The 67892-nt window shown below is 46.2% G+C and overlaps 10 protein-coding genes and 1 pseudogene across 14 annotated transcripts in view; 8 read left to right on the top strand and 3 right to left on the bottom strand.

Annotated features, from left to right (window-relative positions):
- Positions 1 to 5096, bottom strand: part of LOC129847689 (alpha-2-macroglobulin-like) — a gene marked incomplete at its 3' end in the record, with an annotated part of 10976 nt that extends 5880 nt beyond the window's left edge. The window contains exons 1-10 of the mRNA XM_055915440.1: positions 4992 to 5096; positions 3900 to 3987; positions 3518 to 3698; positions 2998 to 3154; positions 2541 to 2593; positions 2175 to 2195; positions 1756 to 1921; positions 1575 to 1659; positions 566 to 716; positions 336 to 456 (exon numbers count right to left, since the gene is read on the bottom strand). Coding sequence (XP_055771415.1) covers positions 336 to 456; positions 566 to 716; positions 1575 to 1659; positions 1756 to 1921; positions 2175 to 2195; positions 2541 to 2593; positions 2998 to 3154; positions 3518 to 3698; positions 3900 to 3985 — 1021 coding nt within the window. The remainder of the gene's footprint in view (positions 1 to 335; positions 457 to 565; positions 717 to 1574; positions 1660 to 1755; positions 1922 to 2174; positions 2196 to 2540; positions 2594 to 2997; positions 3155 to 3517; positions 3699 to 3899; positions 3988 to 4991) is intronic.
- A 981-nt stretch (positions 5097 to 6077) lies between these two features.
- On the top strand, positions 6078 to 7599 carry LOC129847688 (endonuclease III-like protein 1; annotated as a pseudogene).
- A 1691-nt stretch (positions 7600 to 9290) lies between these two features.
- LOC129847687 (alpha-2-macroglobulin-like) lies at positions 9291 to 22695 on the bottom strand. 3 transcript variants are annotated; one of them, XM_055915438.1, is made up of 37 exons: positions 22666 to 22695; positions 22130 to 22217; positions 21748 to 21928; positions 21228 to 21384; positions 20759 to 20811; positions 20393 to 20413; positions 19974 to 20139; positions 19793 to 19877; positions 18784 to 18934; positions 18554 to 18674; positions 18003 to 18112; positions 17693 to 17866; positions 17107 to 17340; positions 16664 to 16730; positions 16443 to 16585; positions 16164 to 16313; positions 15656 to 15808; positions 15415 to 15502; positions 15131 to 15281; positions 14641 to 14866; positions 14430 to 14556; positions 14203 to 14324; positions 14057 to 14108; positions 13895 to 13978; positions 13613 to 13789; positions 12736 to 12811; positions 12452 to 12608; positions 12279 to 12353; positions 11629 to 11791; positions 11189 to 11379; positions 10710 to 10925; positions 10442 to 10566; positions 10118 to 10208; positions 9942 to 10010; positions 9691 to 9796; positions 9530 to 9583; positions 9291 to 9384 (listed from the first exon to the last, which is right to left on the bottom strand). In XM_055915438.1, the coding sequence occupies exons 2-36, from the start codon at positions 22213 to 22215 to the stop codon at positions 9543 to 9545; spliced, it is 4389 nt and encodes a 1462-aa protein (XP_055771413.1). In that variant the 5' UTR covers positions 22216 to 22217; positions 22666 to 22695; the 3' UTR covers positions 9291 to 9384; positions 9530 to 9542. The 3 variants fall into 3 exon arrangements, with proteins under 3 accessions (XP_055771413.1, XP_055771412.1, XP_055771414.1); XM_055915437.1 differs by having other exon boundaries at positions 16443 to 16588; positions 22666 to 22692; XM_055915439.1 differs by having other exon boundaries at positions 15131 to 15278; positions 16443 to 16588; positions 22666 to 22689.
- Positions 22696 to 27612: 4917 nt separating this feature from the next.
- On the bottom strand, positions 27613 to 40990 carry LOC129847686 (alpha-2-macroglobulin-like). 3 transcript variants are annotated; one of them, XM_055915433.1, is made up of 37 exons: positions 40972 to 40990; positions 40455 to 40542; positions 40073 to 40253; positions 39553 to 39709; positions 39081 to 39133; positions 38715 to 38735; positions 38296 to 38461; positions 38115 to 38199; positions 37106 to 37256; positions 36876 to 36996; positions 36325 to 36434; positions 36015 to 36188; positions 35429 to 35662; positions 34986 to 35052; positions 34765 to 34910; positions 34486 to 34635; positions 33978 to 34130; positions 33737 to 33824; positions 33453 to 33603; positions 32963 to 33188; positions 32752 to 32878; positions 32525 to 32646; positions 32379 to 32430; positions 32217 to 32300; positions 31935 to 32111; positions 31058 to 31133; positions 30774 to 30930; positions 30601 to 30675; positions 29951 to 30113; positions 29511 to 29701; positions 29032 to 29247; positions 28764 to 28888; positions 28440 to 28530; positions 28264 to 28332; positions 28013 to 28118; positions 27852 to 27905; positions 27613 to 27706 (listed from the first exon to the last, which is right to left on the bottom strand). In XM_055915433.1, the coding sequence occupies exons 2-36, from the start codon at positions 40538 to 40540 to the stop codon at positions 27865 to 27867; spliced, it is 4392 nt and encodes a 1463-aa protein (XP_055771408.1). In that variant the 5' UTR covers positions 40541 to 40542; positions 40972 to 40990; the 3' UTR covers positions 27613 to 27706; positions 27852 to 27864. The 3 variants fall into 3 exon arrangements, with proteins under 3 accessions (XP_055771408.1, XP_055771410.1, XP_055771409.1); XM_055915435.1 differs by having other exon boundaries at positions 33453 to 33600; XM_055915434.1 differs by having other exon boundaries at positions 34765 to 34907.
- A 7884-nt stretch (positions 40991 to 48874) lies between these two features.
- On the top strand, positions 48875 to 49682 carry LOC129847680 (histone H2B-like). The gene has a single exon (XM_055915428.1). The coding sequence runs from the start codon at positions 48878 to 48880 to the stop codon at positions 49463 to 49465; it is 588 nt and encodes a 195-aa protein (XP_055771403.1). The 5' UTR covers positions 48875 to 48877; the 3' UTR covers positions 49466 to 49682.
- A 75-nt stretch (positions 49683 to 49757) lies between these two features.
- Positions 49758 to 51839, top strand: LOC129847679 (histone H1-like). The gene has a single exon (XM_055915427.1). It carries the CDS (start codon positions 50790 to 50792, stop codon positions 51411 to 51413), a length of 624 nt encoding a protein of 207 aa, XP_055771402.1. The 5' UTR covers positions 49758 to 50789; the 3' UTR covers positions 51414 to 51839.
- A 190-nt stretch (positions 51840 to 52029) lies between these two features.
- LOC129847684 (histone H2A) lies at positions 52030 to 52728 on the top strand. The gene has a single exon (XM_055915432.1). The coding sequence runs from the start codon at positions 52046 to 52048 to the stop codon at positions 52430 to 52432; it is 387 nt and encodes a 128-aa protein (XP_055771407.1). The 5' UTR covers positions 52030 to 52045; the 3' UTR covers positions 52433 to 52728.
- A 6824-nt stretch (positions 52729 to 59552) lies between these two features.
- LOC129847681 (histone H2B) lies at positions 59553 to 59959 on the top strand (the record flags this gene model as incomplete). Its single annotated transcript, XM_055915429.1, is given in 1 exon segment — positions 59553 to 59959. A coding segment is annotated over 1 exon segment (375 nt). The 5' UTR covers positions 59553 to 59582.
- A 921-nt stretch (positions 59960 to 60880) lies between these two features.
- Positions 60881 to 62326, top strand: LOC129847678 (histone H1-like). The gene has a single exon (XM_055915426.1). The coding sequence runs from the start codon at positions 61289 to 61291 to the stop codon at positions 61910 to 61912; it is 624 nt and encodes a 207-aa protein (XP_055771401.1). The 5' UTR covers positions 60881 to 61288; the 3' UTR covers positions 61913 to 62326.
- Positions 62327 to 62502: 176 nt separating this feature from the next.
- Positions 62503 to 63010, top strand: LOC129847683 (histone H2A). The gene has a single exon (XM_055915431.1). It carries the CDS (start codon positions 62545 to 62547, stop codon positions 62929 to 62931), a length of 387 nt encoding a protein of 128 aa, XP_055771406.1. The 5' UTR covers positions 62503 to 62544; the 3' UTR covers positions 62932 to 63010.
- Positions 63011 to 63154: 144 nt separating this feature from the next.
- On the top strand, positions 63155 to 64355 carry LOC129847682 (histone H3). The gene has a single exon (XM_055915430.1). It carries the CDS (start codon positions 63238 to 63240, stop codon positions 63796 to 63798), a length of 561 nt encoding a protein of 186 aa, XP_055771405.1. The 5' UTR covers positions 63155 to 63237; the 3' UTR covers positions 63799 to 64355.
- The last annotated feature ends 3537 nt before the right edge of the window (positions 64356 to 67892 follow it).

Here is a 67892-nt window from a genome sequence, read left to right as displayed (position 1 = left end):
ATAAAACCCTGCTGCAGCACCAAAGGGCATAAAGCTCTTTCTTCCCAACGTTGAGCCAACGCAGAGGAACCCAAACTCAGTCCTGGCCCCCCCCCCCTGGGTGCACCTTGTAGTTTCCTGCACTACAGCTGATTCTAATCAAAACTACACTATGAGACGGTTATTTCAGTCAGCCGTGTAGCGCTCGGGCAGAAACCAAAACCCAGGGGGAACCCCAGGACAGTTAGGGAAACCCTGATCTAATGAAAAAGGCAATAGTTACGTCGCCATCAGCTGAAGTGAAATGAAGGGTTTGTATTGAGGAAATAACATGATGCATCTCATAAAGGACTTGCCTGTCCCCTCCTCCTGTACTTCTGCGTGGAAACTAAACACGTCTTCCAGCAATTTCTCTCCTGCATTCTTTGTGAAAATTGCCATGTTGAAGACATAAGAAGCACAGCCAGTATGGTCCATCTAGGAAAAGCAAGCAAAACAGCAAAAAAAAAAAAAAAAAAGTAAATCCCATTCAAAATGTAATATGTTTGTAAAAACAGCACTACTAGTTTTAGGAAAGCATACAAACCTCTATTGACTCTTTGTGGCATGGAGGTGTGTAATCAGGAACTCCTTGTGGATGTCGCTCATCGATTGTTATTGGTATCACTGCATTGTCCACCAAGGGTCGGCACAACTTGACCCCTACTTTACCAGGTACAGGCTGCCTATACGTGTATCTGATTTCAATTCACAACAAGACAAGTGTCAACTTCCTACATCCAATTATCATATTAAAAACAGGAGACCTAAAGGCTTATGCATTCCTGCAGGCTTGAAGTCACACATTTATCACGGTCAATGAATCTGGACCTGTACTCATAGAGCCTCAGAACGGGATCCGTTTTAACTACAGATCATAATGAACAAGGTCACATGTCAGGGTGGGACCTGACCCTAGAACAGCAATCCTAATCTGAGACGCTTTATGACCGAAGAGCCAGCTGTTCATGTAAATGCCACCGTACATAATCTCAGGGATTGTAGCAGCAGTTTAAGACATTGAGCAGTAGCATGTCATTAATGTAGACCACATGCATATTTAAGGATTTTATATTTAAATAAGTGTATTTGAGCATCCTCAAATGCATGACAATTTCCAAGTGTATTATCAAATTAAGCTACAGTACTAGCACACAGGCTGCTGCCTACAGACTTGAAATACTGGTCACTAATGATGCTGACATACCTTGCATTACTCATCTTGTATGTATATACTGTATTCTATACCTCTGACATTGACCATCTATTCTTCATGCCATTCCTTAGAAGTGTGTATTAGGCATTTGTGAAATTGTTACCTATTGCTGCACCCGCAACATGTACTAAACACGTGTTGTAACCAATAACATGTAATTTACTTGTATTTTCAAAGATCCAAATCCTTAATTTGAACTGTGAAGGTAAATGAACTACTTCCAATAGTATTTCAGCCCAGGTCTGCCTCAGCGTAATGAGATTATTAAATGACATGTGGAACTCAGCTACATCACCTTGTAACTACAGTACATTGCAATTCACCAATAGTGTTTACTCACTTTGCACACACTTTCACTTCATACTCTTCCTGAACAACGCTGATCTTGTCCGTGAGGTTCATTTGGATCTCAAACTTGGGCAAAGCTACAGATAAAAAGAACAGCAGTCAACTCCAGAATGTTCCAGGCTTGTGATGCATTGATTCAACATTACCAAGCATGAAAGAGAAACTCCACCTACCATACTGTTCTACCTTGAAGTTGTGGTAGATTTTCTCTTCACCAATCCACACTACAATGGTATAGGATCCTACAGGTGCTTCAGAGTTCAGGGGGTGAGAAAGCTGCAGAATGCTGCCACTGGATGTAGTGTTGACCCACTGTCCAATCCGGTTGTGATTAACATCCTGTTGGGTCATAGGAAGGGGAACGTTCAGGAGGACACAACGATGTGGAAAGTTCACAACAGTATACAGGACAAGGAGTCAGTTCTATCTGCAACATTCATCTACTGAAGGGGACCTAGATACAATGCTGATCGGAAGTATTTAGCTAACTCCTACAGTAGGTGGATATGAGGACCTAGCTAGCCGGGGGAGTCATAATGCTGCAGTCTTTACACTGACAGTCAACATAAAGTCACACTAACAAGGATCTTACCTCAAGTTCCACAATGTTGTACTGTGAAGGGCAAAGACAAGAGATGGAGTTGTTAATGAAACATGAACCCAATGCCAAAACAGAGGCGCATAGCTGTCTACAACTATAGGAACTAGACAGGTGATTGAATTGCAAATGCTACATGTGATGTTTACGTTAAGCGACCAAGTCATTCTCAGGAAGAGATGATCCCATTCATTCCAATCTGACCTATATGAATGGAAGCCCCATGTCCTGGCTGGTTGAGTGCTGTACATAATACCAGACTGCTATGTCCATCACAGTAGTGTGACACTTCTGCATCTTGGTTTGAAATAGTAGAGACTGAACTAAAATACTATTGTCAATCGTATATTTTCAACTCACCAGCTGATTGACGGGGCTAAAATGGGTATCCAAGGTGACGACTCTAAAATGCACTGTAAAAAGCCAATGACAAGACGAACAATAAGAATATTAGAAGCATCATTTCAGACAACTTTCTCATAATCCCAAGGGTCCCAGATTCCCAGTAATCTTTCACCCGGTATTTCTACCGTTTCCCTCTACAATCCTCATAAGCCACGCATGACTCATTAGAACAGACTGCTGGCAATGCTCTTCCCCAATGATAGTTTCTTCCTTCAGATTTCAGTCTGATAGTACTTCATTGTAATACGGTTACAGCCTCAAATAAACAAAGGGAACATGGTGGGGTCGTGGAAAACTGTTGATATCAAAATGGGGTCCAAAAAGGTCAAAGCACCGGAGTAAACCATTACAGAACATGCCAACACCTAATTGTCCTGTTTCTTAGCAACCAGACTACCGGCTGTAACATTACCCGTTTGTCCTGGGTTGTAGATTGGTTTGTCCGTTTGGATGAACGTCATGGGGCTGTAGGGTTTGATCATGACCCTTCTCTCCTCTGTGGATAGAAATGTTTCCCCTCGAACCTCCACCTTAAAGTTCTGCACTTTGTCGCTCTTCACATGAGGGGCCTGTCAGGGACGGAAACAGGGCAACACCGGTGAACTAACAGACCGATAACATAGGACATTAAAAACGTGGTGCCGTGTGGCCCAGCTGGTAAGAGCGTGCCACTAGCAACTTCAAGGTAGAGCGTTTAACTCCTGCAGGGATCCCATTATGCACGTCATTGTCTCGATAGTATATACTAGCATTCAATCAAAACCTGGTACAAATTGGAGCCTGAATCACAGAAAAGTTCTGGTAGGCCACCACTGACATTTCCCATAAAACAAGCTGGCCTTGCACAAAGAACCTAAGCGATGCATCACAGCTGAGCAGTACAGTACACTCTTATTGGAATGGCTCTAGATGTCCACCAGTGCTGGGCTGACCTGAAACTGGAAACAGCGGTGAAACTCTTGGTCAGAACTCTGGTGGAGAAGTCTCTTGTTCTGCCCGTCAGCCATCAGAGATACGGTCATGACCAGGGTCTCGTTGGGCTGCAGAAGGCTGGCACAAAGCTTGGCCTCTGAGCCTGCCTGGATCACTGCAGGAATGGCTACCATGTAAACCCTACAGAGAACACACCCGGCAACAGGAAAATCACTACCCAATGACAGGATACCTCCAAACACAAAGCCAGGTGAAATACACAGGGGGATAAAGATCTGCAGAAAGGGTAGATGGAAAAATTGCTCTAAAAGAACATTAAACCCAGACGAGAGAAGCAAGTCTGATCACTAAATTCTAACTTGTGAGTGCAGATTGACTTACGGTCTTGGAGTCTCTTGACAGACACACAGCCAGTGAATGCAGGCAAAGAGTATCCATCTCCAAACCTGAAGCCCAGGAAGAACCATGACTAAAGGAGAAGAATAAACCACCAAGTCTGTTATGACCCAGTATTCCTACATGGAAGACCTGCCTGCTGCACACAGGTTGTGTCTAGATGGGATACAGACTGTCAATAGTTCTAACCTTATAGGTGAATTCATACACAGCAGGTTAGGAGAATTAGGTTAAGGGTTGGCTAATAAAATACAATTCTACAGGGAAGGGGGTGAGAGACCAAACAATTCAATTTAAAATTCTTTCCTGGGAACTGCAAACCATATCAGAAGCATCTACCCACTGACATACCACTAGACAGGGAGAAGCAACACCAAACAGGCACCAACCTAGTCTCAGACCATTTCCTATCATTTTGTACGCAAAACTGAAACACTCTAGTATGATATATTACATTTGTGGATGTCCATCATCCATTTCATACGATATGTTAAAAATGTACATCTTACAAATTCCAATTTGTTGTGGCCAACATGAGCTAGGTAGCTAACATTAACTAGGCTAAACATTAGGAGTAAAGTTAATTAGCATGTTGGCTAACCTTAACCCTTTTAGCTAAGTAGTTCCAAAGTAGATGAAGTTGCTTATTACCCAAAATGTTATACGGCAGTTTTATTACACCCACCCCTCCGCCCTTTTGGTTTTTGCCTTAAGTAGCTGTCAGTCTCCTGTAAAAATACCAAACTTACCATTTCATACAGATTTCAGTCTGGCAGATATATTTTTACTATTTTACGTATAGTCTATGAGACCAGGCTGCAGACACAGGTCGGTAAAAAGGCTCAATCGCATGTAGGTTAGTGTTACTTCTAGACCGAGTTACAATATATCGGGCTAGAAACTGGGCGCCAAACACAGATTGCAAAAGTGTGTCTAGCGTGCACTAGGAGAAAGTATTCTGTTGCTAAGACCAGATGCAAGTTTTTTTTTTATTTTTATTTTTTTATTTTTAAACTTGTTTTGGGTATATGATTGAAACACAAGTTGCTATAGCACCTGTGACCTAGGCATACTCACCGCAGCGGGTTGTTTGTGGACTCAGTCGAACGTAAATATCCCTCGTCGGTCATGTCCCTATAAATATCCTTAGTTGCGGACTTTTCTCTAATTAGTAAGCGCTCGCACCTGCTGGATATTCAGGGAGTTCGATTAGACTGAACGGCCATTTCAAATGCGCGATCATATTGTCAACAAGGCAGCATGGTGCGTATAGTAATTCAGGAACATAGGTCTACAACATGTTTTCTATCCGTCAAATGTTTGCATTTTCAAACATTGGGAAGGCAGCTGAAGCACATATGGGGGTTTTATCAAGGCCAGACACTTTTAGGCCTATGTATATGAAAACTCCTAAATCATTACTCCGCGTGCTTTTGTACACTGCTGCAACTCGCTGTTTGTTTGTTTCCTATGCGTAGTCACTTCGCCCCCACCTACATGATGATTACCTCAACTAGCCTGCGGACTCGGTACCGGTGCCCCCTGTATATAGCCTCGTTATTGTGTTACTTTTTATTTTAGTCTACTTGGTCAATATTTTCTTCTTCTTGAACTGCGCTGTTGGTCAAGGGCTTGTAAGTCAGCATTTCACGATAAAGTCTACACTTGTTGTATTCGGCGCATGTGACAAATACAATTTGATTTGATTTGACCTACATCACTTTGTTTTGATCCGCTTTGAAAGTGGCACCTGGCTCAGGCTCCAGAGGCATCCCGGACACTCCTTCCACCGGGGTAACGCAGGACAGATAATTGAATCCCCTCCTATCACAGCTGTTAAACTCTGTAACTGTTTTAAAGTCACCATTGGCCTCATGGTAAAATCCCTGAGCAGCTTCCTTCCTCTCTGGCAACTGAGTTGGGAAGGACGCCTGTATCTTTGCAGTGACTGGGTGTATCGACACACCATCCAACGTGTAATTCATAACTTCACCATGTTGAGATATTCAATATCTGCTTTTTATTTTTACCCATCTACCAACCCATCTGCTCTACTTTGTGAGGCATTAGAAAACGTTCCTAGTTTTTGTGGTTGAATCTGTGTTAGAAATTCACTGCTCGGCTGAGGCAACTTACAGATAATTCTATGTGTGGGGTACAGAGATGAGGCAGTCATTACTGCACACAGTGAGTACATGCAACGTATGTGACTTGTTCAGCACATTTATTTAGGCTTGCCATAACAAAGAGGTTGAATACCTATTGACAAGACATTTCAGCTTTTTATTTGTAAAAAAGTAATAAATAAAAAACAATTCCACTTTGACATTATGGGGTATAGTGGCCAAACAAATCTCAGTGTAATCCATTTTAAATTCAGGCTGTACCATTTGGAAAAAGTCAAGGGGTGTGAATACTTATGAATGAAACCTTGACATGTCTTTTCTCCCACCCCCCCCCCTCCTCCAGACCAAGGTGAAGTACCTGAAGCAGACGTCAGTGATGCTCCAGAGGGAGTGTAGAGGGGTACATCCCTAACACAGTGGAGGGCCTGGTACGACTACCTGGAGTAGGACCCAAGATGGCTCACCTGGCCATGGACATCGCCTGGCACCAGGTCTCTGGCATAGGTAGGTATGGCTCATATAGAACTACAAATCCCATACTCTAATCTGCATGTGGTGTGGTCTGATCAAGTGCAGAGTGGTAGTTCTATTGGATTATATAGTGGGCTTCTTTATAATGGCATTTTTGTTGTTTTTATAGTGTGTGTGTGTGTGTGTGTGGGTGTGGACACGCACGTCCACCGTATCTCCAACCGGCTGGGATGGACGAGAGGTGGGACAAAGAACCCAGAGGAGACACGCAAGGCCCTGGAAGACTGGTTACCAAGGTAACCAGACAACACCACTTCCTGTACCTCTGACCCATCAGGTCACTCGTTAACCAGTTACTGGCCAATCAGATCCCTTACAGCAGGTAAGGGAAACATTTGGCCTTGTGATTTCTGTCCGACATGATTTTGATGAAGACGGGGATGGTTATTGATGATCTTCCTCTCTCTTCCCCGACACAGGGATCTATGGAGTGAGATCAACTGGTTGCTGGTGGGGTTTGGTCAACCGGTGTGTCAATCCTCTGCTCCGTGTGTCTGAACCAGCACAGCTGTCCCTCCACCCATCAAGCCTCCCCAGCCAAGAGGCCTACAGCTGGGTCACCTCGCTCACCACACTCCCCCAAGACCTCCAGGGTTAAGCTGGAGCTTGGTTTGGGGTTACCACCCCCCTCCTCAGCCACACCTGTCAAAGAGGAACCTCTGGCTACCAGCCTCTTCCCTCTGCTGCCCAGAAAGAGGAAGTCCAAAGCCAAAACCTTCTCTACATGATACGACAGAAGGGGGTAGAATCCCTATAGAGATATAGGGACCTGGTCCCAATTCTCTCTCCTTCCTCCCAAAGTGTACACGTGTCACTTCCCTTGACTGTTGTGAAATGACTGGTATTAGAGATATGGTGGTAACTCCTACTTGCCCAGTGGTATTAATTTCTTTAGCAGGGAGACCATTTTTGGACTGAATTTCTGCAGACCCCATTTATTTTGCTAGAATTTCACAACCCCAACCCAAAATTACCTTCAAATCATTGCATTCAGATTTTTTACATCAACTAATAACCAATTTATTAAACTGACAAACTATTGTACTCAATTGTTTTTTTCAAATGTACTCAAACACATTTGCATATTGTCCCATACAATAATCAGCACTTAAATGTTCTGTTCCAAAAACTAATAGCGACCACTGACAGTCCTTGCAGATATACCAGAGTGCCTAAGACGTGGAATTAACAATGCGAGTGTATAACCCCCGTTACTCAGTGCCACAAGTGATTGAGTTCCTCCAGGAGACTACAGGGTGGTTTGGTGACCAATGCCTTACTGGATCCAACTGACTGTCAGGGTCCTAATCTGAGTTTATGGATAGAATACACTTGATATCATTTGCACCCTTAAGTGACCACTGAAGTGAGTTGATATTATCCATTAATATACATGCAACAACTTCAATGATTTTCCAGAGTTACAGTTCATAAGGAAAGCAGTCGATTCAAATCAATTAGGCCCTGATCTATGGATTACATGTGACTGGGCAGGGGCACAGCCATGGGAGGGCACAGGCCCACCCACTGAGCCAGACCATCAGAATGAGGTTCCTCCCACGAAAAGGCTTTACTACAGCCAGAAATACTCCTGTTTCATCAGGTGGCTGGTCTCAGACGATCCTGCAGATGAAGAAGCCGGATGTGGAGTTCCTGGGCTGGCAGGGTTACACGTGGTCGCGAGGCCGGTTGGAAGTACTGGGAAATTCTTTAAAAATGACACTGGATGCAGGAAATGGTAGAGAAATGATTCAATTTTCTGGCAACAGCTCTGGCAGACATTTCTGCAGTCAGCATGCCAATTGCACGCGCCCACAACTTGACAGCTGTGGCATCGCGACAAAACTGCACATTTTAGTGGCCTTACTGTCCCCAGCACAAGGTGTACGCGTGTCATCAGCCCCACCTGTCAAGTGGCTGGATTACCTTGTCAAAATGCTCAAATTTGTGTACAATTTGAGAGCTTTTGTGCGTATGGCACATTTCTGGGATCTTTTATTTCAGTTCATGAAACATGGGAACAATTTACATGGTGATATATTTGTGTTCACTATTCTTTAAGAATTCCTAAGTACTGTCCAATCAAGAGGGCTTGCTAAATCTTCTGAACCGAAACATCTGGTATTGTACCGCTGTGGAAAGTAGAGCGATTGCTTAGTTTGACAGCTCAGCATGTACAGCAGACTACCCAGAACACGTCTTTTCTTTCCCATTGTCAGGTCATAAACACTGCTTTTCAACAGCACACTCTTAATCCCAGTATGTTTGCATACTAAATTCTATGAACGAGATGCGAGTCGTGTTGTCAGTAGGGCTCTAGAGTATCTGTTGGGTCGTCAATCTCATTGATTTGTGAGGTGTTTACCACCACATCTTGCCTTGTCCACACCATTCATCAGGAACTCATAACCAGGACTCAATACCTTGTAAGAAGTTTATCATTTAGTGGTAAAAAGTCCCGACCCGTTCCCTGATGAGAACCAGGCCTTCACAACTACAGGGGGCCATGTCACAGACTGAGGAACAAGAGAGATGAGAACCCAAAGTTGTGAACAATATTTACACATTTGGTGACCCTGATTAACAGCACAGATGGAAACTATACCTCCAGAGAGCTGCTCTGTTTACTGTACCCCAATCACATTGCTTCATGTACCCCCAGGATGAACAACACTGCCTCACAATATTCACCTCAGTGACAAAATACTCCAGAAAAGGGTTCTAATGAAAAGCTTTATTTCCATAGTTTTACTTCAGCACCTGAAAGACGTCTCAAGGGTTGCAGGTGTGACCTCAATGGCATCTTCTTCCATCTGTCGAGGAGCAAATACATTTAATGAATCCTTTAACTGACAAGCATTTAGATTGAAGGAAGACTGGCTCCCTAAATCATTTATAGTATACGAGTCACCTAGAACACAATTCATCACCAATAAGTCCAGATTTAAAGCAGCTCACCAGCTTGGAACCCCTACTTGCAAGGGAAGACGTATTCTGTCTCAGCCTGGTCACCTGTAACCGTGAGACAGGTTAGTCTCAGTAAATGAAAACAAGTTGACCAAATGTTCCTCAGAAGAGGGGAAAATAACATTCTGGGGAGGGTTAGTAGATCAACTTACTTGGCTGGTAGTAGTCATAGATCTTGACCACTGCTGGCTTTAGATTCTGTACTGGGAACTCCTGTATGATGTCCAGGGTGATGTGGAAAGGAAACAGTGATGTCAGCTGTTGGGAGAGAAACAAACATATGGGTCATTAAACAATCTAAGCAGAAGTTTCTGTATTTCAGCTTTGCTGACAGATACAGCAAAATATATCATATTGAGCGCCATGTGAAACATTTCAAACTGAACGATGGTTTTCACCTCACCTCTGTCAAGTACAGTAACACATGGTCATCTTTGACATCAACACGATCCACTTGACTTGAACCCCTCAGCTGTGAAGACAAGTCATTGACATTGCACGGACAAAAAACATTGAGCCTTAAAGGGACACAGATGAGGCAAGACCTCCATGGATAAAGGTCACACCACAACAACTCACCCTCCCCAAAGAGTCTGGATCTGGAGAAAACCCAGAGAGCATTTTCAAATCCACTATAATCATATTGGTGGTGAGCTCCTTTCCACGATATCTGAGAAAGAGATGATTGACAACTGCTTTTAATAATCAAACGCTTGGATCGTTTTAGCCATAAAGACCAGGCTGCCGGCTAAGCATTCTGACCGATCCAAGCAGAGGTACCAACTAGAAGGTCAATAACCTATAAACAGGTATAACGAAACTAATTCATTTGGGTCAAATCCATTCTGCTCCAAGATAACACCGGCAAACAAGGTGAATACAAGACAGGTCCTTCATTCTTACCGAGACTCGAGCTTCAGCGTGACTCTGGGTCTCAAAGACTTGCCGTTGCAGTCCACCTCTGGAGTCACCTGGATACTGAGCGTTGTGCTTCTGGTAGGAGTAGGGACGTTGTAGCGGAGCACCACCTGGGATAGAGAAGAGGAAGTCAGGGAAACCATCCTGTCCAAATACAAACGTTTTATGAGCCAGAAGAAACATCTTCCCTGTGATGTGTATTACAGTGCATCTTGCGCCACAGGACTGGGAGGAGAGATGTGTATTCACTGACCTGCACTGAGGCACAAGCACTGCCCTTCACTTCAACGCTGTACTTCCCTTCTGTGTCCTGCAGCGCCCTCTCCTGGTACAGAAGCTTGTTGTTTTGGTTGACAAGGAAGAGGCACCGTTCCCCACTGGGAGACCGTACCGTCACTGTGCTGGCTCCTCCTCTACTGAACACCCTGGTGGAGTAGAGAGCCAGGGCCTGGAGGGCCACCACGGTGTCCTACACATACAGACCACAGGACAATCAGTTCAAAATTAAACACACCATTTTAAAGGGTTGATTATTTTCCTCACATTGAACAGTTGCTAAAGTGACTAAATCCCAATTCCACTCATTATGATGGTTTCTAGGCTCTGTACCAGTGGAAGTGAGCCTCACCAGGTTGGACATGAAGAACACATGACCTGTGGTCTGATACAAGTCAAAGTTACAAAGTTCGTACTAGTGCAGCATTTCAGACCACTGGTGTTTGGGAAGTATACCTGGGTGGAGGAGAAGCCTCCGTAGGCGTTCTGCTGCCTCACCAGCCACCTGACGATGCGGGAGGCGTAGCCCAGGTCAGAGGTAGACCGAGAAGAGGCACTGAGGGACGCCAGCAGAACGTAGGAGCTGATCTCCACCTCCAGGGAGGGTAAGGTCTCCGAGGAGGATTGGGACCAGTGCAGGAGACCCCCTGAGGGTTGAGGAGCGCACAAACGCCAAAGGACTAGTTTATTCATCCTAATACAGACTACACAACACAAATTCATTTCAATGAGCAAGTTCAAACAATATTCTTTTTCTTAACAATAATAATTTTATTGGGCCTATCTGGAGTGCCAGATGGTCTGAGTGTTTGCACTTTTGGGACTACTCCATTATCCAGGCATGCTCAATCAAGGAAAGACTGCGCTAACAGATCTTGGACCAGGATATAGCTCACCCTCTTGAAATGAGATGGTGTCGAGGTGCTGCAGAAGCCGGGCCCGTGTCTCCATGTCACCTGCCAGGGTGAAGGTGTAGGCCAGCAGAGCAGTAGCGTAGGTGTTGGACAAATCACTGGTGGAGTTCTTCAGGCAAGACAAGCTGTGGTCCACAACAGGATCCTAGAGCACAGAATGAAAGCAGCACATTAAGATAAGCCAGCCTGGTCCCAGATCAGTTTGGACTGGGTTCCATTCAACTTGCTGTTCTTGGGCCTCAGGCAGTTCAAATTGTTGATTAGGGAACACTTTTTGCTGAGGAACGGGATTCTTTTTCCTTGTAAATCTTGTGCATTTTATTACATTTGTAAAGGGTATAATTTGTGTATATGCTAAAGAGGGATGAAGCAAAAACACAAACAGATCTGGGACCAGACTAGAGAGATTCAAGCTGGAGCACATTTCCTTTCTCACTTTACAGTAGCATACTGAGCCTAATATCAGATCTACACCATTCAGATCTGCTTACGTAACGCCCATTCTATGTTATGTCATAGACTACTTTCAGAGAAGTGACAGTTGATGTAAGACACAGATGTCATACAGGAGGCTAAATGAGTTGCCTGTAATGACGTTGTGAGAAACGGTTACATGGAGTGAAGCTACTTACCGACACGGACATGTTGAGCTCCAGCATTGAAGCAGTGATGTAAGCAGTCAGTGTGACTTCATCCGTCACTCCACCCTAGAAAACAATGTCAACACACTAACTGTATCTAGCCTGTTGAAATCAAACTATGTCTGGTCTGATGAAACAACCAGTTTATTAGCAATATAAAATACCTTCATTCTGTTGTTCAAGAGCTTCCCTAAAGCTCTGAAACAGCCATGTTTGCCTTGTTGACGTTCCAACCAAGTCTTGGATTGCTCCATCGTTGCCGGGTCAACATAGATGAAAGACTGGGCTTTGCCAAAGGATCTCAAGACAAAAGCAGTCAGCCTGAAGAAAGAACTGGATTCATTTAAAAGCCCTGACATAATATCGTCAAGCTCCAAGTCATGACATCACACGTTGGTCAATGGTTCATTGAAGCCACCAGTAGGTGAAAAACAAGCCAAGTACTCACCAGGTGTTCCCCAAGCCTTGTCCAAATGTGCTGTACGCACCATCAGCATTCTTGTAGTTCAGCTGCCGTTGGTAACCTGTCGGTGGGGTTTTAGCATGAACAGTGACCAAGCGGTTGTTCCATTCCCAGAGTTGTGCCCCAAATGGCTCCCTATATATCAGGGCTCTCCAACCCTGTTCATGGAGAGCTACCCTCACACCAAGTTGTAATTAACCCCATTCAGCCAGCTAATTATTAGTAGGGGAGCTAGATGAGGGTTGGAGTGAAACCCTACAGGACAGTAACAGGGTTGGAGAGTCCTGCCCTACATAAGGAATAGGGCGCTATGAGACAGTGTCAATATTCTACCATCAAATGACTTCAGTAGGAAACCATGTGTTGGGTCAGTGATGTTAAGACATTGATATTAGAGGTCCACCGATTAATCAGGGCCGATTTCAAGTTCATTACAAACGGTAATCGGTATTTTTGGACACCGATTTTTTTTAATTTAAGAACACATTCTTATTTTCAATGACTGCCTAGGAACGGTGGGTTAACTGCCTTGTTCAGGGGCAGAACGACAGATTTTTACCACCTTCCGGTTACTAGTCCAACGCTCTAACCATTGCACTCCACGAGGAGCCTGCGTGGCAGGCTGACTACCTGTTACGCGAGGGCAGCAAGAAGCCAAGGTAAGTTGCTAGCTAGCATTAAACTTATCTTATAAAAAACAATCACTAGTCAACTACACATGGTTGATGATATTACTAGTTTATCCAGCGTTGCATATAATCCCCTGGTTTGGAATACAAAACAAAATCCTCTATTAGGACAAATCCAGCCCGGTTTGTGGATTTGGTATCTAATCAAGACAGATGTTAAGGGACTCTCCTACCACTAGTGAGGAACTTGGTCGCCTTGTCTAGGATGGCTGGCGTGAGCTGCTTTGTGTTCCTCAGGTACTCCAGGATGTAGATATTGGGGGAAAGCAGGGCCATATTCTGCTCCCCACACCCATACGGCATCTGCAACAGTCCATCCAGGTTGTTGAGGGCCCGACCCAGGATGTCCCCTACAGAGAAACAAGGGACTTCTGTTACAGACTGTCGTCTTCAGCAAACAGCAGCGTCACTGGAGAAGGGTCGTCTTCCCACCACTACACAGTGGTGTATTTTACCCAGAACTGAGAGGGAAATCCTAGCAGAGCCATCCACCACATTCTGGGGGAGTTGCGGTTCCACCTCCTCCGTCAGAGCTTCTCCTGTGGACACAAAGATGTGCATGAAAGAAGATGATCACGTCAACCACCGTGAACATTCAACGTTGATTCATTACTGACCAGTAGGACACAGCAACCAGTTGTAGGTGTGTCTCTTCTCTGTTCCCTCAGCCTGGAGGAAGAGAGGGATTCATTTCAGAGGCAGTTACACTAGACAGTATCTGTGCAACCTAACGTTAGTTCTCCCACAGCAGTAGACTACATACCTTCACCAGCAGGCTCCGTGTGACTGTGTCAACGCGTCCTCTCTCCGGTACGTTCGCAACCCCGTTGTCACACGCAGTGTGGGACTGGACAGCCGCCGCACTAACGGACACGTTCAAAACCCCTACACACACAGTACAGCGCAGGTTACACAACATCCAATACGGTGACAGCACACAACTCGGGTTGACATCCATTCTGCCATTTGAACAGTTGAATGAAGACTAACCCAGGACAGAGGGGGCCATTGTCCAACTGAAGGTCTTTCGTCCATTGGCACACAAGCACGGGGAGTCCCGGACATCACGCAAGGGTGAGAGAGTGTAGTCAGAGGAAAGAGCTGGAGTCACAGAAACCTGCCAAAGAGGAACACGTCGTAAGATAACACGGTACGCCAAAAACAATACAACTACAGAAACCATCCTGGTGCAGTGCCGTACCACGATGCACTTGGAGAGGTAGTTAAACACAGTGGCCTTCAGCTCAAAGTGCTCTCCCCGGATGACTGAGTAGGGCAGGGTGAGCTCCAGGAAGAAGGGCTGGAAGACCGTGAGCTCCACCAGAGGAGCCAGACCGAAGCCACTGGGGGCCAGGCAGAAGACCTCAGTCTCCCAGGTGGTGATGGTGTCTGGGACTGTCAGGGGGACATCTGCTGATCCAGACTCCCTGGAATACAGAGGTCAGAGTTCAAACAGAAAGCCACCAAGTGTCCAATAGAGAAGGACTAATTTCAACACTGTTTGTTACAAATGCATTTAAGCTTTATCTAACCAGGGACACCCATGGAGGTCAACGGGTCTTTCCTAAGAGAAAGCTGGCCTACAGTTTACAGAGGTTCAGGTTCCTAATCTACACCACTACTGTTTGGATATGAGGCAAGAGCTAAGAGGGCTTTCACCAGAGGTCCGCCTCACTGCGCAGAGCACTTACCCAACTTCCACAAGGTCCCAAATCCATGTCTCAGGGAAGAATGTACGGACCGTCTGTATGGGTGGCGGAGGTGGAGCGGCAAGTCCACCAGCCACAGCCATTTCAAGTCTAGGACCCGCTGATCCAGGCCTAGCCATAGGGCTGTAAGCTACTAACACAAAACATGGCCATTATTGTCAAGTTAAAGTGGACTGAATGCTGTGCTTATTCTAACAAAAGGTCATCCATAACCCAAGATTCATTAGACTTGGCAATGAGAATAAGGGTTGGTAAGGACATCTCACCATAGGAGCGATAGTACTGGTTCCCCTGGTAACTGAGGCAGGAAGGTACTCTTATATCCAGGTTAGTCGCTAGCTTCAGTCCCAGCGTCTAGAAAGAGCAGAAACAACTTAATAGAATGACACTGACAATTATTAATAAGTTTAACAGTGTAAGATGAACACATTGTAACAGAACGGGGACTGATTCTTCCCAGAAAGAAAAGAGGCTTCAAGTTGAGAAACCAGGGCAGAAATAATTTACCTGAAAAACTGCATAAGGATCATTTGTCATCTCAGACGGTCCATATGGGTGTGGTATTATGAGTCTCCTTGGTCTAACACGTAAACATTCTACTGGATCTTCAAGCTCGTAGGGAATATAGGTCGTCTCCTTGACCGGTAACAAATCAAATATCTGGAAAGGGACAACAGAGAGGTGTGAAATTACCTCGTTCATTGGGGACCGAACAGAACAGACTGAAACGACTACTTGGGGAAATACTCCATTTTTGTTTTCCATTGCTAAACGTTTAGCATGTTGTCCCGTCAACCCAGAACGTCAATAAGGAGGTGCTTTCCAGTTACTGAGAGTCAATAGAAAGTGGGCCTCAAGCCAGAGAATGAGTCCCATCACATTTGATAAAAGCTCCCCAAATGACCAGTGAACAGATCCACTCCATGTCTCCTGTAGTCAATGGTTGTATTCCCAGCACCACCAAAACAGTAGGTATGGTGGTACCACTGTAGTTCACTTCAGTGAGCTCCGTTACCTTGTCAGCATCCAGCCTCTTCCCTGGCTCCATGATGCCAACACTCTGGTCCACAGCACCGAGGCCACAGAGGGAACCGGGCTGGGCCGAGAGATGCAGGGTGTTCTCCTCCCCTGGGACTGCGTTGGAGGGAGAGAACTCCACCAACACCTGGCATACACATCAGATACCATTACTCCAGGTATGATAGTCTGGAAATACTGGACACCTTTCAGAAAACAACAATGTCCGCCACATACAGTCACTGGGGATATGAGACTCCTGCACACACACACACACCTTGTTCCTGAAGCATTTCTCAGTGGGGAAGTTCATGCTGTGGGCGATGACAGTCTCACTGGGTAGCATACTGTACACCAGGAGCTGAACCACCGGCGCCATCTCTGGAACCACTGCCAACTTCAAGGTGACGTCACCCTCAGCTACTGCAACGCAAGAGCAGGTCACTGTCATCGAGCACCTTCCAGAACGTTCAGAATCACATCATGAAACTCACTCACCAGGACTGTCCTGCTGCACAGTAACATTGATGTGTCCATGCTGAACTATGACCCCTCTGGATAAGGCCTGGAGAGAAAGGGAACAGTTCTCAGCAACAGAGAGGAGACGTTGCAACCTGGACTCATGGGGTAGACGTAACATGGTTAACAAATCCAGGACTCCAATTAGTATGATATGTATTCATTTGTGGATGTCCATCATCCATTTTATATAGGTTACGAATTTTCTGAATATATATATATATTCAAAAGTCCAATTTGTAACATGAGCTAGGTTGGGTTACAGTGGTTGATTAGGAGTATTGGTGTAGTATAGGCACATCCTTTGAAAGTGTTGCTGGAGCAATGTCTGAAATGATCCTGGTCTAAAGGAGCGCAACTAGGAAATATGGTGCTGTTTGAGAGGCACCGTGGGTTTGCAGGTTGTTCCTGGTTCTACTCACCAGGTAGAGGACAGCCACAGAGCCCTTTGGGACAGTCTCCCCTACGATGACATAGCGGATGGTGACTGACACCGCCTGCCCACATGCCAGTGGTTTCTCCACCTTCTGAATAGCCAGGGAGCTGGACGGTTTACTGTCAGGGGCAGCGGGCTGGATCAGTGAGAGTAGGTGTTGCCCTCTGTTGAAATAGGGGACCCTGTATCCTGGGAACTCCACTTGTGGGGTGTCACTCACCTGGAAAGGAACAAAAGGGAGAGTCTAACTAAAGGCCCAATCCTAAATCACCCCCTAGACCCTGTCCTATATACAGTGGGGATCTGAGAGGATGACAGGAAGCAATATGGTAACTGATCCACCTTACTTCCACCTAGCCCATCCTGGTCATAGCATGTTAGGGTCATGACCTCTGGGCAGCATTTCCCCCCACTGTCCTGGGGACCCCAAGCGGTCCGATTCAAACCTTGAGGAAGAGTTCATTATTTGACGTCAGCTGTGTGGGCAAGAAACTAAACATGCACCCCTTACGGTCTCCAGGACACTGGCATGGAGTATAAAGTCTGTCAAACCTAGAAGGAATCATACTTACTACCAAGTTAATATTCTCTTTGGGCAGACTGGTTGTGTTGAGGGAGAACCTGGCAATACCACTACTGTCCGTGGTTAGGTTCTGTAGTCGTAGATACGAGGACCAGCCTTTCTCCTCAAACAGGTAGACTAACATGTCAGAGATGGGTGTGTTGTTAAAGCGAACAGCATTTATCTGAGGAAAAGGGGGGGGTTGTATGAATGAAGTGACACTACATACGTCATCATTACCTACCACAGTTCAGTTCAGTAGTTCAGGAAGCAGGACAAACTAGCATCCACAATGCAACAGGAACACCATTTGAACTTACCTTGCCTTCGATAATTGATCCATGCTCATAGATTTGGGGCGTGTCAACAAATGTGAATTCTCCAATCACATAGGAGAGCTCTATGCGTTTGTCCTCTGACAGTGTAATACCTGTCAAATGAAAACAGGATGGTATATTTCACAATTACCAGTACCATGCAGAAACTGAACTGCAGTGCAGCTTAAACAGAATATTAAAACCATAAAACAGCATTATATAAAACCCTGCTGCAGCACCAAAGGGCATAAAGCTCTTTCTTCCCAACGTTGAGCCAACGCAGAGGAACCCAAACTCAGTCCTGGCCCCCCCCCCCTGGGTGCACCTTGTAGTTTCCTGCACTACAGCTGATTCTAATCAAAACTACACTATGAGACGGTTATTTCAGTCAGCCGTGTAGCGCTCGGGCAGAAACCAAAACCCAGGGGGAACCCCAGGACAGTTAGGGAAACCCTGATCTAATGAAAAAGGCAATAGTTACGTCGCCATCAGCTGAAGTGAAATGAAGGGTTTGTATTGAGGAAATAACATGATGCATCTCATAAAGGACTTGCCTGTCCCCTCCTCCTGTACTTCTGCGTGGAAACTAAACACGTCTTCCAGCAATTTCTCTCCTGCATTCTTTGTGAAAATTGCCATGTTGAAGACATAAGAAGCACAGCCAGTATGGTCCATCTAGGAAAAGCAAGCAAAACAGCAAAAAAAAAAAAAAAAAAGTAAATCCCATTCAAAATGTAATATGTTTGTAAAAACAGCACTACTAGTTTTAGGAAAGCATACAAACCTCTATTGACTCTTTGTGGCATGGAGGTGTGTAATCAGGAACTCCTTGTGGATGTCGCTCATCGATTGTTATTGGTATCACTGCATTGTCCACCAAGGGTCGGCACAACTTGACCCCTACTTTACCAGGTACAGGCTGCCTATACGTGTATCTGATTTCAATTCACAACAAGACAAGTGTCAACTTCCTACATCCAATTATCATATTAAAAACAGGAGACCTAAAGGCTTATGCATTCCTGCAGGCTTGAAGTCACACATTTATCACGGTCAATGAATCTGGACCTGTACTCATAGAGCCTCAGAACGGGATCCGTTTTAACTACAGATCATAATGAACAAGGTCACATGTCAGGGTGGGACCTGACCCTAGAACAGCAATCCTAATCTGAGACGCTTTATGACCGAAGAGCCAGCTGTTCATGTAAATGCCACCGTACATAATCTCAGGGATTGTAGCAGCAGTTTAAGACATTGAGCAGTAGCATGTCATTAATGTAGACCACATGCATATTTAAGGATTTTATATTTAAATAAGTGTATTTGAGCATCCTCAAATGCATGACAATTTCCAAGTGTATTATCAAATTAAGCTACAGTACTAGCACACAGGCTGCTGCCTACAGACTTGAAATACTGGTCACTAATGATGCTGACATACCTTGCATTACTCATCTTGTATGTATATACTGTATTCTATACCTCTGACATTGACCATCTATTCTTCATGCCATTCCTTAGAAGTGTGTATTAGGCATTTGTGAAATTGTTACCTATTGCTGCACCCGCAACATGTACTAAACACGTGTTGTAACCAATAACATGTAATTTACTTGTATTTTCAAAGATCCAAATCCTTAATTTGAACTGTGAAGGTAAATGAACTACTTCCAATAGTATTTCAGCCCAGGTCTGCCTCAGCGTAATGAGATTATTAAATGACATGTGGAACTCAGCTACATCACCTTGTAACTACAGTACATTGCAATTCACCAATAGTGTTTACTCACTTTGCACACACTTTCACTTCATACTCTTCCTGAACAACGCTGATCTTGTCCGTGAGGTTCATTTGGATCTCAAACTTGGGCAAAGCTACAGATAAAAAGAACAGCAGTCAACTCCAGAATGTTCCAGGCTTGTGATGCATTGATTCAACATTACCAAGCATGAAAGAGAAACTCCACCTACCATACTGTTCTACCTTGAAGTTGTGGTAGATTTTCTCTTCACCAATCCACACTACAATGGTATAGGATCCTACAGGTGCTTCAGAGTTCAGGGGGTGAGAAAGCTGCAGAATGCTGCCACTGGATGTAGTGTTGACCCACTGTCCAATCCGGTTGTGATTAACATCCTGTTGGGTCATAGGAAGGGGAACGTTCAGGAGGACACAACGATGTGGAAAGTTCACAACAGTATACAGGACAAGGAGTCAGTTCTATCTGCAACATTCATCTACTGAAGGGGACCTAGATACAATGCTGATCGGAAGTATTTAGCTAACTCCTACAGTAGGTGGATATGAGGACCTAGCTAGCCGGGGGAGTCATAATGCTGCAGTCTTTACACTGACAGTCAACATAAAGTCACACTAACAAGGATCTTACCTCAAGTTCCACAATGTTGTACTGTGAAGGGCAAAGACAAGAGATGGAGTTGTTAATGAAACATGAACCCAATGCCAAAACAGAGGCGCATAGCTGTCTACAACTATAGGAACTAGACAGGTGATTGAATTGCAAATGCTACATGTGATGTTTACGTTAAGCGACCAAGTCATTCTCAGGAAGAGATGATCCCATTCATTCCAATCTGACCTATATGAATGGAAGCCCCATGTCCTGGCTGGTTGAGTGCTGTACATAATACCAGACTGCTATGTCCATCACAGTAGTGTGACACTTCTGCATCTTGGTTTGAAATAGTAGAGACTGAACTAAAATACTATTGTCAATCGTATATTTTCAACTCACCAGCTGATTGACGGGGCTAAAATGGGTATCCAAGGTGACGACTCTAAAATGCACTGTAAAAAGCCAATGACAAGACGAACAATAAGAATATTAGAAGCATCATTTCAGACAACTTCCTCATAATCCCAAGGTTCCCAGATTCCCATCCTGATTCCAGTAATCTTTCACCCGGTATTTCTACCGTTTCCCTCTACAATCCTCATAAGCCACGCATGACTCGTTACAACAGACTGGGGAAGAGCATTGCCAGCAATGATAGTGTTCTTCCTTCAGATTTCAGTCTGATAGTACTTCATTGTAATACGGTTACAGCCTCAAATAAACAAAGGGAACATGGTGGGGTCGTGGAAAACTGTTGATATCAAAATGGGGTCCAAAAAGGTCAAAGCACCGGAGTAAACCATTACAGAACATGCCAACACCTAATTGTCCTGTTTCTTAGCAACCAGACTACCGGCTGTAACATTACCCGGTTGTCCTGGGTTGTAGATTGGTTTGTCCGTTTGGATGAACGTCATGGGGCTGTAGGGTTTGATCATGACCCTTCTCTCCTCTGTGGATAGAAATGTTTCCCCTCGAACCTCCACCTTAAAGTTCTGCACTTTGTCGCTCTTCACATGAGGGGCCTGTCAGGGACGGAAACAGGGCAACACCGGTGAACTAACGGACCGATAACATAGGACATTAAAAATGTGGTGCCGTGTGGCCCAGCTGGTAAGAGCGTGCCACTAGCAACTTCAAGGTAGAGCGTTTAACTCCTGCAGGGATCCCATTATGCACGTCATTGTCTCGATAGTATATACAAGCATTCAATCAAAACCTGGTACAAATTGGAGCCTGAATCACAGAAAAGTTCTGGTAGGCCACCACTGACATTTCCCATAAAACAAGCTGGCCTTGCACAAAGAACCTAAGCGATGCATCACAGCTGAGCAGTACAGTACACTCTTATTGGAATGGCTCTAGATGTCCACCAGTGCTGGGCTGACCTGAAACTGGAAACAGCGGTGAAACTCTTGGTCAGAACTCTGGTGGAGAAGTCTCTTGTTCTGCCCGTCAGCCATCAGAGATACGGTCATGACCAGGGTCTCGTTGGGCTGCAGAAGGCTGGCACAAAGCTTGGCCTCTGAGCCTGCCTGGATCACTGCAGGAATGGCTACCATGTAAACCCTACAGAGAACACACCCGGCAACAGGAAAATCACTACCCAATGACAGGATACCTCCAAACACAAAGCCAGGTGAAATACACAGGGGGATAAAGATCTGCAGAAAGGGTAGATGGAAAAATTGCTCTAAAAGAACATTAAACCCAGACGAGAGAAGCAAGTCTGATCACTAAATTCTAACTTGTGAGTGCAGATTGACTTACGGTCTTGGAGTCTCTTGACAGACACACAGCCAGTGAATGCAGGCAAAGAGTATCCATCTCCAAACCTGAAGCCCAGGAAGAACCATGACTAAAGGAGAAGAATAAACCACCAAGTCTGTTATGACCCAGTATTCCTACATGGAAGACCTGCCTACTGTAAGTTCATTTCCTGTCATTCTACCATTGGGCAAAGACCTGAACAATTGTATGATCCATTTAATGCAATTATACCAATTTTGCCAGTGGGTAGAAAGTGGCCAAATGCACTTTTATTTCCATCAATTCCAGATATTCCCCCATGACTCTGCCATTTTAATGATGAGTGAGAGTGACTAACAAAATCAATGTTAGTCTAGTGTGCATAGTCTACTATGTTACTAAAACCCATTTAGAGTGCATTTGGTATAGCCTGTAACAGATCAGATGAATGTAAAAAATGTTAGGCGTTCATTTATTAGAAGTTAATCGCCGCCCTGTTATGGGAATAATGATTGCACCACAAAATGCCATAACACCTGTGGTCTAGCTATACTCACCACCGCGATTTGTATATCGATTTAGAAATGAGACGACTCGGTCACGTCCTCTTAAATATCCTGCAGGTGCGCGGCTAGTTCCGGATTTGTTTTCTGGTTACTAAGTGCGCACACCTGCTGGATATTGAAGGCGTTCGATTAGACTGAACCGGGGTGCACGTGACTGGGCAAAACCGGTAGGGAGGAGCGCCTTCTCAAATGGAACAGTAATCTGCGCTGCAGGGGTCATAATAGTCAACAAGGCGGCATGGTGCATCGATCAGGATCATACATGTCTTTATCGTTCAGGATCATACATGTCTTTATCGTTCAGGATCATACATGTCTTTATCGTTCAGGATCATACATGTCTTTATCGTTCAGGATCATACATGTCTTTATCGTTCAGGATCATACATGTCTTTATCGTTCAGGATCATACATGTCTTTATCGTTCAGGATCATACATGTCTTTTCGATCAAATGGTTTCCAATATTGGCAAGGCAGCTAAAGCACATCATGGGGATTGTATGAAGACCGAACACTTGGGCCTATGACACGCATATGAAACTATCCTAAATCAGTACTCCTTGTTTTGAACCGACTTCACCTTTTTAGCGGCACCTGGCTCATGCCGGAAGGCAGCCCGGTTACAAAACGAATGCAATCCCGTATCACCATGTGCAAACTCCTCCCGGGGCAGATCGTTGTAGGCCGATATAAACCCCGAATTGCTTACACTATTGATGCGTTCGTATCCAAGTGGGAAGTGGGAAATTACCACATAGGACTGGGTAAAATCCACTTGAACGGCTCTCCTCCAACTGGTAATTACTAGTGGGAAACTCCTCTATCATCCCGAGCTCCCACTTCTCCACACGCTGACCTCTGATGTCACCTACTACTGAAATTACCTCGAGAACTTTCAGGAGTTAAATGCAACAACTAAACATTGTTTATAAAAAGCTATCGATACTAAACAAAAATATAAACACAACATGTAACAATTTCAAAGATTATGCAGAGTAACAGATCATATAAGGAAATCAGTCATCTGCAATAAATTCATTAGTCCCTAATCTATGGATTTCACATAACTGGGCAGGGGGTGGGCTGAGAGGGCATAGGCCCACCCGCTTGGGAGCCAGGCCCTGCCAATCAGAATGAGTTTTTCCCCACAATAGAGCTTTATTACAGACAGAAATACTCCTCAGCACTTTACTTGTTGCGTTTATATTTTTGTTTCTGGTTACTAACCCTAGTAAAACCACTACACACTCCCTCGACACCAATTCTGACTGACCTCCAGGCATTGACCTGAAGACTACCTGACTATGTCAGACTCATTCTGAACAAGTGGTAATCTGCCAGGATACTTGGTTTTCTTCCCTTGACATGTGCGCTTGTGTAAGCATAAATGCACATGCACAACAGAACATCCAGTTAGGATTTATGCTAGGATCACTTAAGGGTCCAAGCAAAATACCAGCCTTAGTAAAATGTCACATTTATTTTGAGGCCTTTGACTCTACAGCTACAGTACTCGCCAGTTTTCTTCCCAGAAGTCCATAGGTCATCCCTGTAGACTGCCCAAAGCTAGTGCCTTACAGCTGTAGACTTATCATGTAGTTATCAACTTAGGATAGTACCCTAAGCAACACCCCGCAAAAAAACAAATTTAGTATGACAGACAATGCCACGATAGGGTCATTTTGCCAAGACCATGGACGTAGATAGAATACAGTCCAATTAGATGATTAAGGTGGCATAACTATATATATATATATATTTTTTTTTTATTTTTTTTTATTTTATCCCCTTTTCTTCCCAATTTTCGTGGTATCCAATCGCTAGTAATTACTATCTTGTCTCATCGCTACAACTCCCGTACGGGCTCGGGAGAGACGAAGGTCGAAAGCCATGCGTCCTCCGAGGCACAACCCAACCAAGCCGCACTGCTTCTTTAACACAGCGCGCCTCCAACCCGGAAGCCAGCCACACCAATGTGTCGGAGGAAACACCGTGCACCTGGCCCCCTTGGCTAGCGCGCACTGCGCCCAGCCCGCCACAGGTGTCGCTGGAGCGCGATGAGACAAGGAAATCCCTACCGGCCAAACCCTCCCTATCCCGGACGACGCTAGCCCCAATTGTGCGTCGCCCCACGGACCTCTCGGTCGCGGCCGGCTGCGACAGAGCCTGGGGGCGAACCCAGAGACTCTGGTGGCGCAGTTAGCACTGCGATGCAGTGCCCTAGACCACTGCACCACCCGGGAGGCCGGCATAACTATATTTTGTTTTGTTAATGCTTTCATTTCATTTTGTTTCATTTTCTTTGGCACGTAGAAAGTGATAGAGCCATAAACAACTTCCCCATACAACCATCAGTTAGTGCCACAACGCCGCTCATTTGGGAGGAAATGTAATGATATATTTCATGAGTGTGTGTGCGTTAACATCTGCCTAAGTTACTGCCCAGATCTTCCAGTCTGGGCGACCAGACGACGGGTCCGGAACGGCGACGCCATCCGGACATCCGCTGCTCAGCCTTGGAGCGGACTTTTTCATTTGCAGACACCCTACCCGGGTCGACCACCAGAGGGGGGACTGCAACAGCGATCACCAACTGGACATCTGCTGCTCAGCCTTGGAGCGGACTTCTTCATTCGCAGAAATCCTACCCGGGTCGACCACGACGAGGGTCCACAACCAGGACAACCCACGGTCATTTTTATGTTGGTTTGCAACATGCAGGTTAATCGCAAGATTGAATCCAACATGAGGGGACTGTCATGACGCTGGCCTGGGGGTAGGTTTATGACAGTGATAAATACCTTTCCCTCCTTTTTTCCCCCTCTCTCTACCCTACTGATGTGACTATTGAAAATCCCTTGGTTATACATAGAGATTCTGGGAACATCAGAAGGTGGGGGGAAAATGAGCCATATTTTGGTAATCCAACCAGTTGAACATATGCGTTGGTACTTAATGAATATGATGTCGGTTCGGTTGTCATCTGAGACATTCTCATCAATGATAGGATGACAAACGGTACAGTGGAAAGTCTACACATTATAGTTATCAGATTCACATGGAATTGTTGTGCAATTTAAATGTTTGAATATGAAATTATTTGTGAGGGGATGTAATGTGATTTTAGCTTCTAAAATGTGAGAATTGGGTTTTCATGAGTGAATTAGGCCCAACTCAGTGGCCCACCCACGTGAAGAGACATTGGTTATAAACTATGAAACACGCCCTCCTCTCCCTTCCATTGTATAAAGCCTTGACGATGATATTACTTCCTGTTCCGGGTACATTAGGATGACGATCCGATGTCAGAAGGGTTCAGATAACTACAGAACGAAGCAAACCTCAGCGTGAGCTTTGTTTGCGAATGGTATGAACTTTGAACTCTTACTCGCTACAGAAGTGATACCTCCTAGCCGTTGAGTTAGCAGTGGCCGCTGTAAACGCGGGCTCGGCGAGGATAGACAGAGTATCCCGTGCACGACACAACGTTTCCCGCTCACCACCAGAGACACTCTTCAAAGGACTCTGTTGGGCAACACAGCCTTCCATCTACCACCAACCTATTGAAGTGCAGCTCAGAGTAAATATTTATTGCATTTTCCTTTTCCAAATGGGCAGTAGTTTAGAATGCATGCCTACGGCCCGATAAAGGGAGAAGCTATGTCTCTGTTCTTCAGTCTTCCCTCTTTCACTCAAACCCAGCCCCATTTTCTTTATATAACCAGCTGTCCTATCTGTTCCGTCCGCTAGGGATGTTTTCCTATGACATAATTTGTAATCAAGGTATGATTCATTCTGTGTATATGTAAATCTGTGTGATTAGTTAGGTATTTAGTAAATAAACCCAATTTTGTATTGCTGAGTCAACTTGTTAGCCAGGATTTGTTTAGATATCCAAGAAATTACAACTTTCAGATGAGACTGAAATAAGGTGAAGATTAATATTGACGTAAAATATTACTAAATTACTCAATTATCTGGCAACAGCTCTGGCAGACTTTTCTGCAGTCAGCATGCCAATTGCACGCGCCCACAACTTGACAGCTGTGGCATCGCGACAAAACTGCACATTTTAGTGGCCTTACTGTCCCCAGCACAAGGTGTACGCGTGTCATCAGCCCCACCTGTCAAGTGGCTGGATTACCTTGTCAAAATGCTCAAATTTGTGTACAATTTGAGAGCTTTTGTGCGTATGGCACATTTCTGGGATCTTTTATTTCAGTTCATGAAACATGGGAACAATTTACATGGTGATATATTTGTGTTCACTATTCTTTAAGAATTCCTAAGTACTGTCCAATCAAGAGGGCTTGCTAAATCTTCTGAACCGAAACATCTGGTATTGTACCGCTGTGGAAAGTAGAGCGATTGCTTAGTTTGACAGCTCAGCATGTACAGCAGACTACCCAGAACACGTCTTTTCTTTCCCATTGTCAGGTCATAAACACTGCTTTTCAACAGCACACTCTTAATCCCAGTATGTTTGCATACTAAATTCTATGAACGAGATGCGAGTCGTGTTGTCAGTAGGGCTCTAGAGTATCTGTTGGGTCGTCAATCTCATTGATTTGTGAGGTGTTTACCACCACATCTTGCCTTGTCCACACCATTCATCAGGAACTCATAACCAGGACTCAATACCTTGTAAGAAGTTTATCATTTAGTGGTAAAAAGTCCCGACCCGTTCCCTGATGAGAACCAGGCCTTCACAACTACAGGGGGCCATGTCACAGACTGAGGAACAAGAGAGATGAGAACCCAAAGTTGTGAACAATATTTACACATTTGGTGACCCTGATTAACAGCACAGATGGAAACTATACCTCCAGAGAGCTGCTCTGTTTACTGTACCCCAATCACATTGCTTCATGTACCCCCAGGATGAACAACACTGCCTCACAATATTCACCTCAGTGACAAAATACTCCAGAAAAGGGTTCTAATGAAAAGCTTTATTTCCATAGTTTTACTTCAGCACCTGAAAGACGTCTCAAGGGTTGCAGGTGTGACCTCAATGGCATCTTCTTCCATCTGTCGAGGAGCAAATACATTTAATGAATCCTTTAACTGACAAGCATTTAGATTGAAGGAAGACTGGCTCCCTAAATCATTTATAGTATACGAGTCACCTAGAACACAATTCATCACCAATAAGTCCAGATTTAAAGCAGCTCACCAGCTTGGAACCCCTACTTGCAAGGGAAGACGTATTCTGTCTCAGCCTGGTCACCTGTAACCGTGAGACAGGTTAGTCTCAGTAAATGAAAACAAGTTGACCAAATGTTCCTCAGAAGAGGGGAAAATAACATTCTGGGGAGGGTTAGTAGATCAACTTACTTGGCTGGTAGTAGTCATAGATCTTGACCACTGCTGGCTTTAGATTCTGTACTGGGAACTCCTGTATGATGTCCAGGGTGATGTGGAAAGGAAACAGTGATGTCAGCTGTTGGGAGAGAAACAAACATATGGGTCATTAAACAATCTAAGCAGAAGTTTCTGTATTTCAGCTTTGCTGACAGATACAGCAAAATATATCATATTGAGCGCCATGTGAAACATTTCAAACTGAACGATGGTTTTCACCTCACCTCTGTCAAGTACAGTAACACATGGTCATCTTTGACATCAACACGATCCACTTGACTTGAACCCCTCAGCTGTGAAGACAAGTCATTGACATTGCACGGACAAAAAACATTGAGCCTTAAAGGGACACAGATGAGGCAAGACCTCCATGGATAAAGGTCACACCACAACAACTCACCCTCCCCAAAGAGTCTGGATCTGGAGAAAACCCAGAGAGCATTTTCAAATCCACTATAATCATATTGGTGGTGAGCTCCTTTCCACGATATCTGAGAAAGAGATGATTGACAACTGCTTTTAATAATCAAACGCTTGGATCGTTTTAGCCATAAAGACCAGGCTGCCGGCTAAGCATTCTGACCGATCCAAGCAGAGGTACCAACTAGAAGGTCAATAACCTATAAACAGGTATAACGAAACTAATTCATTTGGGTCAAATCCATTCTGCTCCAAGATAACACCGGCAAACAAGGTGAATACAAGACAGGTCCTTCATTCTTACCGAGACTCGAGCTTCAGCGTGACTCTGGGTCTCAAAGACTTGCCGTTGCAGTCCACCTCTGGAGTCACCTGGATACTGAGCGTTGTGCTTCTGGTAGGAGTAGGGACGTTGTAGCGGAGCACCACCTGGGATAGAGAAGAGGAAGTCAGGGAAACCATCCTGTCCAAATACAAACGTTTTATGAGCCAGAAGAAACATCTTCCCTGTGATGTGTATTACAGTGCATCTTGCGCCACAGGACTGGGAGGAGAGATGTGTATTCACTGACCTGCACTGAGGCACAAGCACTGCCCTTCACTTCAACGCTGTACTTCCCTTCTGTGTCCTGCAGCGCCCTCTCCTGGTACAGAAGCTTGTTGTTTTGGTTGACAAGGAAGAGGCACCGTTCCCCACTGGGAGACCGTACCGTCACTGTGCTGGCTCCTCCTCTACTGAACACCCTGGTGGAGTAGAGAGCCAGGGCCTGGAGGGCCACCACGGTGTCCTACACATACAGACCACAGGACAATCAGTTCAAAATTAAACACACCATTTTAAAGGGTTGATTATTTTCCTCACATTGAACAGTTGCTAAAGTGACTAAATCCCAATTCCACTCATTATGATGGTTTCTAGGCTCTGTACCAGTGGAAGTGAGCCTCACCAGGTTGGACATGAAGAACACATGACCTGTGGTCTGATACAAGTCAAAGTTACAAAGTTCGTACTAGTGCAGCATTTCAGACCACTGGTGTTTGGGAAGTATACCTGGGTGGAGGAGAAGCCTCCGTAGGCGTTCTGCTGCCTCACCAGCCACCTGACGATGCGGGAGGCGTAGCCCAGGTCAGAGGTAGACCGAGAAGAGGCACTGAGGGACGCCAGCAGAACGTAGGAGCTGATCTCCACCTCCAGGGAGGGTAAGGTCTCCGAGGAGGATTGGGACCAGTGCAGGAGACCCCCTGAGGGTTGAGGAGCGCACAAACGCCAAAGGACTAGTTTATTCATCCTAATACAGACTACACAACACAAATTCATTTCAATGAGCAAGTTCAAACAATATTCTTTTTCTTAACAATAATAATTTTATTGGGCCTATCTGGAGTGCCAGATGGTCTGAGTGTTTGCACTTTTGGGACTACTCCATTATCCAGGCATGCTCAATCAAGGAAAGACTGCGCTAACAGATCTTGGACCAGGATATAGCTCACCCTCTTGAAATGAGATGGTGTCGAGGTGCTGCAGAAGCCGGGCCCGTGTCTCCATGTCACCTGCCAGGGTGAAGGTGTAGGCCAGCAGAGCAGTAGCGTAGGTGTTGGACAAATCACTGGTGGAGTTCTTCAGGCAAGACAAGCTGTGGTCCACAACAGGATCCTAGAGCACAGAATGAAAGCAGCACATTAAGATAAGCCAGCCTGGTCCCAGATCAGTTTGGACTGGGTTCCATTCAACTTGCTGTTCTTGGGCCTCAGGCAGTTCAAATTGTTGATTAGGGAACACTTTTTGCTGAGGAACGGGATTCTTTTTCCTTGTAAATCTTGTGCATTTTATTACATTTGTAAAGGGTATAATTTGTGTATATGCTAAAGAGGGATGAAGCAAAAACACAAACAGATCTGGGACCAGACTAGAGAGATTCAAGCTGGAGCACATTTCCTTTCTCACTTTACAGTAGCATACTGAGCCTAATATCAGATCTACACCATTCAGATCTGCTTACGTAACGCCCATTCTATGTTATGTCATAGACTACTTTCAGAGAAGTGACAGTTGATGTAAGACACAGATGTCATACAGGAGGCTAAATGAGTTGCCTGTAATGACGTTGTGAGAAACGGTTACATGGAGTGAAGCTACTTACCGACACGGACATGTTGAGCTCCAGCATTGAAGCAGTGATGTAAGCAGTCAGTGTGACTTCATCCGTCACTCCACCCTAGAAAACAATGTCAACACACTAACTGTATCTAGCCTGTTGAAATCAAACTATGTCTGGTCTGATGAAACAACCAGTTTATTAGCAATATAAAATACCTTCATTCTGTTGTTCAAGAGCTTCCCTAAAGCTCTGAAACAGCCATGTTTGCCTTGTTGACGTTCCAACCAAGTCTTGGATTGCTCCATCGTTGCCGGGTCAACATAGATGAAAGACTGGGCTTTGCCAAAGGATCTCAAGACAAAAGCAGTCAGCCTGAAGAAAGAACTGGATTCATTTAAAAGCCCTGACATAATATCGTCAAGCTCCAAGTCATGACATCACACGTTGGTCAATGGTTCATTGAAGCCACCAGTAGGTGAAAAACAAGCCAAGTACTCACCAGGTGTTCCCCAAGCCTTGTCCAAATGTGCTGTACGCACCATCAGCATTCTTGTAGTTCAGCTGCCGTTGGTAACCTGTCGGTGGGGTTTTAGCATGAACAGTGACCAAGCGGTTGTTCCATTCCCAGAGTTGTGCCCCAAATGGCTCCCTATATATCAGGGCTCTCCAACCCTGTTCATGGAGAGCTACCCTCACACCAAGTTGTAATTAACCCCATTCAGCCAGCTAATTATTAGTAGGGGAGCTAGATGAGGGTTGGAGTGAAACCCTACAGGACAGTAACAGGGTTGGAGAGTCCTGCCCTACATAAGGAATAGGGCGCTATGAGACAGTGTCAATATTCTACCATCAAATGACTTCAGTAGGAAACCATGTGTTGGGTCAGTGATGTTAAGACATTGATATTAGAGGTCCACCGATTAATCAGGGCCGATTTCAAGTTCATTACAAACGGTAATCGGTATTTTTGGACACCGATTTTTTTTAATTTAAGAACACATTCTTATTTTCAATGACTGCCTAGGAACGGTGGGTTAACTGCCTTGTTCAGGGGCAGAACGACAGATTTTTACCACCTTCCGGTTACTAGTCCAACGCTCTAACCATTGCACTCCACGAGGAGCCTGCGTGGCAGGCTGACTACCTGTTACGCGAGGGCAGCAAGAAGCCAAGGTAAGTTGCTAGCTAGCATTAAACTTATCTTATAAAAAACAATCACTAGTCAACTACACATGGTTGATGATATTACTAGTTTATCCAGCGTTGCATATAATCCCCTGGTTTGGAATACAAAACAAAATCCTCTATTAGGACAAATCCAGCCCGGTTTGTGGATTTGGTATCTAATCAAGACAGATGTTAAGGGACTCTCCTACCACTAGTGAGGAACTTGGTCGCCTTGTCTAGGATGGCTGGCGTGAGCTGCTTTGTGTTCCTCAGGTACTCCAGGATGTAGATATTGGGGGAAAGCAGGGCCATATTCTGCTCCCCACACCCATACGGCATCTGCAACAGTCCATCCAGGTTGTTGAGGGCCCGACCCAGGATGTCCCCTACAGAGAAACAAGGGACTTCTGTTACAGACTGTCGTCTTCAGCAAACAGCAGCGTCACTGGAGAAGGGTCGTCTTCCCACCACTACACAGTGGTGTATTTTACCCAGAACTGAGAGGGAAATCCTAGCAGAGCCATCCACCACATTCTGGGGGAGTTGCGGTTCCACCTCCTCCGTCAGAGCTTCTCCTGTGGACACAAAGATGTGCATGAAAGAAGATGATCACGTCAACCACCGTGAACATTCAACGTTGATTCATTACTGACCAGTAGGACACAGCAACCAGTTGTAGGTGTGTCTCTTCTCTGTTCCCTCAGCCTGGAGGAAGAGAGGGATTCATTTCAGAGGCAGTTACACTAGACAGTATCTGTGCAACCTAACGTTAGTTCTCCCACAGCAGTAGACTACATACCTTCACCAGCAGGCTCCGTGTGACTGTGTCAACGCGTCCTCTCTCCGGTACGTTCGCAACCCCGTTGTCACACGCAGTGTGGGACTGGACAGCCGCCGCACTAACGGACACGTTCAAAACCCCTACACACACAGTACAGCGCAGGTTACACAACATCCAATACGGTGACAGCACACAACTCGGGTTGACATCCATTCTGCCATTTGAACAGTTGAATGAAGACTAACCCAGGACAGAGGGGGCCATTGTCCAACTGAAGGTCTTTCGTCCATTGGCACACAAGCACGGGGAGTCCCGGACATCACGCAAGGGTGAGAGAGTGTAGTCAGAGGAAAGAGCTGGAGTCACAGAAACCTGCCAAAGAGGAACACGTCGTAAGATAACACGGTACGCCAAAAACAATACAACTACAGAAACCATCCTGGTGCAGTGCCGTACCACGATGCACTTGGAGAGGTAGTTAAACACAGTGGCCTTCAGCTCAAAGTGCTCTCCCCGGATGACTGAGTAGGGCAGGGTGAGCTCCAGGAAGAAGGGCTGGAAGACCGTGAGCTCCACCAGAGGAGCCAGACCGAAGCCACTGGGGGCCAGGCAGAAGACCTCAGTCTCCCAGGTGGTGATGGTGTCTGGGACTGTCAGGGGGACATCTGCTGATCCAGACTCCCTGGAATACAGAGGTCAGAGTTCAAACAGAAAGCCACCAAGTGTCCAATAGAGAAGGACTAATTTCAACACTGTTTGTTACAAATGCATTTAAGCTTTATCTAACCAGGGACACCCATGGAGGTCAACGGGTCTTTCCTAAGAGAAAGCTGGCCTACAGTTTACAGAGGTTCAGGTTCCTAATCTACACCACTACTGTTTGGATATGAGGCAAGAGCTAAGAGGGCTTTCACCAGAGGTCCGCCTCACTGCGCAGAGCACTTACCCAACTTCCACAAGGTCCCAAATCCATGTCTCAGGGAAGAATGTACGGACCGTCTGTATGGGTGGCGGAGGTGGAGCGGCAAGTCCACCAGCCACAGCCATTTCAAGTCTAGGACCCGCTGATCCAGGCCTAGCCATAGGGCTGTAAGCTACTAACACAAAACATGGCCATTATTGTCAAGTTAAAGTGGACTGAATGCTGTGCTTATTCTAACAAAAGGTCATCCATAACCCAAGATTCATTAGACTTGGCAATGAGAATAAGGGTTGGTAAGGACATCTCACCATAGGAGCGATAGTACTGGTTCCCCTGGTAACTGAGGCAGGAAGGTACTCTTATATCCAGGTTAGTCGCTAGCTTCAGTCCCAGCGTCTAGAAAGAGCAGAAACAACTTAATAGAATGACACTGACAATTATTAATAAGTTTAACAGTGTAAGATGAACACATTGTAACAGAACGGGGACTGATTCTTCCCAGAAAGAAAAGAGGCTTCAAGTTGAGAAACCAGGGCAGAAATAATTTACCTGAAAAACTGCATAAGGATCATTTGTCATCTCAGACGGTCCATATGGGTGTGGTATTATGAGTCTCCTTGGTCTAACACGTAAACATTCTACTGGATCTTCAAGCTCGTAGGGAATATAGGTCGTCTCCTTGACCGGTAACAAATCAAATATCTGGAAAGGGACAACAGAGAGGTGTGAAATTACCTCGTTCATTGGGGACCGAACAGAACAGACTGAAACGACTACTTGGGGAAATACTCCATTTTTGTTTTCCATTGCTAAACGTTTAGCATGTTGTCCCGTCAACCCAGAACGTCAATAAGGAGGTGCTTTCCAGTTACTGAGAGTCAATAGAAAGTGGGCCTCAAGCCAGAGAATGAGTCCCATCACATTTGATAAAAGCTCCCCAAATGACCAGTGAACAGATCCACTCCATGTCTCCTGTAGTCAATGGTTGTATTCCCAGCACCACCAAAACAGTAGGTATGGTGGTACCACTGTAGTTCACTTCAGTGAGCTCCGTTACCTTGTCAGCATCCAGCCTCTTCCCTGGCTCCATGATGCCAACACTCTGGTCCACAGCACCGAGGCCACAGAGGGAACCGGGCTGGGCCGAGAGATGCAGGGTGTTCTCCTCCCCTGGGACTGCGTTGGAGGGAGAGAACTCCACCAACACCTGGCATACACATCAGATACCATTACTCCAGGTATGATAGTCTGGAAATACTGGACACCTTTCAGAAAACAACAATGTCCGCCACATACAGTCACTGGGGATATGAGACTCCTGCACACACACACACACCTTGTTCCTGAAGCATTTCTCAGTGGGGAAGTTCATGCTGTGGGCGATGACAGTCTCACTGGGTAGCATACTGTACACCAGGAGCTGAACCACCGGCGCCATCTCTGGAACCACTGCCAACTTCAAGGTGACGTCACCCTCAGCTACTGCAACGCAAGAGCAGGTCACTGTCATCGAGCACCTTCCAGAACGTTCAGAATCACATCATGAAACTCACTCACCAGGACTGTCCTGCTGCACAGTAACATTGATGTGTCCATGCTGAACTATGACCCCTCTGGATAAGGCCTGGAGAGAAAGGGAACAGTTCTCAGCAACAGAGAGGAGACGTTGCAACCTGGACTCATGGGGTAGACGTAACATGGTTAACAAATCCAGGACTCCAATTAGTATGATATGTATTCATTTGTGGATGTCCATCATCCATTTTATATAGGTTACGAATTTTCTGAATATATATATATATTCAAAAGTCCAATTTGTAACATGAGCTAGGTTGGGTTACAGTGGTTGATTAGGAGTATTGGTGTAGTATAGGCACATCCTTTGAAAGTGTTGCTGGAGCAATGTCTGAAATGATCCTGGTCTAAAGGAGCGCAACTAGGAAATATGGTGCTGTTTGAGAGGCACCGTGGGTTTGCAGGTTGTTCCTGGTTCTACTCACCAGGTAGAGGACAGCCACAGAGCCCTTTGGGACAGTCTCCCCTACGATGACATAGCGGATGGTGACTGACACCGCCTGCCCACATGCCAGTGGTTTCTCCACCTTCTGAATAGCCAGGGAGCTGGACGGTTTACTGTCAGGGGCAGCGGGCTGGATCAGTGAGAGTAGGTGTTGCCCTCTGTTGAAATAGGGGACCCTGTATCCTGGGAACTCCACTTGTGGGGTGTCACTCACCTGGAAAGGAACAAAAGGGAGAGTCTAACTAAAGGCCCAATCCTAAATCACCCCCTAGACCCTGTCCTATATACAGTGGGGATCTGAGAGGATGACAGGAAGCAATATGGTAACTGATCCACCTTACTTCCACCTAGCCCATCCTGGTCATAGCATGTTAGGGTCATGACCTCTGGGCAGCATTTCCCCCCACTGTCCTGGGGACCCCAAGCGGTCCGATTCAAACCTTGAGGAAGAGTTCATTATTTGACGTCAGCTGTGTGGGCAAGAAACTAAACATGCACCCCTTACGGTCTCCAGGACACTGGCATGGAGTATAAAGTCTGTCAAACCTAGAAGGAATCATACTTACTACCAAGTTAATATTCTCTTTGGGCAGACTGGTTGTGTTGAGGGAGAACCTGGCAATACCACTACTGTCCGTGGTTAGGTTCTGTAGTCGTAGATACGAGGACCAGCCTTTCTCCTCAAACAGGTAGACTAACATGTCAGAGATGGGTGTGTTGTTAAAGCGAACAGCATTTATCTGAGGAAAAGGGGGGGGTTGTATGAATGAAGTGACACTACATACGTCATCATTACCTACCACAGTTCAGTTCAGTAGTTCAGGAAGCAGGACAAACTAGCATCCACAATGCAACAGGAACACCATTTGAACTTACCTTGCCTTCGATAATTGATCCATGCTCATAGATTTGGGGCGTGTCAACAAATGTGAATTCTCCAATCACATAGGAGAGCTCTATGCGTTTGTCCTCTGACAGTGTAATACCTGTCAAATGAAAACAGGATGGTATATTTCACAATTACCAGTACCATGCAGAAACTGAACTGCAGTGCAGCTTAAACAGAATATTAAAACCATAAAACAGCATTATATAAAACCCTGCTGCAGCACCAAAGGGCATAAAGCTCTTTCTTCCCAACGTTGAGCCAACGCAGAGGAACCCAAACTCAGTCCTGGCCCCCCCCCCCTGGGTGCACCTTGTAGTTTCCTGCACTACAGCTGATTCTAATCAAAACTACACTATGAGACGGTTATTTCAGTCAGCCGTGTAGCGCTCGGGCAGAAACCAAAACCCAGGGGGAACCCCAGGACAGTTAGGGAAACCCTGATCTAATGAAAAAGGCAATAGTTACGTCGCCATCAGCTGAAGTGAAATGAAGGGTTTGTATTGAGGAAATAACATGATGCATCTCATAAAGGACTTGCCTGTCCCCTCCTCCTGTACTTCTGCGTGGAAACTAAACACGTCTTCCAGCAATTTCTCTCCTGCATTCTTTGTGAAAATTGCCATGTTGAAGACATAAGAAGCACAGCCAGTATGGTCCATCTAGGAAAAGCAAGCAAAACAGCAAAAAAAAAAAAAAAAAAGTAAATCCCATTCAAAATGTAATATGTTTGTAAAAACAGCACTACTAGTTTTAGGAAAGCATACAAACCTCTATTGACTCTTTGTGGCATGGAGGTGTGTAATCAGGAACTCCTTGTGGATGTCGCTCATCGATTGTTATTGGTATCACTGCATTGTCCACCAAGGGTCGGCACAACTTGACCCCTACTTTACCAGGTACAGGCTGCCTATACGTGTATCTGATTTCAATTCACAACAAGACAAGTGTCAACTTCCTACATCCAATTATCATATTAAAAACAGGAGACCTAAAGGCTTATGCATTCCTGCAGGCTTGAAGTCACACATTTATCACGGTCAATGAATCTGGACCTGTACTCATAGAGCCTCAGAACGGGATCCGTTTTAACTACAGATCATAATGAACAAGGTCACATGTCAGGGTGGGACCTGACCCTAGAACAGCAATCCTAATCTGAGACGCTTTATGACCGAAGAGCCAGCTGTTCATGTAAATGCCACCGTACATAATCTCAGGGATTGTAGCAGCAGTTTAAGACATTGAGCAGTAGCATGTCATTAATGTAGACCACATGCATATTTAAGGATTTTATATTTAAATAAGTGTATTTGAGCATCCTCAAATGCATGACAATTTCCAAGTGTATTATCAAATTAAGCTACAGTACTAGCACACAGGCTGCTGCCTACAGACTTGAAATACTGGTCACTAATGATGCTGACATACCTTGCATTACTCATCTTGTATGTATATACTGTATTCTATACCTCTGACATTGACCATCTATTCTTCATGCCATTCCTTAGAAGTGTGTATTAGGCATTTGTGAAATTGTTACCTATTGCTGCACCCGCAACATGTACTAAACACGTGTTGTAACCAATAACATGTAATTTACTTGTATTTTCAAAGATCCAAATCCTTAATTTGAACTGTGAAGGTAAATGAACTACTTCCAATAGTATTTCAGCCCAGGTCTGCCTCAGCGTAATGAGATTATTAAATGACATGTGGAACTCAGCTACATCACCTTGTAACTACAGTACATTGCAATTCACCAATAGTGTTTACTCACTTTGCACACACTTTCACTTCATACTCTTCCTGAACAACGCTGATCTTGTCCGTGAGGTTCATTTGGATCTCAAACTTGGGCAAAGCTACAGATAAAAAGAACAGCAGTCAACTCCAGAATGTTCCAGGCTTGTGATGCATTGATTCAACATTACCAAGCATGAAAGAGAAACTCCACCTACCATACTGTTCTACCTTGAAGTTGTGGTAGATTTTCTCTTCACCAATCCACACTACAATGGTATAGGATCCTACAGGTGCTTCAGAGTTCAGGGGGTGAGAAAGCTGCAGAATGCTGCCACTGGATGTAGTGTTGACCCACTGTCCAATCCGGTTGTGATTAACATCCTGTTGGGTCATAGGAAGGGGAACGTTCAGGAGGACACAACGATGTGGAAAGTTCACAACAGTATACAGGACAAGGAGTCAGTTCTATCTGCAACATTCATCTACTGAAGGGGACCTAGATACAATGCTGATCGGAAGTATTTAGCTAACTCCTACAGTAGGTGGATATGAGGACCTAGCTAGCCGGGGGAGTCATAATGCTGCAGTCTTTACACTGACAGTCAACATAAAGTCACACTAACAAGGATCTTACCTCAAGTTCCACAATGTTGTACTGTGAAGGGCAAAGACAAGAGATGGAGTTGTTAATGAAACATGAACCCAATGCCAAAACAGAGGCGCATAGCTGTCTACAACTATAGGAACTAGACAGGTGATTGAATTGCAAATGCTACATGTGATGTTTACGTTAAGCGACCAAGTCATTCTCAGGAAGAGATGATCCCATTCATTCCAATCTGACCTATATGAATGGAAGCCCCATGTCCTGGCTGGTTGAGTGCTGTACATAATACCAGACTGCTATGTCCATCACAGTAGTGTGACACTTCTGCATCTTGGTTTGAAATAGTAGAGACTGAACTAAAATACTATTGTCAATCGTATATTTTCAACTCACCAGCTGATTGACGGGGCTAAAATGGGTATCCAAGGTGACGACTCTAAAATGCACTGTAAAAAGCCAATGACAAGACGAACAATAAGAATATTAGAAGCATCATTTCAGACAACTTCCTCATAATCCCAAGGGTCCCAGATTCCCATCCTGATTCCAGTAATCTTTCACCCGGTATTTCTACCGTTTCCCTCTACAATCCTCATAAGCCACGCATGACTCGTTACAACAGACTGCGGGCAGATGCTCTTGCCCGCAATGATAGTGTTCTTCCTTCAGATTTCAGTCTGATAGTACTTCATTGTAATACGGTTACAGCCTCAAATAAACAAAGGGAACATGGTGGGGTCGTGGAAAACTGTTGATATCAAAATGGGGTCCAAAAAGGTCAAAGCACCGGAGTAAACCATTACAGAACATGCCAACACCTAATTGTCCTGTTTCTTAGCAACCAGACTACCGGCTGTAACATTACCCGGTTGTCCTGGGTTGTAGATTGGTTTGTCCGTTTGGATGAACGTCATGGGGCTGTAGGGTTTGATCATGACCCTTCTCTCCTCTGTGGATAGAAATGTTTCCCCTCGAACCTCCACCTTAAAGTTCTGCACTTTGTCGCTCTTCACATGAGGGGCCTGTCAGGGACGGAAACAGGGCAACACCGGTGAACTAACGGACCGATAACATAGGACATTAAAAATGTGGTGCCGTGTGGCCCAGCTGGTAAGAGCGTGCCACTAGCAACTTCAAGGTAGAGCGTTTAACTCCTGCAGGGATCCCATTATGCACGTCATTGTCTCGATAGTATATACAAGCATTCAATCAAAACCTGGTACAAATTGGAGCCTGAATCACAGAAAAGTTCTGGTAGGCCACCACTGACATTTCCCATAAAACAAGCTGGCCTTGCACAAAGAACCTAAGCGATGCATCACAGCTGAGCAGTACAGTACACTCTTATTGGAATGGCTCTAGATGTCCACCAGTGCTGGGCTGACCTGAAACTGGAAACAGCGGTGAAACTCTTGGTCAGAACTCTGGTGGAGAAGTCTCTTGTTCTGCCCGTCGGCCATCAGAGATACGGTCATGACCAGGGTCTCGTTGGGCTGCAGAAGGCTGGCACAAAGCTTGGCCTCTGAGCCTGCCTGGATCACTGCAGGAATGGCTACCATGTAAACCCTACAGAGAACACACCCGGCAACAGGAAAATCACTACCCAATGACAGGATACCTCCAAACACAAAGCCAGGTGAAATACACAGGGGGATAAAGATCTGCAGAAAGGGTAGATGGAAAAATTGCTCTAAAAGAACATTAAACCCAGACGAGAGAAGCAAGTCTGATCACTAAATTCTAACTTGTGAGTGCAGATTGACTTACGGTCTTGGAGTCTCTTGACAGACACACAGCCAGTGAATGCAGGCAAAGAGTATCCATCTCCAAACCTGAAGCCCAGGAAGAACCATGACTAAAGGAGAAGAATAAACCACCATTATGACCCAGTATTCCTACATGGAAGACCGGCCTACTGCAAGTTCATTTCCTGTCATTCTACCATTGGGCAAAGAACTGAACAATTGTATGATCCATTTCATGCAATTATACCAATTTTGCCAATGGGCAGAAAGTGGCCAAATGCACTTTTATTTCCATCAATTCTAGATATTCCCCCATGACTATGCCACGAGTGAGAGTGACTAACAAAATCAATGTTAGTCTAGTGTGCATAGTCTACTATGTTACTAAACCCTTTTAGAGTACATTTGGTATAGCCTGTAAAAGATCAGATGAATGTAAAAAATGTTAGGCGTTCATTTATTAGAAGTTAATCGCCGCCCTGTTATGGGAATAATGATTGCGCCACTAAATGCCATAACATAAGTCTATGTATACTCACCACCGCGATTTGTATATCGATTTTGAAATGAGACAACTCGGTCACGTCCTCTTAAATATCCTGCAGGTGCGCGGCTAGTTCCGGATTTGTTTTCTGGTTACTAAGTGCGCACACCTGCTGGATATTGAAGGCGTTCGATTAGGCTGAACCGGGGTGCACGTGAACGGGCAAAACCGGTAGGGAGGAGCGCCTTCTCAAATGGAACAGTAATCTGCGCTGCCCGGTCATAATAGTCAACAAGGCGGCATGGTGCATCGTTCAGGATCATACATGTCTTTATCGTTCAGGATCATACATGTCTTTATCGTTCAGGATCATACATGTCTTTATCGTTCAGGATCATACATGTCTTTATCGTTCAGGATCATACATGTCTTTATCGTTCAGGATCATACATGTCTTTATCGTTCAGGATCATACATGTCTTTTCGATCAAATGTTTTCCAATATTGGCAAGGCAGCTAAAGCACATCATGGGGATTGTATGAAGACCGAACACTTGGGCCTATGACACGCATATGAAACTATCCTAAATCATTACTCCTTGTTTTGAACCGACATCGCCTTTTTAGCGGCACCTGGCTCATGCCGGAAGGCAGCCCAGTTACAAAACGAATGCAATCCCGTATCACCATGTGCAAACTCCTCCCGGGGCAGATCATTGTAGGCCGATATAAACCCTGATTCGCTTACACTATTGATGCGTTCGTATCCAAGTGGGAAGTGGGAAATTACCACATAGGACTGGGTAAAATCCACTTGAACGGCCCTCCTCCAACTGGTAATTACTAGTGGGAAACTCCTCTATCATCCCGAGCTCCCACTTCTCCACACGCTGACCTCTGATGTCACCTACTACTGAAATTACCTCGAGAACTTTCAGGAGTTAAATGCAACAACTAAACATTGTTTATAAAAAGCTATCTATACTAAACAAAAATATAAACACAACATGTAACAATTTCAAAGATTATGCAGAGTAACAGATCATATAAGGAAATCCGCCATCTGAAATAAATTCATTAGTCCCTAATCTATGGATTTCACATAACTGGGCAGGGGGTGGGCCTGAGAGGGCATAGGCCCACCCGCTTGGGAGCCAGGCCCTGCCAATCAGAATGAGTTTTTCCCCACAATAGAGCTTTATTACAGACAGAAATACTCCTCAGCACTTTACTTGTTGCGTTTATATTTTTGTTCAGTGTATTAATATGGTTTTTGAACACTATAATTGGTTTACATGCATGATGGCTTTACTTTTAGTTTATGGTTTGCACAGCTTGTTGGCCATTAGCCAATCAGTGTTTTTCTCAACGAGTTCAAAGCACGTTAATGCATCCAACTGGTATTTACGACTTCACAACTGGTAAATTCCCACCTCCCATTGGTTTATGAACCAGGCATATGTATTGGCCATTGAGACAAGTATGGGTAACTGCATACTTGGGGAGATTCTTGCTTGAGCAAAAGACCGTCCCTCCGTCCTCTCTGCTCCGTGACCCAGAAACCGATAAGTGGTCGAGTGGTCCACCAGTGTGTCAGTTCTTTAGTTGGCAAACGGAAGAGTGTCCTCGCCTCCTCGATAGCCACCTTTCACTGAGGATAAGTCATGTGTTTCCTACTGCAGAAGTCCTTTGAAACCTGCCAAACCCAGTTTGAATCAGCTTTTGTTTTGTCAGAGGAGAAAAAACATGCACATGTTTAAAAACAATACACTTTTTATCCTTTTATCTATAACATGGCAGGTTAGGAGAATTAATATGGCAGGTCAGGAGAATTAACATGGCAGGTTAGGAGAATTAACATGGCAGGTCAGGAGAATTAATATGGCAGGTCAGGAGAATTAACATGGCAGGTTAGGAGAATTAATATGGCAGGTCAGGAGAATTAATATGGCAGGTTAGGAGAATTAACATGGCAGGTCAGGAGAATTAATATGGCAGGTCAGGAGAATTAATATGGCAGGTCAGGAGAATTAATATGGCAGGTTAGGAGAATTAACATGGCAGGTCAGGAGAATTAACATGGCAGGTCAGGAGAATTAATATGGCAGGATAGGAGAATTAACATGGCAGGTCAGGAGAATTAACATGGCAGGTCAGGAGAATTAATATGGCAGGTCAGGAGAATTAATATGGCAGGATAGGAGAATTAACATGGCAGGTCAGGAGAATTAATATGGCAGGTCAGGAGAATTAATATGGCAGGTCAGGAGAATTAACATGGCAGGTTAGGAGAATTAATATGGCAGGTCAGGAGAATTAATATGGCAGGTTAGGAGAATTAATATGGCAGGTTAGGAGAATTAATATGGCAGGTTAGGAGAATTAATATGGCAGGTTAGGAGAATTAACATGGCAGGTCAGGAGAATTAATATGGCAGGTCAGGAGAATTAACATGGCAGGTCAGGAGAATTAATATGGCAGGTCAGGAGAATTAACATGGCAGGTTAGGAGAATTAATATGGCAGGTCAGGAGAATTAATATGGCAGGTTAGGAGAATTAATATGGCAGGTTAGGAGAATTAATATGGCAGGTTAGGAGAATTAATATGGCAGGTTAGGAGAATTAATATGGCAGGTCAGGAGAATTAATATGGCAGGTTAGGAGAATTAATATGGCAGGTTAGGAGAATTAATATGGCAGGTTAGGAGAATTAACGTAGCAGGATAGGATAATTAATATGGCAGGTTAGGAGAATTAACGCGGCAGGATAGGAGAATTAACTTAGTAGGTTAGGATAATTAATATGGCAGGTTAGGAGAACTAACGTGTAGTTAGTACTGAGGTGTACTACACTGGTCAGAAATCAAATGTTATTTGTCACATACACATGGTTAGCAGATGTTAATGCGAGTGTAGCGAAATGCTTGTGCTTCCAGTTCCGACAATGCAGTAATAACCAACGAGTAATCTAACCTAACAATTTCACAACAGCTACCTTATACACACAAGTGTAAAGGGATGAAGAATATGTACATAAAGATATATGAATGAGTGATGGTACGGAACGGCATAGGCAAGATGCAGTAGATGGTATCGAGTACAGTACATACATATGAGACGCGTAATGTAGGGTATGTAAACATTATATTAAGTGGCATTGTTTAAAGTGGCTAGTGATGCATTTTTTTTACGTGTATGGCAGCAGCCACTGGTCGTAAAGTCCAGTGGACTTGTCCACCTCCAAAACAAATGGCAACAATAATCATTCCTTGCCATGTGTAGTAGCCACTACAAGACAACTAGTAAAATGCTCTAATCATGTATTCCTGTAGGATAACATTTCAGAATAAATCGGTAGGACGACTGGACCCCTTGAGTACCAGTACCAATACCACAGTCAGTCCAGCAACACTCAGTAAGAGGATTAGTAGCCTCACAAGTTCAATTGTTATTGATAATAGCAACATAGGAGTCACTCAGAGTGCAACACGGGGAAGGGAATCTCCATTGCACTCTTCCAATGGTTAACACACGCCACTAATAAATAGAACCCTCGGTTCAGGAAAAAAGTTATTAGAAGTCATGAACCATGATCACACCACGACGACTGGTTCCGTGCTTAGAGAGTACTTCTATCGTGAGGTTAGCTCCTCCATGGATAACATAGCTATGCAATAGACTTCATACCAATCACCACTACAATAGTGGAAGACACAGTGACTTGTAGTAAAACCACTACACACTCCCTCGACACCAATTCTGACTGACCTCCAGGCATTGACCTGAAGACTACCTGACTACGTCAGACTCATTCTGAACAAGTGGTAATCTGCCAGGATACTTGCTTTTCTTCCCTTGACATGTGCGCTTGTGTAAGCATAAACGCACATGCACAACAGAACATCCAGTTAGGATTTATGCTAGGATCACTTAAGGGTCCAAGCAAAATACCAGCCTTAGTAAAATGTCACATTTATTTTGAGGCCTTTGACTCTACAGCTACAGTACTCGCCAGTTTTCTTCCCAGAAGTCCATAGGTCATCCCTGTAGACTGTCCAAAGCTAGTGCCTTACAGCTGTAGACTTATCATGTAGTTATCAACTTAGGATAGTACCCTAAGCAACACCCCGCAAAAAAACTAATTAGGAAAGCCCTAGATATGACAGACAATGCCATGATAGGGTCATTTTGCCAAGACCATGGACGTAGATAGAATACAGTCCAATTAGATGATTAAGGTGGCATAACTATATTTTGTTTTGTTTATGCTTTAATTTCATTTTGTTTCATTTTCTTCGGCACGTAGAAAGTGATAGAGCCATAAACAACTTCCCCATACAACCATCAGTTAGTGCCACAACGCCGCTCATTTGGGAGGAAATGTAATGATATATTTCATGAGTGTGTGTGCGTTAACATCTGCCTAAGTTACTGCCCAGATCTTCCAGTCTGCCAGTTAAATGCAGAAATCACACAGCTAAAGTGATGGGCCTATAAAGCACCCGGCGAATACAAAGAACGTAGGTCAAAAGCGGTGGGAAAACGACATAACCCGTTGAATGCAAAGGGATAATGTACTATAGCCAGACGCATGGCACAGGCTAAAAGTGCAATAACAAGAGCTAAACATGTGTATGTGGCAAATAGATTTGGATTGAATGGGTGATTACAATAGATTGTATGTCGGTAGGACTTTTCCTCGGTGTGTGTGTGTGTGTGTGTGTGTCCCTTCCATTTCCCCTTGATGTCCCCGTCAGTTACGCTGCAAGCGACTTACTACCGATGTCACTGTGGTCCAAGTGAAACTCCTAGCCTATAGGGTGTGGTAACAGGCCCTGTGTTATTTGTAGTTGTACTCTACATGTGAAGTATCTGCACTGTTGATAATAGGGAAATGCAAGCAGTTGAAGGGAACAGGGAACAGAGTCTAACCTGCTGTTGAACACAAGGCCCCGAGCATGTCCGCGGACAGAGTACGGTTCACTCCCAGTCCTATGATGTTGCTCTGTAAGTGAGCTTTTCAGCATCCAATTCCTGGCAGCCTTCTCCTTGGTTGAATTGTGAATGTGAGTGAAGGAAGAATGTTTGGCTTCGGTATCCAAGGTGTTTGAGAATGTTGAGGACCAGTGTTCCGAGGGCCTGACTGTGACATCATAAAGCGGAATGCAGTTAGTGTGCCGTTTGAGGGATTCCAATTCAGTCCGGTGCTGTCTTCCAGACAGTGTGTGTGCTCTCTGTGCGATGACTTGTAAGTCGGTCGTGCGTACACGGAGTACAAGTACGACGGGAAGTGACATTTAGGGTAAGCCTAACCCTTCTTCTAAGCTACATTTATGCCTTTACTAGACTATGGGGATATTTGACATACGAATGCTTCCGCTCAGTGTTTGAGATCAATTGACACTCTTTACCATGGCACTTTGAGATGTATTTTAAACTGCAAAAAACGCCCCACTGCACTTTGTATACCAGGGTTGGCTGGCCTTCTGGTATACTTTTATCGACAAAGCCATTTAGGCTTTACTACCTTTTTATTTGGCCATTTTTATTGTTCAGAAATGTGGTGGGTACCGAATTTGGTATAAGGTCTTTTATGTACTCTGCGCCATCGTCTTGGAACAGCTTACAAAATCATTTTCAACTGGAAGAACTTGTCCCGATTGCTGTTTATCAATCACCGATGAAGGATTTTGAGGCTGATTCCCTGACCTGCTGTATTTGATTTTGTCATACTCTTGTGAATTCAATGGTTCTTACTAGATGACTTGTAGTTTTTCATGGTGTCTGTCTGTAATTTTTGTAATGACTCGGTGCTGCCTAACTTGGCCAGGACGCTCTTGAAAAAGAGATTTTAATATCTACGAGGCCTTCCTGGTTAAATAAAGCTTTAAAATAATTACTGACCCTGGTTCTCCTAACCTGCTATGACAAAGTGACTTTGTGACACTAGCTGTATCCCACCTATTTGAAAGCTTGTCAGTCCTTCTTCTAAAAGGCAACCTCTGTTCCTTGATGTACTAAACCGAGGCCCTGGCAGCCAGTAAGTACAAGTAAGAGACAATTGTGGCAACAATAAGTAGTAAGATGAAAGCTATTCACATTTGAGATGTGAATATTTGTCACCGATTGATCAATTGCCAGTATGTGTCCTTTTGAAATGACCTGTTGAGACGGGCCCTCCTGCGGCGTTCATTTGACGCTACATCTGAGCCCATCTGACGGCCATAGTGCTATCTGGCCTATAAATGATCCACTCATTCCATAATAAGACGCTTTGTTATTGGTTTGTGAACACAAGTACAATACAATATTTGCACACCTCTGTATGAATAGGAAAACTATCCCTTCATTGTGTGTGTGTGTGTGTGTGTGTGTGTGTGTGTTTTGGGTGGGTGTCTGAGGAATGTTTTACTGCCGTTTCACCTTACAGAGGTATCACCACCCTTCCCATCGGCACCTCGGGTCCTCTTGGCTCCCTGACCGTCAGGCCGGATCCTGCGTAGGGAAGAAAAAAGAAGATTGATGTTATATTACATGGCCTTCAATAGCTAAATGACTGATGAGGTGACACTATGAGCCCCTTTGGCTTTATGGCATTTCATGTGTATTTGTTTCCCCGTGGTCTATACGTTCCCCGTATGGATTTGACGGTGTCTCAATTATGGCATGAAGGTTTGGTGTGTTAGTACTTGTTATTACGTGTGTGGAGGAGTCACCTTCGTTTGTCCTTTCTAACTGGGACCTCTATTTGACTTCTTTAGGCCTGTCTCTATTGGGGGGGGGGGGACTGCAGTGGGTTGAATCCTACTAAATCAGTGTTTTCCAACTCCAGGGGTAGAGTAGCCTACCAGTAGGCATTTTTGTTGTAGCCCTGGAGAGGCACAGCTGATTTAACTACTGTGGAACATAGAGTACTAGTCGATTACCCAGTTGTCACTGTTTGGCCTCTCGTTCAACATATTTGACTTGCTTTCATTTCTTCTCGGCAGAACCCCTATCGCTCCTCCCTCGTTCCCTAGAACGAGCGCCGTTCCCTTTGCAACAGAGGCCAGGCAAAAGCGCGCGCTTTCTGTGCCACTGGCTTCAATCAGGTCCACCAACTGCAGATAATAAGAGCACACCACGCAGCGCGGACGTCACTTATTCACTTGAACTCCACTAGCGAACACATCATGTCTGGAAGAGGCAAAGGCGGCAAGGGACTCGGAAAGGGAGGCGCAAAGCGTCATCGCAAGGTTCTCCGCGATAACATCCAGGGAATCACCAAGCCCGCTATCCGCCGTCTGGCTCGCCGTGGCGGCGTGAAGCGTATCTCCGGCCTGATCTACGAGGAGACCCGCGGTGTCCTGAAGGTGTTCCTGGAGAACGTGATCCGTGACGCCGTCACCTACACCGAGCACGCCAAGAGGAAGACCGTAACCGCCATGGACGTGGTCTACGCTCTGAAACGCCAGGGACGCACCCTGTACGGTTTCGGCGGTTAAACGCACTCTTTTCTGAACGTCTACATCCCGACTTGAACCCAAAAGGCTCTTTTAAGAGCCACCCACATCCGCTTCAAAAGGCCCAATTCCATAGTTCTAGGAAAGCATGAGCCGCTCTTGAGTGGACAGGGAGTGTAGATGACAGCACTCTTATGTTTAGTGCAGGCCTGGCGCAATTGCGACAGTGTAGAAACAGTCGTATTTCGACGGCACCCAACCTTTTATTGATGTATTTATTTGACCTTTATTTAACTAGGCAAGTCAGTTAAGAACCTAAACTTATTTTCAATGACGGCATAGGAACAGTGGGTTAACTCCCTGTTCAGGAGCAGAAGGACAGATTCAGAAGCTAAATGCGACAGTGGCTGCGAAAGCCCTACTAAGTCCAAAAAGGCGGTGCAAAGGTTGTAGGATATGCATTTACCCCCCCTTTTGAAACACACATTTTCCCCACCAGTCAAAAAAAGCATAGGCTATGGAATTGGGGGAGGTAGGGCGCACAGGTCTTTGTTTAGGCGAGGCCGCCTCTGAGTGGAAGGCTATTATGCGCGCTCGGCTCCACTGGGCAAATGAAAGCAGGGGCGCCTATGAGAAAGCAGGGGTGTGTCCACGGCCGCCGAATTTGCTTAGCTTCCTCTTCATAAGAGGGGAAAGCGCGGTCCAGCCCCTCATTCGAAGCATCAGCATCATGCCAGAGCCAGCAAAGTCCGCGCCCAAGAAGGGCTCCAAGAAAGCCGTCACCAAGACCGCAGGGAAAGGCGGCAAGAAGCGCCGAAAGTCGAGGAAGGAGAGCTACGCAATCTACGTGTACAAAGTGCTGAAGCAGGTCCACCCCGACACCGGCATCTCCTCCAAGGCCATGGGAATCATGAACTCGTTCGTGAACGACATCTTCGAGCGTATCGCCGGAGAGTCCTCTCGCCTGGCCCACTACAACAAGCGTTCCACCATCACCTCCAGGGAGATCCAGACCGCGGTGCGCCTGCTGCTCCCCGGAGAGCTGGCCAAGCACGCTGTGTCCGAGGGCACCAAGGCCGTGACCAAATACACCAGCTCCAAGTAAACAGCCCATTTGGAGTGCTGTACTAACCCAAAGGCTCTTTTAAGAGCCACCCACCCCGTCAGTGAAAAAGGCAAATCCATCACTAATGAATGTGGAGCTAGGCTGTGTGATGTGTGTCTGGAGAACATGCCTAACAGGGTAGGGGAAAGTAGGTATTGTGGAATAAGTCTATGCCAGAAAATATTTTTTAGAAATGCAACTAGAATGAAAAGATGATTGTGCACATGCCAGTAGAACACAGGGGGGGGGGGGGATTCCACTAGTGCTCCAAGGACTAGAGTGGGGTGGGGACACTCTACAAAATATTGATCTATACAGCCCTTGTTCCACTCACTCACGTGCATGTATGCACTAGCTACAGAGAGAGAGAGAGAGAGACACACACACACTCTACTCTCTAGCCCTATATCAGGCCCACATGGGGCGCCAGCCTCCATAGCGCCGGCCGGCCTGCCAGACACCAAGACCCACAGACACAAAGACCGGCACCAGTCGAGTCACGCTGCGGAGTCAAGCGACACATTGATTAGTAGACAGAGAGAGAGAGAGAGAGAGAGACTACCTATCTGTCTACCTATCGGCAAAAAAAAGACACAGGAAACACACACTGTGTCCAAATAGGAGGCTCCAAATCCAACAAAAGCACTAATACAACATCACACACACACAGGGCAAGTAAGCAGTGTATATCGTGTGCGTCCTGGACACATGACGAATACAAGTTGAAAGTTGGAGTACAACACTAGTCTCGGCCAGGCCTCACAAGTGCATGTGTTTTAAGGTGCCCAAAAGAGCTCTCCTTTAAAACACCAAGGACCACATCAGGGGACGCCAAACCATCTGATTCCCTTGCCAGACATCTCGGCTCATTACACAATCAATGGTGCTCGCAATCGGATGCACTTTTAGGCCATTTAGGAGACAAATAGCACAGGAAAAGCAGTGCGCGCAGCTCCAGCCGACAGTCGAACGGTGAGGTTTTGAGCGAGTCGCAACAAAATGCACGGGGCTTCTGCAGCCCACATGACTTTATTCTGAACGGAGACAAGTCTGCTCGCTGGGCCGTTCGCTTTTGGGCCAAAAACACGGCTCCGTCGGTGACTTTTGGACCGATATTGGCGACCAGAAAACACAAGTGAAAGAGCATTTGGCCAGCCGGGAGAAGTCGAGCTGGGTGGCTTGAGTCTACATGGTTCTCATGTCGCGTTTAAGGCCAGCCCCCTGCACGGTGTGGAGCTTCAATAGCGCAGAGCAGCGTCTACAGCAAAGTACTCCTCCTCACAGACTACCGTAGTGTTCAGTAAGCGTGTGTGTTTACCGGACCATGGCAGAAGTCGCACCAGCACCCGCCGCCGCCGCGCCGGCCAAGGCACCCAAGAAGAAGGCAGCGGCCAAGGCCAAGAAAGCGGGACCCAGCGTAGGCGAGCTCATCGTCAAGGCGGTGTCCGCCTCCAAGGAGAGGAGCGGCGTGTCCCTGGCCGCGCTCAAGAAGAGTCTGGCTGCAGGTGGCTACGACGTGGAGAAGAACAACTCCCGCGTCAAGATCGCCGTCAAGAGCCTCGTCACCAAGGGCACCCTGGTCCAGACCAAGGGCACAGGTGCCTCCGGCTCCTTCAAGCTCAACAAGAAAGCCGTGGAGGCAAAGAAGCCCGCCAAGAAAGCCGCAGCCCCCAAAGCAAAGAAGGTGGCCGCCAAGAAGCCCGCCGCGGCGAAGAAGCCCAAGAAGGTAGCAGCCAAGAAGGCCGTCGCCGCAAAGAAGTCCCCCAAGAAGGCCAAGAAGCCCGCTACACCCAAAAAGGTCGCCAAGAGCCCAAAGAAAGTGAAGAAGCCCGCCGCGGCGGCCAAGAAGGCGGCCAAGAGCCCCAAAAAGGCTACCAAGGCAGCGAAGCCCAAAGCCGCCAAGCCCAAGGCAGCCAAGGGCAGGAAGGCAGCCCCCAAGAAGAAGTAAACCTATTCCAAACGGTGTTCGACTCGACACATGTTGTTACCACAAAAGGCTCTTTTAAGAGCCACCCACCTCTTTCCATAAAAGCGCATGTCATTCCATGTTCTACCTGTCGTGCAAAATAAATGAAATAACGCACCACATTTTCCCACTCTGGGTGTGTGCGGCCCGGAGAGAGAGATAGGGAGAGGCATATAATAACAATAATAACCGAGTGGCAAAATGGCGTACAATTGTCACTCAAGAGTGCAGCACCAGCCAATGTTGTGAAGTTTTAGAATTGCCATTAATAATTCCAATTGGAGAGGAGGCAGGCTGCTGTGATGTGTTAATCGTCATGCGACCCATGTTAATACTATAGCGTAAGTGTTTCCCATTTGGATGATTTGACTGATTTGATTTGTCACAAATTCGGAGGGAAACAGAGTAGCCTAGCCCTTCTCACTCAGCTGCCTGCGGGGGGGGGTGAGGGCGGGCTTAGGGCTGACTGACTGTCTGTCTGTCCCTCACTCCAATTGGATAAGGCCACACCGGCCCGGTGGCCAATCGGTGCCTCTTGTGGCGAGGTATAAATGAGGCTCTCGAGGTGGCCAGCGCCTCATTCATACTTTCTGTGACATCCTACAGCTAGCAATATGAGCGGAAGAGGCAAAACCGGAGGCAAGGCCAGGGCGAAGGCAAAGACACGTTCATCCCGTGCCGGACTCCAGTTCCCCGTGGGCCGTGTGCACAGGCTGCTGCGCAAAGGCAACTACGCCGAGCGTGTGGGCGCTGGCGCACCAGTGTACCTGGCCGCAGTGCTCGAGTACCTGACTGCTGAGATCCTGGAGTTGGCCGGCAACGCTGCCCGTGACAACAAGAAGACCCGTATCATCCCCCGTCACCTGCAGCTGGCCGTCCGTAACGACGAGGAGCTGAACAAACTGCTTGGCGGCGTGACCATCGCTCAGGGTGGTGTGCTACCCAACATCCAGGCAGTGCTGCTCCCCAAGAAGACTGAGAAGGCCGTCAAAGCCAAGTAACATCGCTACTGCGGCTGCCACTTGACTACTCAACCCCCAAAGGCTCTTTTAAGAGCCAACCACCTAGCTCAGCAAAAGCGCAAAGTGTCCTTTTATATGCCACATACACGGCGCCGTATCAAGTGCCCACATGAGGCGTTGAATGAACAATAACACCTACTAGGCGGCTCTAAGTTTGCACTCTGAAGTTGGGCCGGTGACTATTATATTAACGCGCGTAAAGTGTCGGCCCTAACAAAAGAGGCAAGCGCGTGAGGGTGGGGGTTGCATTTTGGGGCGGCAGGGAGAGGCCCAGCCTCCCGTCCAATGGGCGCCGGAGGAGGCCTCCGCAACGGGCCAATCAGAGTGGTGCGTAGATGGTGTCCAATCAGCAGACGCCGCTGCCGGCTTTATAAACTTCACATAGGCATTTGGAGACTATACTCCGACTGTGAAAGAAGGAATCTAGCTAGCGCCATGGCCAGAACCAAGCAAACCGCTCGTAAATCCACCGGTGGTAAAGCACCCAGGAAGCAGCTCGCCACCAAGGCTGCGCGCAAGAGCGCCCCGGCCACCGGCGGCGTGAAGAAGCCTCACCGTTACAGGCCCGGCACCGTGGCTCTGCGAGAGATCCGTCGTTACCAGAAGTCCACTGAGCTGCTGATCCGCAAACTGCCCTTCCAGCGCCTGGTGAGAGAAATTGCCCAGGACTTCAAGACCGACCTGCGCTTCCAGAGTTCCGCCGTGATGGCCCTACAGGAGGCTAGCGAGGCTTACCTGGTCGGCCTGTTCGAGGACACCAACCTGTGCGCCATCCACGCCAAGAGGGTGACCATCATGCCCAAGGATATCCAGCTGGCCCGTCGTATTCGCGGAGAGCGCGCTTAAACGATGACCTGATCTCCAAAATCCCCCAAAGGCTCTTTTAAGAGCCACCTCCATATTTCCGTCAAAAAGGCACAATTGTTCCATTTCCCACCATGTATGTGGTTCGATTCCAGGCTGTATCACAACCGGCCGTGATTGCAAATAAGCGCTGGTTCGAAAGAAAAGCGACGTATTGCTCCTGGGATATGATCTGCTAAAGAGAGAGTGATGTAATGTCTAGAGTCAAAAGGTTTTGCAAAGGAGGAGTAATGACATAGGGCAAAGAGTGGCAAAATTGGTCACTACGTAGCTACGAAAAACATACATGAAAGTCCCGTATTGCAGTGCTGCTGAGAGACTCGTGCAGAGGGGAAAACTTTACAGTGGAGCACGGAGGCCATCTAGTGGTTAAACGCGGCTACTGCCAACTTGTGAGCACATCGTAGTGGTATTTGATCTTCAGGCCGGCGTTTCCCAAACTCGGTCCTCGGGTCCCCAAGTGGTACTTTTTCGAATCCAATAGCTGTTGGAATGTAACATGCTAGAGTGTGTCAATGACTTAGTGAAAATCCCCATTCAAAAAAATAAAAAACATGTGCACTCCATAACTCATGCGACTGACTAAGGTATTGAGGCAAAAATGATATCTCTGACTAATCCTATTACATTCCCATTGTTCCTCCTTTGTTTAATTGAGAGAAAAGCTATCGGGACAGCAGGAATGAAAAGATGTAATCATCAAGGGCTTGCAAAACAGCTGTTACGAAACAGGACACAAGCAGCTGCAATGATTAGTCCTATTATTAGTTGACCAATTACAGAATTGCAATCACCAGCGCTGCATTGCTGCATAGACTTGATAAGGAAGTAAATGCCTCAGAAGTGCATAATATTGGATGATCATGTGCATTGACTAGAAGTCGACTTCGTGTGTTCTTTTGAGTGCACCGATGTAGACCATACTTGAATGAGTGTATTTGTTAGTTGGTTTTCTTGTTCGTTGGCGTGCCACTATCTACTAGGCTGCCACATCCTTTTTTTTTTTTTTTTTTTACAGTGTAACTAAATCACCTAGGCGAAAGAAGATTTGCTCAGGAATCGAAACCCCTTGACAGCTTCACCAAATGATGAGACCCAGTAAAGGCCCTAAATACAGGCTGCCAGTTAAATGCAGAAATCACACAGCTAAAGTGATGGGCCTATAAAGCACCCGGCGAATACAAAGAACGTAGGTCAAAAGCGGTGGGAAAACGACATAACCCGTTGAATGCAAAGGGATAATGTACTATAGCCAGACGCATGGCACAGGCTAAAAGTGGAGGCAAACCTTTGGCCAAATCAGGAAGCAGACAGGAAATCTCTGCGCATGCGTTGCTGTATTCAGCACGTTTGAATGGACAGACAGCGCGCCTCTGCTGCATCTTCACTCACGACACAGGTAATAGCGGAGCTCCGTGGTGCTGGAAAGGACAGCGCCTCTGGCCATTTGCCAAAACCAATTTCCCGTTGGAGGGATGTGTGACATGCTATAGGCACAGTTCAGTACACCCCTCATCCAACAGACCCCCTCCTGTAATTGGTCACAGAATCATCCAGTTGATTCCTGCCACGTTTTTTCCCTGGTCACTGCAACAAAACCTTTGTCGGGGTGCATTGGTGTAAGATGTAGTCCTGGAGAAAAAAGTTGTCCTATGGGCTATATGATCTAATGGCACGTGGACCTTTTTTTGCAGCTGCTTACAGATAAAGAGTGCACTAGGCTAGAGAGAAAAGTAGCAATCCGTTTTTAATAAAGCGCTACTATGTAACTTACCCTCATTTGACAGTTGAGAAACATACATCCACGTGACGTTGTGTTCCAAATCTGCAGGAGACGAAGCAGCAGAACATGTGCAAGTGAATATGATTTAAGAGCAGTCAAATGAAGTCCTAGTGACGTACAGTTACTTTTTCACCAAACCTATTCTGTGATTGATCTACAAATACACGCTTCACATTTCAAGACACGCTCTTCTAGAGTCATTGTTTTCCACAATGCAATGCTCACGTGACCTAGGAGAACATGTTCTATTTAATTTCTTCCCATCTATATATTTGGAGGTACTCTACATGAACATGTGTTTGAAACTTTTGGAACCTCTGCCTATTTGATGATCTGATGTAGTTAGTGTTTTTTTTGGACCACATACTTGTGCAAATTGCATCAGGTTGAGGGATAAATGCTCTCTCTGTGTGCCATTGTCAGTAGCACTTCTGATCCAGCAGGTGGTGCAAAGATCCCTGTCTATGTGGCTTGAATGATGAGCAGACTGAATGAATTGAAAGGCAGTGTTGGCAACATGACTTCTGGTCAATGCCTCCCTATCTATACGTGTTGACCTATTCCTTTGAGCTCCTAAATGAAGCATAGGGTGTCAACATTGCATCTCGCCTGAATCATGTCCTCACCTCCTGTCTTGCAACGTGGTGAGGTGTGTGTTTGTGTTAGAATTCACTGGGCACTTGATTAATGGAACACCAGTCACTTTCATCATGCGGAGCTCGCGTCATACTGATATACAGTATTCTATCGTTAGGTATGTTAGTCTATGCCGGTGTGACATTGCTCGTTCAGATATTGATGTATTGTCATTCCATCCCTTTTGTTCGATTTGGGTGTATTGTGTGGGATCCTGAGACATGGTTAGATCTTACTTGTTAGACATGACTGGGCTGTTGGAGCTACTAACACAAGCATTTCCCTACACCCGCAATAACAAGAGCTAAACATGTGTATGTGGCAAATAGATTTGGATTGAATGGGTGATTACAATAGATTGTATGTCGGTAGGACTTTTCCTCGGTGTGTGTGTGTGTGTGTGTGTGTCCCTTCCATTTCCCCTTGATGTCCCCGTCAGTTACGCTGCAAGCGACTTACTACCGATGTCACTGTGGTCCAAGTGAAACTCCTAGCCTATAGGGTGTGGTAACAGGCCCTGTGTTATTTGTAGTTGTACTCTACATGTGAAGTATCTGCACTGTTGATAATAGGGAAATGCAAGCAGTTGAAGGGAACAGGGAACAGAGTCTAACCTGCTGTTGAACACAAGGCCCCGAGCATGTCCGCGGACAGAGTACGGTTCACTCCCAGTCCTATGATGTTGCTCTGTAAGTGAGCTTTTCAGCATCCAATTCCTGGCAGCCTTCTCCTTGGTTGAATTGTGAATGTGAGTGAAGGAAGAATGTTTGGCTTCGGTATCCAAGGTGTTTGAGAATGTTGAGGACCAGTGTTCCGAGGGCCTGACTGTGACATCATAAAGCGGAATGCAGTTAGTGTGCCGTTTGAGGGATTCCAATTCAGTCCGGTGCTGTCTTCCAGACAGTGTGTGTGCTCTCTGTGCGATGACTTGTAAGTCGGTCGTGCGTACACGGAGTACAAGTACGACGGGAAGTGACATTTAGGGTAAGCCTAACCCTTCTTCTAAGCTACATTTATGCCTTTACTAGACTATGGGGATATTTGACATACGAATGCTTCCGCTCAGTGTTTGAGATCAATTGACACTCTTTACCATGGCACTTTGAGATGTATTTTAAACTGCAAAAAACGCCCCACTGCACTTTGTATACCAGGGTTGGCTGGCCTTCTGGTATACTTTTATCGACAAAGCCATTTAGGCTTTACTACCTTTTTATTTGGCCATTTTTATTGTTCAGAAATGTGGTGGGTACCGAATTTGGTATAAGGTCTTTTATGTACTCTGCGCCATCGTCTTGGAACAGCTTACAAAATCATTTTCAACTGGAAGAACTTGTCCCGATTGCTGTTTATCAATCACCGATGAAGGATTTTGAGGCTGATTCCCTGACCTGCTGTATTTGATTTTGTCATACTCTTGTGAATTCAATGGTTCTTACTAGATGACTTGTAGTTTTTCATGGTGTCTGTCTGTAATTTTTGTAATGACTCGGTGCTGCCTAACTTGGCCAGGACGCTCTTGAAAAAGAGATTTTAATATCTACGAGGCCTTCCTGGTTAAATAAAGCTTTAAAATAATTACTGACCCTGGTTCTCCTAACCTGCTATGACAAAGTGACTTTGTGACACTAGCTGTATCCCACCTATTTGAAAGCTTGTCAGTCCTTCTTCTAAAAGGCAACCTCTGTTCCTTGATGTACTAAACCGAGGCCCTGGCAGCCAGTAAGTACAAGTAAGAGACAATTGTGGCAACAATAAGTAGTAAGATGAAAGCTATTCACATTTGAGATGTGAATATTTGTCACCGATTGATCAATTGCCAGTATGTGTCCTTTTGAAATGACCTGTTGAGACGGGCCCTCCTGCGGCGTTCATTTGACGCTACATCTGAGCCCATCTGACGGCCATAGTGCTATCTGGCCTATAAATGATCCACTCATTCCATAATAAGACGCTTTGTTATTGGTTTGTGAACACAAGTACAATACAATATTTGCACACCTCTGTATGAATAGGAAAACTATCCCTTCATTGTGTGTGTGTGTGTGTGTGTGTGTTTTGGGTGGGTGTCTGAGGAATGTTTTACTGCCGTTTCACCTTACAGAGGTATCACCACCCTTCCCATCGGCACCTCGGCTCCTCTTGGCTCCCTGACCCTCAGGCCGGATCCTGCGTAGGGAAGAAAAAAGAAGATTGATGTTATATTACATGGCCTTCAATAGCTAAATGACTGATGAGGTGACACTATGAGCCCCTTTGGCTTTATGGCATTTCATGTGTATTTGTTTCCCCGTGGTCTATACGTTCCCCGCATGGATTTGACGGTGTCTCAATTATGGCATGAAGGTTTGGTGTGTTAGTACTTGTTATTACGTGTGTGGAGGAGTCACCTTCGTTTGTCCTTTCTAACTGGGACCTCTATTTGACTTCTTTAGGCCTGTCTCTATTGGGGGGGGGGGGACTGCAGTGGGTTGAATCCTACTAAATCAGTGTTTTCCAACTCCAGGGGTAGAGTAGCCTACCAGTAGGCATTTTTGTTGTAGCCCTGGAGAGGCACAGCTGATTTAACTACTGTGGAACATAGAGTACTAGTCGATTACCCAGTTGTCACTGTTTGGCCTCTCGTTCAACATATTTGACTTGCTTTCATTTCTTCTCGGCAGAACCCCTATCGCTCCTCCCTCGTTCCCTAGAACGAGCGCCGTTCCCTTTGCAACAGAGGCCAGGCAAAAGCGCGCGCTTTCTGTGCCACTGGCTTCAATCAGGTCCACCAACTGCAGATAATAAGAGCACACCACGCAGCGCGGACGTCACTTATTCACTTGAACTCCACTAGCGAACACATCATGTCTGGAAGAGGCAAAGGCGGCAAGGGACTCGGAAAGGGAGGCGCAAAGCGTCATCGCAAGGTTCTCCGCGATAACATCCAGGGAATCACCAAGCCCGCTATCCGCCGTCTGGCTCGCCGTGGCGGCGTGAAGCGTATCTCCGGCCTGATCTACGAGGAGACCCGCGGTGTCCTGAAGGTGTTCCTGGAGAACGTGATCCGTGACGCCGTCACCTACACCGAGCACGCCAAGAGGAAGACCGTAACCGCCATGGACGTGGTCTACGCTCTGAAACGCCAGGGACGCACCCTGTACGGTTTCGGCGGTTAAACGCACTCTTTTCTGAACGTCTACATCCCGACTTGAACCCAAAAGGCTCTTTTAAGAGCCACCCACATCCGCTTCAAAAGGCCCAATTCCATAGTTCTAGGAAAGCATGAGCCGCTCTTGAGTGGACAGGGAGTGTAGATGACAGCACTCTTATGTTTAGTGCAGGCCTGGCGCAATTGCGACAGTGTAGAAACAGTCGTATTTCGACGGCACCCAACCTTTTATTGATGTATTTATTTGACCTTTATTTAACTAGGCAAGTCAGTTAAGAACCTAAACTTATTTTCAATGACGGCATAGGAACAGTGGGTTAACTCCCTGTTCAGGAGCAGAAGGACAGATTCAGAAGCTAAATGCGACAGTGGCTGCGAAAGCCCTACTAAGTCCAAAAAGGCGGTGCAAAGGTTGTAGGATATGCATTTACCCCCCCTTTTGAAACACACATTTTCCCCACCAGTCAAAAAAAGCATAGGCTATGGAATTGGGGGAGGTAGGGCGCACAGGTCTTTGTTTAGGCGAGGCCGCCTCTGAGTGGAAGGCTATTATGCGCGCTCGGCTCCACTGGGCAAATGAAAGCAGGGGCGCCTATGAGAAAGCAGGGGTGTGTCCACGGCCGCCGAATTTGCTTAGCTTCCTCTTCATAAGAGGGGAAAGCGCGGTCCAGCCCCTCATTCGAAGCATCAGCATCATGCCAGAGCCAGCAAAGTCCGCGCCCAAGAAGGGCTCCAAGAAAGCCGTCACCAAGACCGCAGGGAAAGGCGGCAAGAAGCGCCGAAAGTCGAGGAAGGAGAGCTACGCAATCTACGTGTACAAAGTGCTGAAGCAGGTCCACCCCGACACCGGCATCTCCTCCAAGGCCATGGGAATCATGAACTCGTTCGTGAACGACATCTTCGAGCGTATCGCCGGAGAGTCCTCTCGCCTGGCCCACTACAACAAGCGTTCCACCATCACCTCCAGGGAGATCCAGACCGCGGTGCGCCTGCTGCTCCCCGGAGAGCTGGCCAAGCACGCTGTGTCCGAGGGCACCAAGGCCGTGACCAAATACACCAGCTCCAAGTAAACAGCCCATTTGGAGTGCTGTACTAACCCAAAGGCTCTTTTAAGAGCCACCCACCCCGTCAGTGAAAAAGGCAAATCCATCACTAATGAATGTGGAGCTAGGCTGTGTGATGTGTGTCTGGAGAACATGCCTAACAGGGTAGGGGAAAGTAGGTATTGTGGAATAAGTCTATGCCAGAAAATATTTTTTAGAAATGCAACTAGAATGAAAAGATGATTGTGCACATGCCAGTAGAACACAGGGGGGGGGGGTTCCACTAGTGCTCCAAGGACTAGAGTGGGGTGGGGACACTCTACAAAATATTGATCTATACAGCCCTTGTTCCACTCACTCACGTGCATGTATGCACTAGCTACAGAGAGAGAGAGAGAGAGAGAGAGAGACACACACACACTCTACTCTCTAGCCCTATATCAGGCCCACATGGGGCGCCAGCCTCCATAGCGCCGGCCGGCCTGCCAGACACCAAGACCCACAGACACAAAGACCGGCACCAGTCGAGTCACGCTGCGGAGTCAAGCGACACATTGATTAGTAGACAGACAGAGAGAGAGAGAGAGAGAGACTACCTATCTGCCTACCTATCGGCAAAAAAAAGACACAGGAAACACACACTGTGTCCAAATAGGAGGCTCCAAATCCAACAAAAGCACTAATACAACATCACACACACACAGGGCAAGTAAGCAGTGTATATCGTGTGCGTCCTGGACACATGACGAATACAAGTTGAAAGTTGGAGTACAACACTAGTCTCGGCCAGGCCTCACAAGTGCATGTGTTTTAAGGTGCCCAAAAGAGCTCTCCTTTAAAACACCAAGGACCACATCAGGGGACGCCAAACCATCTGATTCCCTTGCCAGACATCTCGGCTCATTACACAATCAATGGTGCTCGCAATCGGATGCACTTTTAGGCCATTTAGGAGACAAATAGCACAGGAAAAGCAGTGCGCGCAGCTCCAGCCGACAGTCGAACGGTGAGGTTTTGAGCGAGTCGCAACAAAATGCACGGGGCTTCTGCAGCCCACATGACTTTATTCTGAACGGAGACAAGTCTGCTCGCTGGGCCGTTCGCTTTTGGGCCAAAAACACGGCTCCGTCGGTGACTTTTGGACCGATATTGGCGACCAGAAAACACAAGTGAAAGAGCATTTGGCCAGCCGGGAGAAGTCGAGCTGGGTGGCTTGAGTCTACATGGTTCTCATGTCGCGTTTAAGGCCAGCCCCCTGCACGGTGTGGAGCTTCAATAGCGCAGAGCAGCGTCTACAGCAAAGTACTCCTCCTCACAGACTACCGTAGTGTTCAGTAAGCGTGTGTGTTTACCGGACCATGGCAGAAGTCGCACCAGCACCCGCCGCCGCCGCGCCGGCCAAGGCACCCAAGAAGAAGGCAGCGGCCAAGGCCAAGAAAGCGGGACCCAGCGTAGGCGAGCTCATCGTCAAGGCGGTGTCCGCCTCCAAGGAGAGGAGCGGCGTGTCCCTGGCCGCGCTCAAGAAGAGTCTGGCTGCAGGTGGCTACGACGTGGAGAAGAACAACTCCCGCGTCAAGATCGCCGTCAAGAGCCTCGTCACCAAGGGCACCCTGGTCCAGACCAAGGGCACAGGTGCCTCCGGCTCCTTCAAGCTAAACAAGAAAGCCGTCGAGGCAAAGAAGCCCGCCAAGAAAGCCGCAGCCCCCAAAGCAAAGAAGGTGGCCGCCAAGAAGCCCGCCGCGGCGAAGAAGCCCAAGAAGGTAGCAGCCAAGAAGGCCGTCGCCGCAAAGAAGTCCCCCAAGAAGGCCAAGAAGCCCGCTACACCCAAAAAGGTCGCCAAGAGCCCAAAGAAAGTGAAGAAGCCCGCCGCAGCGGCCAAGAAGGCGGCCAAGAGCCCCAAAAAGGCTACCAAGGCAGCGAAGCCCAAAGCAGCCAAGCCCAAGGCAGCCAAGGGCAGGAAGGCAGCCCCCAAGAAGAAGTAAACCTATTCCAAACGGTGTTCGACTCGACACATGTTGTTACCACAAAAGGCTCTTTTAAGAGCCACCCACCTCTTTCCATAAAAGCGCATGTCATTCCATGTTCTACCTGTCGTGCAAAATAAATGAAATAACGCACCACATTTTCCCACTCTGGGTGTGTGCGGCCCGGAGAGAGAGATAGGGAGAGGCATATAATAACAATAATAACCGAGTGGCAAAATGGCGTACAATTGTCACTCAAGAGTGCAGCACCAGCCAATGTTGTGAAGTTTTAGAATTGCCATTAATAATTCCAATTGGAGAGGAGGCAGGCTGCTGTGATGTGTTAATCGTCATGCGACCCATGTTAATACTATAGCGTAAGTGTTTCCCATTTGGATGATTTGACTGATTTGATTTGTCACAAATTCGGAGGGAAACAGAGTAGCCTAGCCCTTCTCACTCAGCTGCCTGCGGGGGGGGGTGAGGGCGGGCTTGGGGCTGACTGACTGTCTGTCTGTCCCTCACTCCAATTGGATAAGGCCACACCGGCCCGGTGGCCAATCGGTGCCTCTTGTGGCGAGGTATAAATAAGGCTCTCGAGGTGGCCAGCGCCTCATTCATACTTTCTGTTACATCCTACAGCTAGCAATATGAGCGGAAGAGGCAAAACCGGAGGCAAGGCCAGGGCGAAGGCAAAGACACGTTCATCCCGTGCCGGACTCCAGTTCCCCGTGGGCCGTGTGCACAGGCTGCTGCGCAAAGGCAACTACGCCGAGCGTGTGGGCGCTGGCGCACCAGTGTACCTGGCCGCAGTGCTCGAGTACCTGACTGCTGAGATCCTGGAGTTGGCCGGCAACGCTGCCCGTGACAACAAGAAGACCCGTATCATCCCCCGTCACCTGCAGCTGGCCGTCCGTAACGACGAGGAGCTGAACAAACTGCTTGGCGGCGTGACCATCGCTCAGGGTGGTGTGCTACCCAACATCCAGGCAGTGCTGCTCCCCAAGAAGACTGAGAAGGCCGTCAAAGCCAAGTAACATCGCTACTGCGGCTGCCACTTGACTACTCAACCCCCAAAGGCTCTTTTAAGAGCCAACCACCTAGCTCAGCAAAAGCGCAAAGTGTCCTTTTATATGCCACATACACGGCGCCGTATCAAGTGCCCACATGAGGCGTTGAATGAACAATAACACCTACTAGGCGGCTCTAAGTTTGCACTCTGAAGTTGGGCCGGTGACTATTATATTAACGCGCGTAAAGTGTCGGCCCTAACAAAAGAGGCAAGCGCGTGAGGGTGGGGGTTGCATTTTGGGGCGGCAGGGAGAGGCCCAGCCTCCCGTCCAATGGGCGCCGGAGGAGGCCTCCGCAACGGGCCAATCAGAGTGGTGCGTAGATGGTGTCCAATCAGCAGACGCCGCTGCCGGCTTTATAAACTTCACATAGGCATTTGGAGACTATACTCCGACTGTGAAAGAAGGAATCTAGCTAGCGCCATGGCCAGAACCAAGCAAACCGCTCGTAAATCCACCGGTGGTAAAGCACCCAGGAAGCAGCTCGCCACCAAGGCTGCGCGCAAGAGCGCCCCGGCCACCGGCGGCGTGAAGAAGCCTCACCGTTACAGGCCCGGCACCGTGGCTCTGCGAGAGATCCGTCGTTACCAGAAGTCCACTGAGCTGCTGATCCGCAAACTGCCCTTCCAGCGCCTGGTGAGAGAAATTGCCCAGGACTTCAAGACCGACCTGCGCTTCCAGAGTTCCGCCGTGATGGCCCTACAGGAGGCTAGCGAGGCTTACCTGGTCGGCCTGTTCGAGGACACCAACCTGTGCGCCATCCACGCCAAGAGGGTGACCATCATGCCCAAGGATATCCAGCTGGCCCGTCGTATTCGCGGAGAGCGCGCTTAAACGATGACCTGATCTCCAAAATCCCCCAAAGGCTCTTTTAAGAGCCACCTCCATATTTCCGTCAAAAAGGCACAATTGTTCCATTTCCCACCATGTATGTGGTTCGATTCCAGGCTGTATCACAACCGGCCGTGATTGCAAATAAGCGCTGGTTCGAAAGAAAAGCGACGTATTGCTCCTGGGATATGATCTGCTAAAGAGAGAGTGATGTAATGTCTAGAGTCAAAAGGTTTTGCAAAGGAGGAGTAATGACATAGGGCAAAGAGTGGCAAAATTGGTCACTACGTAGCTACGAAAAACATACATGAAAGTCCCGTATTGCAGTGCTGCTGAGAGACTCGTGCAGAGGGGAAAACTTTACAGTGGAGCACGGAGGCCATCTAGTGGTTAAACGCGGCTACTGCCAACTTGTGAGCACATCGTAGTGGTATTTGATCTTCAGGCCGGCGTTTCCCAAACTCGGTCCTCGGGTCCCCAAGTGGTACTTTTTCGAATCCAATAGCTGTTGGAATGTAACATGCTAGAGTGTGTCAATGACTTAGTGAAAATCCCCATTCAACAAAATAAAAAACATGTGCACTCCATAACTCATGCGACTGACTAAGGTATTGAGGCAAAAATGATATCTCTGACTAATCCTATTACATTCCCATTGTTCCTCCTTTGTTTAATTGAGAGAAAAGCTATCGGGACAGCAGGAATGAAAAGATGTAATCATCAAGGGCTTGCAAAACAGCTGTTACGAAACAGGACACAAGCAGCTGCAATGATTAGTCCTATTATTAGTTGACCAATTACAGAATTGCAATCACCAGCGCTGCATTGCTGCATAGACTTGATAAGGAAGTAAATGCCTCAGAAGTGCATAATATTGGATGATCATGTGCATTGACTAGAAGTCGACTTCGTGTGTTCTTTTGAGTGCACCGATGTAGACCATACTTGAATGAGTGTATTTGTTAGTTGGTTTTCTTGTTCGTTGGCGTGCCACTATCTACTAGGCTGCCACATCCTTTTTTTTTTTTTTTTTTTACAGTGTAACTAAATCACCTAGGCGAAAGAAGATTTGCTCAGGAATCGAAACCCCTTGACAGCTTCACCAAATGATGAGACCCAGTAAAGGCCCTAAATACAGGCTGCCAGTTAAATGCAGAAATCACACAGCTAAAGTGATGGGCCTATAAAGCACCCGGCGAATACAAAGAACGTAGGTCAAAAGCGGTGGGAAAACGACATAACCCGTTGAATGCAAAGGGATAATGTACTATAGCCAGACGCATGGCACAGGCTAAAAGTGGAGGCAAACCTTTGGCCAAATCAGGAAGCAGACAGGAAATCTCTGCGCACGCGTTGCTGTATTCAGCACGTTTGAATGGACAGACAGCGCGCCTCTGCTGCATCTTCACTCACGACACAGGTAATAGCGGAGCTCCGTGGTGCTGGAAAGGACAGCGCCTCTGGCCATTTGCCAAAACCAATTTCCCGTTGGAGGGATGTGTGACATGCTATAGGCACAGTTCAGTACACCCCTCATCCAACAGACCCCCTCCTGTAATTGGTCACAGAATCATCCAGTTGATTCCTGCCACGTTTTTTCCCTGGTCACTGCAACAAAACCTTTGTCGGGGTGCATTGGTGTAAGATGTAGTCCTGGAGAAAAAAGTTGTCCTATGGGCTATATGATCTAATGGCACGTGGACCTTTTTTTGCAGCTGCTTACAGATAAAGAGTGCACTAGGCTAGAGAGAAAAGTAGCAATCCGTTTTTAAAAAAGCGCTACTATGTAACTTACCCTCATTTGACAGTTGAGAAACATACATCCACGTGACGTTGTGTTCCAAATCTGCAGGAGACGAAGCAGCAGAACATGTGCAAGTGAATATGATTTAAGAGCAGTCAAATGAAGTCCTAGTGACGTACAGTTACTTTTTCACCAAACCTATTCTGTGATTGATCTACAAATACACGCTTCACATTTCAAGACACGCTCTTCTAGAGTCATTGTTTTCCACAATGCAATGCTCACGTGACCTAGGAGAACATGTTCTATTTAATTTCTTCCCATCTATATATTTGGAGGTACTCTACATGAACATGTGTTTGAAACTTTTGGAACCTCTGCCTATTTGATGATCTGATGTAGTTAGTGTTTTTTTTGGACCACATACTTGTGCAAATTGCATCAGGTTGAGGGATAAATGCTCTCTCTGTGTGCCATTGTCAGTAGCACTTCTGATCCAGCAGGTGGTGCAAAGATCCCTGTCTATGTGGCTTGAATGATGAGCAGACTGAATGAATTGAAAGGCAGTGTTGGCAACATGACTTCTGGTCAATGCCTCCCTATCTATACGTGTTGACCTATTCCTTTGAGCTCCTAAATGAAGCATAGGGTGTCAACATTGCATCTCGCCTGAATCATGTCCTCACCTCCTGTCTTGCAACGTGGTGAGGTGTGTGTTTGTGTTAGAATTCACTGGGCACTTGATTAATGGAACACCAGTCACTTTCATCATGCGGAGCTCGCGTCATACTGATATACAGTATTCTATCGTTAGGTATGTTAGTCTATGCCGGTGTGACATTGCTCGTTCAGATATTGATGTATTGTCATTCCATCCCTTTTGTTCGATTTGGGTGTATTGTGTGGGATCCTGAGACATGGTTAGATCTTACTTGTTAGACATGACTGGGCTGTTGGAGCTACTAACACAAGCATTTCCCTACACCCGCAATAACAAGAGCTAAACATGTGTATGTGGCAAATAGATTTGGATTGAATGGGTGATTACAATAGATTGTATGTCGGTAGGACTTTTCCTCGGTGTGTGTGTGTGTGTGTGTGTGTCCCTTCCATTTCCCCTTGATGTCCCCGTCAGTTACGCTGCAAGCGACTTACTACCGATGTCACTGTGGTCCAAGTGAAACTCCTAGCCTATAGGGTGTGGTAACAGGCCCTGTGTTATTTGTAGTTGTACTCTACATGTGAAGTATCTGCACTGTTGATAATAGGGAAATGCAAGCAGTTGAAGGGAACAGGGAACAGAGTCTAACCTGCTGTTGAACACAAGGCCCCGAGCATGTCCGCGGACAGAGTACGGTTCACTCCCAGTCCTATGATGTTGCTCTGTAAGTGAGCTTTTCAGCATCCAATTCCTGGCAGCCTTCTCCTTGGTTGAATTGTGAATGTGAGTGAAGGAAGAATGTTTGGCTTCGGTATCCAAGGTGTTTGAGAATGTTGAGGACCAGTGTTCCGAGGGCCTGACTGTGACATCATAAAGCGGAATGCAGTTAGTGTGCCGTTTGAGGGATTCCAATTCAGTCCGGTGCTGTCTTCCAGACAGTGTGTGTGCTCTCTGTGCGATGACTTGTAAGTCGGTCGTGCGTACACGGAGTACAAGTACGACGGGAAGTGACATTTAGGGTAAGCCTAACCCTTCTTCTAAGCTACATTTATGCCTTTACTAGACTATGGGGATATTTGACATACGAATGCTTCCGCTCAGTGTTTGAGATCAATTGACACTCTTTACCATGGCACTTTGAGATGTATTTTAAACTGCAAAAAACGCCCCACTGCACTTTGTATACCAGGGTTGGCTGGCCTTCTGGTATACTTTTATCGACAAAGCCATTTAGGCTTTACTACCTTTTTATTTGGCCATTTTTATTGTTCAGAAATGTGGTGGGTACCGAATTTGGTATAAGGTCTTTTATGTACTCTGCGCCATCGTCTTGGAACAGCTTACAAAATCATTTTCAACTGGAAGAACTTGTCCCGATTGCTGTTTATCAATCACCGATGAAGGATTTTGAGGCTGATTCCCTGACCTGCTGTATTTGATTTTGTCATACTCTTGTGAATTCAATGGTTCTTACTAGATGACTTGTAGTTTTTCATGGTGTCTGTCTGTAATTTTTGTAATGACTCGGTGCTGCCTAACTTGGCCAGGACGCTCTTGAAAAAGAGATTTTAATATCTACGAGGCCTTCCTGGTTAAATAAAGCTTTAAAATAATTACTGACCCTGGTTCTCCTAACCTGCTATGACAAAGTGACTTTGTGACACTAGCTGTATCCCACCTATTTGAAAGCTT

This window comes from Salvelinus fontinalis, unplaced genomic scaffold, assembly GCF_029448725.1.
Source record: "Salvelinus fontinalis isolate EN_2023a unplaced genomic scaffold, ASM2944872v1 scaffold_0926, whole genome shotgun sequence".
Lineage (NCBI taxonomy): Eukaryota > Metazoa > Chordata > Actinopteri > Salmoniformes > Salmonidae > Salvelinus > Salvelinus fontinalis.
Note: the sequence above shows the minus strand (reverse complement) of the source record. Positions and strands in the feature narration are given on the sequence as shown.

What these genes read in the sequence shown, in the direction of transcription:
- LOC129847678 (XM_055915426.1), top strand. Translation starts at nt 61,289, where the DNA reads ATGGCAGAAGTCGCACCAGCACCCGCCGCCGCCGCGCCGGCCAAGGCA.
- LOC129847687 (XM_055915437.1), bottom strand. Translation starts at nt 22,215, where the DNA reads ATGGTTCTTCCTGGGCTTCAGGTTTGGAGATGGATACTCTTTGCCTGC. An exon ending in CTTCAAGGTAGAACAGTATG is followed by an intron (nt 19,878 to 19,973) that starts GTAGGTGGAGTT and finishes TTTTATCTGTAG; the next exon opens with CTTTGCCCAAGTTTGAGATC. An exon ending in GATTTCCCTCTCAGTTCTGG is followed by an intron (nt 13,790 to 13,894) that starts GTAAAATACACC and finishes GTTTCTCTGTAG; the next exon opens with GGGACATCCTGGGTCGGGCC.
- LOC129847684 (XM_055915432.1), top strand. Translation starts at nt 52,046, where the DNA reads ATGAGCGGAAGAGGCAAAACCGGAGGCAAGGCCAGGGCGAAGGCAAAG.
- LOC129847679 (XM_055915427.1), top strand. Translation starts at nt 50,790, where the DNA reads ATGGCAGAAGTCGCACCAGCACCCGCCGCCGCCGCGCCGGCCAAGGCA.
- LOC129847686 (XM_055915433.1), bottom strand. Translation starts at nt 40,540, where the DNA reads ATGGTTCTTCCTGGGCTTCAGGTTTGGAGATGGATACTCTTTGCCTGC. An exon ending in AGAGGCTGGATGCTGACAAG is followed by an intron (nt 34,131 to 34,485) that starts GTAACGGAGCTC and finishes GTCCCTTTCCAG; the next exon opens with ATATTTGATTTGTTACCGGT. An exon ending in CTGGTTGCTGTGTCCTACTG is followed by an intron (nt 32,301 to 32,378) that starts GTCAGTAATGAA and finishes TTGTGTCCACAG; the next exon opens with GAGAAGCTCTGACGGAGGAG.
- LOC129847682 (XM_055915430.1), top strand. Translation starts at nt 63,238, where the DNA reads ATGGGCGCCGGAGGAGGCCTCCGCAACGGGCCAATCAGAGTGGTGCGT.
- LOC129847680 (XM_055915428.1), top strand. Translation starts at nt 48,878, where the DNA reads ATGGAATTGGGGGAGGTAGGGCGCACAGGTCTTTGTTTAGGCGAGGCC.
- LOC129847683 (XM_055915431.1), top strand. Translation starts at nt 62,545, where the DNA reads ATGAGCGGAAGAGGCAAAACCGGAGGCAAGGCCAGGGCGAAGGCAAAG.